The following is a 72089-nucleotide window of genomic DNA, read 5'->3' as shown; positions in this document are numbered from 1 at the left end:
TTATTCTCTACATTTAGATCAGTGATTTTGTTTGTTTTTTTTGTAATTGTGCCTTGTTGGCTGGTTCCTGCTACAAAACATGTAGAGGTAAATTACTAGAGAGTTTGGATGCAATAAAAATGGGATTCTTGTTTTACTTTTTGTTGATTTTTTGTTTAAAATGAACATATGCTATAAAGAAAAAAATGAACATAATCACATTTATAATGTAAAAACACATAAAGCAATAAGTGTTTGTTTTTCCATGTTGGATATTTTTCCTGATCATGACTACCTCTACTTTTATTACCACTGCCCAGAGAGTATGTGTGTACACCAACATCATCACAAACATATAAGTGACACGTTGAATTATCACTTGGCAGCTGTGACATCTTTAAGTAATGGAAGATTCTTCTAATGTAGTCTCCTGGGTTCACTATCTGCATATGGGACTTTGTTGTTATTTATGTAACTGCTTTCTGTGCATTACACATGAAAGTTTCAGCTGTTAAGGAAATTTTTTGACAAAATATGTTTAGAAATAAATACAGATTATGGCAATTTTATACAAGGTCAAAAAATATAATATACCTATATATATATTATACCTATATATAATGTCTTTGGGATATTAAACTTGCAACTACCAACCAAAGAATTCTCCTTGCATTATAAAATGATATGTAAAAAGTTCAAAGAACTAGATTAAACGTATTGGTAATCATTACATGAATTTTCTAGTTTGATGACTTTAAGAAAAGTAAGCAGTAGAACTAGAAATTTGTTAACTTGTTTTAAAATTTAAAGTAGGGAATTACTTGTAGAATAGTTACATACTCCATTTTGCTCTCAATAGTCATTCACTCAATTATGCACCATTAAATAGAACTTTTGGAATCTACTTTAGCTCACTATTAAAATGGATCATGAATTACATTATTTGCCTTTCAAAAACTGGTTTGGAGTAGACAGCTTAAAGAACAATGAGCTCCTAACTGCAAATGCTATATTTTGAGAGTTTTCTCAGTTTGCTTTTTACTTATAACAGAAAATAATGATTTAGACATAAATTCAAGTTTTCTGCACTACAATCAATTAGCCTGTTACCATCACAAACTTGAAAAAAATTAGAACGTGACTCTATTGAAGTTACTTAAAAATAGGGAAATCTTAGAATAAATAGACCAAATATTTTATATAGGTGAAGCAAAAAACTGGTTTTCAAACTCAAAATTAATTTTATTTAAGATATTTGTCTTTTTATCAGCACACTAACCCTCAGGTATTTAGAGACCTGGTATTTATTTTGATTTTTGTTAATTAAAAGTCATCCAGATTGAACAGTTGAATTAAATTTATACTACTTCATTGATTAAGAGATGCTTCACAATATTTCCAAGCTCTGTGTCTGCTCTAAATATTTCAGTTAATTACAGCTAATGAGATTTGGTTGATCTGGAAACGATTCCTCATAGGATATGGATATGGTCATTTGTTCCATTCCTTTTGTCCGTATGTTTTCACACGTGAATAAATCTTTTATTTTTAACATATTAATTAAAAACAAGTTATTTGAGATGACACACATACATATGCACATATAAATGATTAAACAATGATACTATATTAGTCTTTTAACTCAAGCAATGTACATGCAAATAATTTGTTCATGTACATCTCTTATATAGTAATGTCTATATTTAAGGAAAATTTGTAGTTAAATATAACTATTGGATTACTTTTGTGTAAACACTGTTAAAATGTGTGAATATAATCTCAATATATGATAAGAGACAAGATTCAATATATCATTTTTAGAAAATGAAAATAATTTTTCTTTAATAAGCATTAATGCATGGCAAAGTAGCTTGATTCCCATAGGTATCCTGAATCATATTTCTCCAGGCTATGTCATCGTATATTTTAAGACCTTTGATCTTAACTAAGCATTTATCTTATGGAAGTCATAGTTTTGACTATACACCATCTATACCATCTTTATAAGGTGATGTGCTTAAAATATGAGTGTATTTTCACTATACTATATATATTACAAAGCAATGAACCTAGCTACTCTCTAAAGACAGATCTATTCTTGTAAAGAGTATTTCAAATGGGAAAGATTTTATAGTGTTCTAGGCTGTGATAGCTTTCCAAAGTTCATTTATTAAATGTGCCCAATTTTAAGTTATTTTTCCTCTAGTGTGTTGCAATTGTCACTAAAATTTAATTAAATACCGCTACCAAATATCCCAAAAAGGAATTTCTTTTTATTTTATTTTAAAATAGCCTTATTTTGCATATCAATCCCAGTCCATCTCCTTACCTTCCTCCTGCTCCCTCCATCAGTTTGACCCATCCCACTCATCCATTCCTCAGAGATGAGGAGACCTCCCATGAAGAGTTAACAAAATCTGTTACATCATTTTAGGTAGGACCAGGGACCTGCCCCTGGTATCAAGGCTGAGCAAGGTATCTCTCCACAGGAGGGAATGAGCTCCAAAGTGTCAGTTTATGCACTAGAGATAAATACTGCTTCCACTGTCAGTGGCCCCACAAACTGCCCAAGCCACACAATTATAACCCACATTTAGAGAACCTTTGCTTGGTCATATGCAGGTTCCCAGCTGTCAGTCCTGAGTCAGTGCGTTTCCACTAGCTTGGGTCAGCTATTTCTGTGGGTTTCCCCCTTTGTGGTCTTGGCCTCTTTGCTTGTAATAGCGCTCCTCCTTCTCTGTGGTTGGGCTCCAGTGCTTAGCTATGGATCACTGTCTCTGCTTCCATCAGTTACTAGGTGACGGTTCTACAATGACAATTAAGGTAGTCATAAATCCGATTACAGGGAAAGCGCATTTTAGTTACCCTATTTATTTTACATACACTATTGTTTAGATTCTTAGCTGGGATCAACCCAAGAAGTAAATTCTTTTTTTTTGGCATTCTAAAAATTTTATTGTTATTAAAAATAGATTATGGCCACATTATTCCAGTTGCCCAATTCACCAAAGCCAGTATTTTCTTATTCATTATCTGATGATGTATCTTTGATTACTGAGGACCCTGGCCCTGGGAAGGTCCCTGAGGTCTGCCTCCCTGTTGGGGTGGGCCTTGCTGGTTTCCTTGCTGAGGGCCTTGATTCTGCTGCTGGCCTCCTTTTTGGGGTGGGCCCTGCTGGGGTGGTCCTTGAGGGCCTGGACCTTGTTGGGGTGGGCCACGCTGGGGTGGGCCTTGCTAAGGTGGGCCTCTCTGGGGTGGGCCTGGCCTAGGACCAAAACCTTGGTGGCGTGGGGGACCGTGGGGCAATGCTTCACTGAAGCTCTGAAGAGAGCTCAGGGCCAGCAAGGCGGCTGTGAACAGGACAACCTTATCTGCAAACTTTCACTTTTAAATTTACTTCAAATTGACTATCCTATCCCTATATAATTACTAATATAATTTCTGTGCCTGTAATGTAACTGTTTTGGGCATTTTAAATTAATGGAATTGTTGTATGGGGCACAGGGGCCTTTTGTTTCGCTCTGCCTGGCTAGCTTAATCCTGAAATAATCACACAGAAATTGTATTAATTAAATTACAGTCTGGCCCATTAGCTCTAGTCTCTTATTGACTAACTCTCACATCTTGATTAGCCCATTTCTATTAAATCTGTCTATTACCATGTGACTGTGGCTTACCGGCAATATTCTAACCTACATCCATCTCAGGCCAGAGATTCAAGGCGTCTGCCACACTTCCCTTCTTCCCAGCATTCTGTTCTGTCTACTCTGCCTACACAAGGGCTGCCCTATCAAAAGGCCAAGGCAGTTTCTTTATTCAACCAATGGAAGTAACACTTAGAAATAAGACCTTCCTACACCATGGGAAAAAAAAAGAATTGTAGATATAACTTTATAATTAGCATATTATGTTCAAAATTCTTCCATTCTGCAATTCATATATTTATGACATTATTTCCGTTCATGACTATGACACTTTTATTTTTGCATTTATCAGCTGATCCTCGCAAGTTTAATACTCTGCTTTATTCCTTTGTCTATACTGGTTTTCTGTTCATTTGTTCATATGTCTTAAGTAAACATGATTTGATTAGCTTTGGAGATTAGGTTTTAGTATTATCATCTATAGATGCATATGTGCATATTTGTTTTCTTTTAATCAGATGGTTGCCCATTTCTTTCAATAACATCTGAAATTTTTCAGTACATTTTTGAAATTTTCTCAAAATTTATTGAATTTATTGATACAGTTTTATGTTACTGTATTAGTAATTGTCTTATAGTTTATGCATTTATGATTTCTTAATAATATATGTCAATGAAGTTGATATTTATGGAATGATTTTGCATCTTTCAAAGTGAAGAACTCTTCCATTCATTCTGGTCCTTTATTCATATATTACTAAGTAATTTTCACAATAAGGTTATTTGACCCAGTATAATAAATATTTTTTTTCTATTTCACCACCTGTCTCAACTACCAATTGCCTGATACATCCTTCCTTACTTACCCATAGAACAATATTAAATAAAATATAGTTTTTTTAAAGTAAGCAAGATAATTTTTACTTTTTTTATTTATTTTTATTTATTTATTTTTTATTGAGAAAAAAATTTTTCAGCCTCCTCCCAGCCTCCCACTCCTCCCCCCTCCCCCTACTCCTCTCCCCCTTACCCCACTCCTCTCCCCCTCCCTGCACTCCTCTCCCCCTCCCTCTCCAGTCTGAAGAGCAGTCAGGGTTCCCTGCCCTGTGGAAAGTCCAAAGTCCTCCCCTCTTCATCCTGGTCTAGGAAGGAGAACATCCAAACTTGCTAGGCTCCCACAAAGCCAGAACATGAAGTAGGATCAAAACCCAGTGCCATTGTCCTTGGCTTCTCAGCAGCCCTCATTGTCTGCCATATTCAGAGAGTCCGGTTTTATCCCATGCTTTTTCAGTCACAGTCCAGCTGGCCTTGGTGAGCTCCAATAGATCAGCCCCACTGTCTCCGTGGGTGGGTGCACCCCTTGTGGTCCTGACTTCTTTGCTCATGTTCTCCCTCCTTCTTTTCCTCATTGGGACTTTGGGAGCTCAGTCCAGTGCTCCAGTGTGGGTCTCTGTCTCTATCTCCATCCATCGCCAGATGAAGGTTCTATGGTGATATGCAAGATATTCATCAGTATGGCTATAGGATAGGATCATTTCAGGTTCCCTATCCTCAGCTGCCCCAGGGTCCCCAGTTAGTTCCTGGGGCAGCTGAGGATAGGGAACCAGAAATGATCCTATCCTATAAATAGGTTTTAACTCAGCTTTCATTTTCTTTGTAAAATATTTCTCACTGCTCCACCACTTAGTGTAGTAGGTATTGTTGCCCTTTACTAGTTTGAGGAAATAAATCTAGCATTGTGTACATTTGCTCCTATTTTAATGAAGAACAGATTAATTTTTCTACAATATGTTCTGATACTATATCCATTCCTCCAACTTCTCTCTGATCCTCCCTACTTCCTCACCCACCAAATTCACATCCTTTCCCGCTCTCTTTTGAAAACACATTTATAATAAAAATGTTAATAAAATAATAGCAACCATTGTAATAATAATATAAAAAATCAAGTACAATTACATAAAAACAAACAAACCTGAATAGGACAAAACTAAAAGTGAACAGAAAAGAAAAAGGAAAAAAAAAAGCTTAATAACACATACAGATGCAGAGCCACACTCAGTAACACATACCAAAATCCCACCAAGACACAAAATAGGAAACAATGAGGAAACAATGATTTAGGCTTATTTGCTTCACCTTACAAATGTAATTAGATAGTCCATACTATGACAATAGATGCTGTAGTGGTAACATAACTTTGTACTTCTGAATATAATGTCTTTTCATCTCAGTAAGTCATTATTTTATGTACAGATGGATTCTGACTACAAGGATTCTGCTTAGGTGTTTTGTGGCTATTCACATAAAAACATTATGTTCATTCTCTGTTCCGTTCATTGCCAATGTTGACTTACTTACACTTAATATAAGGATCACTCATAATTAAATTTACATATTTAACTAAAGTAAGTCACCTTATTCTTATGTTCTGAATGGTTTGTATCAAGGGGTCACTGTGGGGCAGCATAAACTATTTTGTTATTAATTACAGCTTAGTCTTTTTGGCTTATTATTTACAAGCTTGTACATATGTTGAATTTGTAATTTGGAGTTCATTGAGTTTACAATCCTGTTTTCTATGTTCAGTCATGTTTTTCAGGTCACTTGTGAAACATTTTGGGAGACTACCATATGTGTTATACCTTACGTGTAGCGTCCCAAGAACCCGATATGCTCAGACTTTGTTATCATTCAGTGAGTGAGTGAATGCCTGCTGTTTTTGAGAATTTTATTGGGTGGGGTTGGGCAATCCATGCAGAGTAGAATATTTGCAGTTCTGGAAAAACAAAACACAGCAATCAATAAAAACTGTCTCTAGAATGAAGTAAATTCAACCCAATAACTTTTAAATCCAGGGAAATTTATGATGCTCCTGTTTTGTGTTGGAGAGAATAACTCCTACACTAAGTTTTCTTTAAATATATGTCATTCATTTTTGTACCCTTCTAGAGTTTATGATAAGCTTATGCACAGTTCATGGGAGATTTTCTTTCCACCCTATACACTTTCATGATTGCTCTGTTTTGATTCTACTTAGCCATGTGCAAAAATCTCCAAATTCCCCACAGCTGACTGTGATCCCAATAAGATACCTTACTCCCTCTTTCCTAGTTCTTTTTATTTGGCTTTTTTTTTTTTTTAGTTTTGAAGGGACATTTAAATGTCTGTCAATCAAAGCATTTTGTTTCCGACAAAGATTTTAGAAATGCAGCTTGTTTTCTTTTATCAAAATGAACCCCCCCCCCCTTTGTTTCTCAGAACGAACTATTGATCGTGTGTCCTCTTCATATGTATTTGTCTCTGGGCAAATGCCATATATGTCATCAATGTGACTGGAGAAAGGAAGGTGCATTTCTGGAGGTGACCCTTGCTTTGGGAACGTGTATCAGACACACAGTAGAAGCTTTTTGGTTTTCTAAGTTGTTGCTTGTGCTTTGCACTAACTCTCTCAAGGCACCTGGAACAAAGACATAATGTAAGCCACAATATTTTCATTCTACTGAGGCTTCAGTGGACATCTTCGTGTGAGTGAGGACCAGACATAAGAAGCAAGACCCAGCAGTGTTGGCATGCTTCCTGGAGAAAAATATCTGCAACTAAAGACTGAGGCAAGTAGTTAAGAATTATAAAATGTCAGGAGCCTGAATCAGCACAAATGACCCATAATACCAGAGTGGAAACTAATGATAGAGAAGCCTCTTCTTGCTGCTTGCTGTAAAAGACATAAGTATAGGGCTGTAGGTTAACTATGGACTAAGTTTTATCATAAAAAGTTAATACTGGTAAAAAAAAAAGTGTTTTTTCCATTCATGGTATATGAAAATCAATAGGAAACTTTAAACTAAAAACATAATTTTCATCAATTAAATTTATTTCCTTCTGGAAACAGGTTTCATTGATTCCTGTGTTATGTTTCTCTAGAACTGCCAATATTATATTCTGCATTGATTGTCCAACCATATCAAATAAAATCACTTGAGTAAATTAAAACAAAATACTGGTAACAATCCTTTACCCAAGATTCTAATTTAATTTATCATTTTGGCTCTACAGGTATTATAAGCTGTGTAACTGCTCTGGTTTTAGAATTTGATAGATAAGTATTAGTTTCTATTCTTCAGCACTTTTGGAATATATAAAGCTTTCAAATTAGTGATAAAGATTGCTGCTTAGGAAGCAAGTTCAATTCCCAACATCCATGTTGGGCAGACAACAATGCCTATAATCTAGCGCCAAATGACCTGACAATCTCTTTAGCCCACTATGGAAACGCTCACACATGTATACTTACTTATACAGACCCAAACAATACATTGCAGTAAAAAATAAAAAAAAAAACTTTAGGAGAAATAAATTATTATACACTTTAGAGTAGCAATTGAATATATGTTTACCTGAATCATACAAGATCATAACATTGTTATTTTGACAGAGATCACTTTATTCTTCTAGTATCAATATATGCAATCTGCAAACATGTGTGTATGCATGCACATACCATATATGCATACTTAGAAATGGAGAGATATAAACAAATTCACATGTCTTCAAGTCCCTAATATGCATGGTGTTTTCATATAGCCTAAAACCATAAACATATTTTAAGTCATCTCTAGATTGCTGTAACTCTGAATAATTAAGTATAATATAAAAGAGATTTTATAATGCATATTTAGAAAATAATCCCAATGAAAGGAAATATGAAAATATTCCCTAAAAATAAGAAAAAATTTAATAGTAATGAGAAAGCTTATATTTTATCATTAAGTTAATAAGATACTTCCAGTCTGAGTATATGGTCTAAATGTTTGGGATTTTGACTTTGTAGTGGACTCCGATAATTACTAACTATAATTTTTAAATTAAAAAACAAATAAATGAATTGAATAGTTTAATTAAATCATGGCAGTGTTATCCTTCAAGATGATACCAACCACCTTTTTTATATTGGGATACATTAGGGAATTATATTGGCATGGTGAATGCTACCAAAAGATGTAATATATCAAGTGGGCATAAAGTATTGTTCAAGGTTAAAGATCCTCCCTTCATCGATTATTAACATTCTTATTTGATTTGGATTTTTGGGGTTTTTTTGCTATTTTTTTCAAAAATGTTCACTGTTATTTTTGTCTTAGCAACAGATAGGCAGAGGAGAGATGTGAGTTTGATAGAGCATTTGCAGTAAGAATGGAGAAAACAGAGATCAGATACACTCATATTTGTGCATGTCAATGTCAGTCCTTTTCAATAAAGTTCAAAGGAGTCTATCACGTACAAACTACTTTTCTGTTATATGTGACGAAAATAAATTTTCTTGGCAGGTTTCTGATGTGCAGACGCGAACCTCTGTCAGCTTCCTACTAATTTTAGTGCTTCTTGTCAGTTTCTTACAACTAATGACATAAAGGAATAGTTGTTAGCAGAAAAACACTTTGGAATCCAAAAAAGTCTGGCAGATCTCACTGATAAGATTGGAAGAGTTTATTTCTCGAGGTAGTTAATGTATGTTCATGAAAATTAGAAAATTACTGTTTAACATGTATTAAGGAATTCATCTCCTCCCAGTAAGGAATTATATATATCACAGAACTAATGCTTCTCAAATATCTAGGCTTACTACAAATATGACTTTTGCTTTTCTTTAATGAGTGGATTTGATATAAAATATATATTAAATTCAACAATATATTAGTTTTTACATGTTATCTTTCTTTTAATTTTTGATATTATAATAAAATTACATTTCTCCATTCTCTTGTCTCTCATATATGTGTGTGTGTGTGTATGAATGTTTATTGAATCATGCAAGACCGTAGCATTATAATTTTGACAGAGATCACTTTATCTTCTAATAGCAATATATTCAATGTGCAAACATGTGTGTATGTAGACACACACCATACATGTATACTAGATTAATAGCGAGATAGAGGATAGATAGATAGATAGATAGATAGATAGATAGATAGATATTAAAAAAGATGGCTGTATTTTTTGTTTAAATTGAAGTAAGGTATTTTCAAAGGCCACTGATCATGAATGTGCATGTTACCAGTCAACATTTACTCAAAAGAAAGGAATGCTTTGCATACTTTCTGATATTAAATCCATGGTGATATTATTTGGGGCATGAACCTGCTAAAAATCAGCAATCCTTAAGAAAACAAAACAAATGCAAAAGAATTTTTCCAGAGGTTGGAATATAGTAATGATACTTTGCATAATAATGCTTGTACCACAAGGAAATATCTGTTCAAATCAATTCAGAGAAGTACAATTTGAACAGAAATTCAATGTATCAGATTTTCTACGGGTAAATTCTGTTAATAGAATAATTGTCCTAATAAAATATTCCACATTCCTCATTGAGAAACTCAAGCACAACCTGCCTATGTAGAGATTTACAGATTCATACACAGCTTCATTCTTAACTACTACTGTTTCTCCTCTAAAACACTGCTACCAAAGTCCAAATCAAGCAATTTAATGTAAACATTGTTTACTTTCAAGCCAAAATTGCTTGTATTTAAAGAATCATATTCATTGTAGCTAAAAACAATTTATATTTCAAAATTATTTTGACTCTTTGAAAATTTACATTTCATGGATGCAGTATCATCAAATCAAACTTCTTCTGTGGAGATCAAACATCAAAGACAACATCTGAAGCAGTCCTGTTTTCTATAATAGCATGCCTCATTACAAACAGCAGGCTTAGGGAGTTTGGAATGTGGAGGGCAATAAGAAGGAAATACTGGTTAATTATTCACTTCTCTCCTGTTACAGAAATCCCAACTTCTGCATGAGTGAGCATGGCTCAGAGGAGACTCTTTTATTCATTATTGATTTTGACTTCTAATTCCATAGAACTTCTGAACACATGGAATTTCTTCGGTGATAAGAAAAATTTATTGTCATGGAGAGACAGATATCACTGTTTCCATGGAAATTAGCCATGTGGTGAGAGGATTAGGACTTTCACAGACTTTTTCTCTTACTTTTGTAGATGAACTGTCTACTGAGATCTCAGTTGGTCACCAAAATTAGTGTCTGACTCCACCATTGTGTAGTGAAGAAATGTTAAAGAAGCACCAAAGATCTTACCCTGTGTGTTCACATAGCATTGCTTTATAACTAGTGTTTTCTCAGGACACAGAAGGCCTCTTCTTTCCCACATAAACTCTGTTTATGCACTAATTTATTGTTAAACTTTTTGCTGTGGTCTATGATATTGTCAAAGTGACTCATTAAGGGTTTTTTTTTGTCTTCTCTTTTAAATAATTTCTTTTATTTTTTTTAGATAGCAATGAAGTTATATCATTTCTTCATTCCAAAATATCCCAAATGACACCACTTGCACTTCTCTTTTTCAAATTCATGCATACTTTTTCATTAATTGTTTTTATATAAGCACATACCACATCTCTCTCTCTTACACACACACACACACACACACACATACACACATACACAAACACATGTGCACACCTTCTCTGACTGTACAATATATGATCTCAGAGCCAATCATTTGGTATTGAATAACCAATGGGTATCCTCTTCCTTGGCCATATATTCTCAACAATATGAATATCTAAACATGAACAAAGCAAAAATATCATTTGACATGCTAAAATGTACAAGGAAAAGTCCTGCATTCCTGACCTCTACATGAAAAACTAAAGGCAACCAAGGAATATTGAGAGCAGCAGAGTCTGCATGATTTCTTGGAGAAATCCTTAAATTATCATTCTGTAAAAGAAACATAACAATAAAATGACTATTAGTAACTTGTTGCTATACCCACAGATTAGTGCCTTCCCTAAAATTTCCTAAGAAAAGCTTCTTCCTGAGCTGGACAATGTGTACACAGTCAGAGACTTTACATCACTCAGTTTCAAATGGAATATTAAGACCAAAGCCCTACTTTTGTTTGTTTATTTTTTCGAGAAAGGTTTCTTTGTGGCTTTGGAGCCTGTCCTGGAACTAGGTTTTGTAGACCAGGCTGGCCTTGAACTCACAGAGATCCGCCTGCCTCTGCTTTCCAAGTGCTGGGATTAAAGGCGTGTGCTACCACCATCTGGCAGATAGTAACAATACATAAAAGCAATCTCCATGCCTAGGAATAGTTGGCAAACACAAAATGAACTCAATGATATTTTAATAAATATTAATATTTATATTTATATAATATAATAATAATAAAATGGATTATTTTTCTCTCATTTTGCTTAGTTTGGGTAATTTTTATCTTATTTGTCATTTGATTTTTCAAAAAATATTTTCCATTTTGGTTTTTGTGTTTGTATATGTATTTAGTGATTTTTCTTATTATTATTTATTTTAATTTTTAAAAGACAGGAAAGAAGAAAATAAATTTGAATGAAGAGGTAGGTGGGAGAACTTGGAGGAAAAGGGGAATGATTAAAATATATCATGTGAAAAATTACTTTCAATAAAAATTTAGTCATATATAAGCATCAGCTGTAGCAACCCAAAATTTGAATTTGCCAGTCAGGAATGATGTTGATGATTGTCTTCTTGCCACTAGAAGTTGCAGGGTTAATGTTGGAAGACATCTTTTAGAAGTGAACCCTCAACAGGTAGTATCTGTACATCTTTACCTATACAGGATGAAGAATCATTAGAATAAGGGAACAAGATGGTGTCCTCTCTGGGTTCACCTTCTTATTTAGCTTCTCTAGGATCACGGATTATAGGCTCAATGTCCTTTATTTATGGCTAGAAAGCAAATATGAGTGAGTACATCCCATGTTCCTCTTTTTGGGTCTGGCTTACCTCACTCAGGATAGTGTTTTCTATTTCCATCCATTTGCATGCAAAATTCAAGAAGTCATTGTTTTTTACTGCTGAGTAGTACTCTAATATGTAGATATTCCATACTTTCATCCATTCTTCCATTGAAGGGCATCTAGGTTGTTCCAGGTCCTGGCTATTACAAACAATGCTGCTATGAACATAGTTGAGCATATACTTTTATTGTATGATAGGGCATCTCTTGGGTATATTCCCAAGAGTGGAATTGCTGAGTCCAGGGGTAGGTTGATCCCGAATTTCCTGAGAAACCACCACACTGCTTTTCAAAGTGGTTGCACAAGTTTGCATTCCCACCAGCAATGGATTAGTGTACCCCTTTCTCCACAACCTCTCTAGCAAAGGGTAAACATAGAGGACAATGAGGACTACTGAGAACTCAAGAACAATGGCACTGGGTTTTGATCCTCCTACACGTACTGGCTTTGTGGGAGCCTAGGCTGTCTGGATGTTCACCTTATTAGACCTGGAAGGAGGTTGGAGGTCCTTGGACTCCCCACAGGGCAGGGAACCCAGTCTGCTCTTAGGGCTGATGAGAGAGGGGGGGTTGATTAGGGGAGGGGGAGGGATATGGAAGGTGGTGGCAGGGAAGAGACAGAAATCTTTAATAAATAAATAAATAATAATAATAATAAAAAAAGATTGTGTCCTCCACAGAATTGCATGGTGTGTGACAAAATGACCTCAAACAGCTGACGTCAGAGTACTTGTTGGGTAAATACAGAGAGTCAGCAAGAAAGTCCTTTATTCATCCTCCTGACCCTGATACAAGTGTACTTAGATGTTGATCATTGGAATCTACTTTGTCATTTTCTCTATGTGTGAATCTGTTCCCGGAATGCTTGGCTTCCTCCTCAGAGGAAGCTCTCATGACTAATTAACTGATAGGCCCTGTTCAGATAATGTTTTACTCTTTTGTTTTTTCTTCTATAAAATATCTATAGTTCACACTAGAGGTCATCTACAAACTGGGACATTTGAATGAAATAATACATCACTGAATCTTATCAAAGCCTAAATTCCATGGTTATTATTCTATTGCATTTCAGTACATGGATAGAAACTCTCTTATTTAAGAATAAAAGGAGTTAAGTGCCAGAGAATAGGATGTGAAATTGTGAGTAATTACCTTTTAGGCATTATTTGACTGATGAAGAAATGAATTTAGAGCAGATATGATTGTTTAAATTTTTTAGAAAGTAAAGACAGTGCCCAGTAAAGATGGGGGAGGAGATCCTGAGGTCCCATGTCAAACTGGGGAGCTATTGGAAGTTGATGACTGCTAATGGAGAAGGGACTCTAGTGAGGTGAACAGTAGAATGTAGTTGGGTTGAAAAGGAAAAAAAGAAGAAAAGAAGGGAATTAGCCTGGGAAAGAGAAGGGTAACATAGAGGATGAGAGAAGAAAGGCACCAATCAGCAGTAAAACTGCTTTTTTAAACTGAGAGGGACACAGTATTTTATGTTTAATTAAAATTGTACACAAACAAAATTTTAATTAAGTTATGTCACTTGAATTAACAATGGTCTCTTTCAACATTAATAGACTTTCTTTCAAAAACCCTAATGGCAAGTATGGAAAAGCTTCCTGCTGAGTTGGGAGTTAGAGAAATTTAAGAGAGCACCAAAATAATTCAGAATATTGATGTTGCTCTTGGATACATTAAAAAAAATTAAATGTAAGACACTAATAATGAAGTTGGGATAATTGATCTAGAATTGATCCTGCAGACCTCTTTTTAAGGATTCTGGACACAGTACCCAAAGATTTATTTGGGATTCTCCTCAGTATGCTGTGAATATCATTGGTTAATAAAGGAACTGCTTTGGGCCTATAGCTCTGCTTTAAGCCAACAGAGCTAGGCAGGGAAAACTAAACAGAATGGAGGGAGAAAGGAGGCAGAGTCAGAGAGAAGTCATGGAGCTACTGCCAGATACAGATACTGGGAACTTTACCTGGTAAGCCACAACCATGTGGCAATATACAGATTAATAGAAATGGGTTGAATTCAGTTGTAAGAGTAAGTCAATAAAAATTAGAGCTAATGAGCCAAGCAGTAATTTAATTAATACAGTTTCTGTGTGATTATTTTGGGTCTAAGCTAGCCTGGCAGCTAGCAACCAACAAATTGGTGCCAACATGGTTGACTAACCTGAGAGGGCTTGGAAAGGAATTCTCGACACTTAAAAACAAAGTTTAGTCACATTTATTTCCCCAGATGGGCTTTGCTTGCTGGCAACATCCTGCAGCTCTTTAAGTGAGATTTTCCTGATTCAGAGATAGCAATGAAAAAAACCTGCATGATTTTGAAATGCTGGCTTTATGGGCCATGCTGCCAGTGTGACCTCTGGCTACTTCAGAAGGCCGAGATTATAAATGGGATTGTGAGAAATGTATTACAACTTGCTTAATGGCAATGTAGACCTGTCGTGTGCCTAAAACTGGAGCAATATGCATGGCTTGCACAGGCTGTGAATGGACTTCCACCATGTTGGACTGTGCAGAGCAAGGAGAAAGTGCTCCATATGCCCTTGTAATGGCGGTTTGTTCTTTTAAGAAGCATTTAGCATTTTAAGATGCTGTCCTGGTCAGCAAAGATTTATAGATATTCAATAAAGACAAATTCAGATGTAAAAGACCTCTAAATGGGTCACAGTGTTAGTTAAATATATGTAGACTTGGGAGAGAGAAGAAAAAGAATATAGAGAACTATAAAAAGAAGTAAATGGTATTAAAAATAAAACAAAGTCTTTAAAGAGACAGAGTATAGACAGTCATAGATTAAAAAAAATAAGAAAAATAAGCCACATAAAATGGAAAATTCACAGAGAGTCTGGATTATGTATATTATTGTGTTTTCTTTGAATTTTTTGACTGTGAAAGAACTAAATACAGAGAGACATTTTATTGCATGGGTTGCAAAGCTAAACCAGGATTTTTTTATAAAGGAATATTGACTTCAAAATTTGAGTCTTAGTATATGTTGCTTTGGAAAAGAGGTTCTTCTTTTGTTTCTACAGAGGATGAGAACTTGTAGGTTGATTCCAGGCTAATATTGTTTAATGGACCACAATCCCCTGAAAGACCACTGTGAATACCCTCAAAAAAGTCCTTCATCCAACTGCTGACTGAGATGAACCTAACACACAGGATACACCATGAAAAGACATGATTAACAGCACCCCCAAACAGTTTGGATAAAACTATGCCCATAATCCCAAATATTGTCTATAAATGTTCATTTACATTTATAGGGGGATATGCTATAGAGATTTGCATTGGTATAGATTTCGGCTTATTGATACAAATTTAAGGTCAATCTTGCTATATGTATATTTCTGCTCTTGATTAAGGTATTATGATTGTGTAGTTCATTTTAAAATGTTATGTATAATAATTAAGAAATATAGGTTAATAGATAATCATCTATAATAGTCATGCTTGTGGTCATATTAGTTAGATTTTCTAAATGTATAAAGACATACTTCAGCTAGATAGTTATTCTTCAGATCTTTCTGGAACCTTCAGAATATGGCATTTAAAATCTTGAAAAACTTAAGAGTTTTCATGAGAGTGAGAAACACCTGCTCCTGGAAGCACCAAGCTACTTCAAGAGAATGATGGATATTGAAGAGGCTCCTTATGGAATTGGTTGACCATTTGGCCAAAAAATTGCTCTTTCCTAGACGTCTTGATAAACTGGATATGCAGGATTCACAGAGAAATGCCTATGAAACTTGGTTAAAGGTGAGATGAACCTTCAGGGTTCTTGTTTCACGGCTAGACATTCTTCAAAACAAAAAAAAAAGTGACTGACAAACTGCCAGTATAGGTGGAACTGTTTTTGAAATTTCCTGCTTTGTGGAAAAGTCTGCTGCATACTATGGGCATATAGGCTGAAGATAGATACCCCAACAGTACAGAAGTACTTTGGGCGACTATCCAGGTAGCAAAATGTCTCTGTCAATTCTAGAGTTTTAGAAGTTACTTACAATGTACTTCCTGTTTACTTAGTAATGTTGTATCTGTAGTAATGGGGCATCGTGGCTGCGTTCCCAGCACCCCGGCTGCCTGCTCGGCTAGCTTATGCCCCGAAATAACAACACACAAACTGTATTCATTTAAACACTGCTTGGCCCTTTAAGCTCTAGCTTAAATTACTGGCTAATTCTGATATCCCGATCAACACATCTCTAATAATCTGTGAAAACCGGTCTTACCGGGAAGATTCTAGCCTAGTCCATCCTGGGTCGGAGCTTCATGGCATGTGTCTGTCTGGGAGCGTGGGGCATGGCGTCTCTCTCAGGCGTCTGCTCCCTAGAGGAGAAGCTGTGGAGTCTGAGCTCACTTCCTCTTCCTCCCAGCATTCTGTTCTGTTTACTCCTCCCACCTATCTTCTAACCAATAAAATGGGCCAAGGCAGTTCCTTTATTAGCCAATGACCTTCCTCCATCATGTATCATTCTGGAGTCTTTGATGGAGTTGAAGAATAGATAGAGTTTTTCTTAGTCTTGATAAAAGATAAAATAGGTATAAATGTTGTAACTGTAATTCTTGCTTGATACTCATTTTATAATATATTATTTTACTATACTAAAGTTAAATCTTCCTTTTCATTTAAATAGAAAAGGGAAGCTGATGTGGGATTTTCCTCTGTAAGCTGTGAATATCTTTGGTTAATAAAGGAAGTACTTTGGGCCTATAGTAAAATCTGTAGGCCAACAGAACTTGGCAGGGAAAACTAAACAGAATGCTGGGAGAAGTGAGGCAGAGTCAGAGAGAAGCCATGGAACTGCCACTAGAGACAGATGCTGAGAACTTTACCTGGCAAGCCACAGCCACATGGCAATATACAGATTACAAGAAATGGGTTAAATTCAGTTGTAAGTGTTAGCCAATAAGAAGCTAGAGCTAATAGGTCAAGCAGTGATTTGATTAATACAGTGTCTGTGTGATTATTTGCAGTCTAAGCTAGCCAGGTGGCCAGGAACCAACAAGCAGCATCCTCCTACAAAAGATGATATGTAAAATGTTATAGAAGAGGACTCATGGGTGTTCTTAACTCTGTAAAACTTGTGAATCATAATATGTCAAACATGGCAAAATGTAGTAGTTACTGACACTTAAATATTAGCGGTAATATGACTGCCAGAGGGGATGCAATCCCTAGTCAATAGGAGGTAACTCAATCATGGTATTCTAATGATTTATAAGGTCATGGAATTTAGAGGAGGATCTATTACTGTAGCTTTCTTAAGTCTATAATTTCTAAATGTGTTCTAAGTGTTTATTCTTTAATCCAAAGATAAGTATAACTAACTTTTCATTAAAAATGATCTTCTTTTTGCAGCAGAGAGAATATTATAGAAACCCTGATAAAAATTTAGAGAACAGCAGACTGCTAGGTACCCCAAACCAAATGATACATCTGTGATACAACCTTGACATCTGAGGCTCAAGGAATAGTTCAGAAGTTTAGGGAATAAGAACACAGGGCACTAGGACTCCTGCTCAAATATATTGTCTTCTGCATATGACAGAGAAATAATGCCCATGACATCTTAAAAATGTGGATGCCTAAACAAGACCTACAAATTGACAATGTAGGTTTATGTGTCATGTGGGTGGGGAAAACCTTTCAAGGCTCTACTGTAGATTAGGAAGTATAAAAAACCTAATGGCCGAATTTTGGAGTCTACAGAATAAAATTTAAAAATAAGAGAGCTAATATGAGAGGAAATAAGGTTGTTCATAGGAGGAGTTCCACAAGAGACAGAAAAATAAGCAAATGATGTAAACCCATTACACTTAATGAATGTTTTTTAAAAAAATTAAATTTATAATAAAAAGTTTTTAACTTGCAAGCTATATGCTATGTTTCTATATTAAAAACTTGCCACAAGTTACAATCCCAGAGAACATAGACAACAATAAGGACCCAAGAGAGACATACAAGATCTAATCTACATGGAAAGTAGAAAAAGACAAGATCTCCTGAGTAAATTGGGAGCATGGGGAACATGGTAGAGGGTTGAAGGGAAGGGGAGAGAAAGGGAGGGGAACAGAGAAAAACATAGAGCTCAATAAAAACCAAACAAAAGAAAGTGGTAAAACAACTTGCAGTTACATGAAAATGAAGAAAAGAGCATTATAAATGAATTTTACAAGCATTCAGTCCTGGAACTATAACATTCTGATTCCAAAAGTTGACATAATATATTTGTGTGTTATCAAAGTATAATACTTTAAAGTGTCTTAATTTTGTTTTAAAAAAGTTTCTATTCTTAGTTTTTATTAATGAGTAAATGTATATGTGTCTATGTTTGTTCACATATACATATATATGTTATGTTCACATATGTTATGTTATGTTCACATGCCCAAGGATTCTAGAAGAAGGCATGAGATAACTGAAAAATCAAGTTGCAGGAAGCTATGAGTCATCTGAAATAAACATTGAAGTAGATGCTTGAAACAAAGCTTGAGTGTTCTGCAAATGATATCAGTATAGACTTTTAACAACTGAGTCATCACAGTAGTTGAAATAGTGAGTCATCATATATATATATATATGGATGTGACTAACAGCAAAAATTCCTTGTTTATTTTTTTATCTCTGCTCCCTTTACTGCAAGTGGGACACATTTAGCCTTGCCCACATTGATTTACTGGGACTCTAAGCAATGTAAATGAAACAACTAAACATCTATGAGTAATTTTGTATAAACTATTAACCTCTAGCACTTACATTTAGTCCTTGGGAAAAGTTTGTCACTTTTATTTGTTATAAGAATTTATACCCAGACCAGTACATTGTCCCAGTGTCACCAACAGTATCAATTTAATTAAGCTACTAACAGCTTTATTTTCTATTGTTTATTCAGTTCAGTGTCTCAGACTTTATAATCAAATGCACCAGAAAATTTGTGCCAGTTTTACCATTTTCTGACAGTGGAAGAAATAATCTTCCCCTGAAACATTTACACAATCGGTTATCTAAAATCAAATGATCAGCCTTGAAAATATATACAACACTAACATGATACAGACTGAGAAGTTCATATATACATACACACACACACACACACACACACACACACACACATATATATATATATATATATATACTGGGCTGTGATATGCAGACAGAGCTTGAATCAACAATGTGACAATGTGACTATTGATGACTGACTGATATTCACTTTATCATAAGTCTCATATGTCTTTAACTTTAGAGTAAGTTCTACGTGAGAATTTCTGACCAGTGGCTGCATTAAATTGACCCTAAGAAAGTTCGGTTTTCTGTAACTTTCTTGTTCCAAGAAATTTATGCATTCCTGATTACTTCTGTTAGTACTTTTCTTTCTTTCTTTTTTATATTTATTTTCTGCAATGCTTTTACTTTCTTTCCTTCACTCTAAGACGGTAATGAAATTTCACAGTGATTTCTGGGTAGCGGCAGATAGAAGGTGGCATTAGGAATGATCTTGGCAGTGGCTTTATTTCCCTGAGAAGGTGCAAGTGGGGAAAGGGGGCACCCTGCTGGGGATGCAACACCGACTGCCCAGCTGGCGGGTAGATGATAGGCCCAGAACAGAAGAGCTGCTATGCAATGTCCTCAGCCACTTTTAGCTCACACAGCTCAGTGAAGCCATCACCTATGATGGCAGCGGGTTGGTGATCAATTAGCTCGGCTGTCTGAAATCCCCTTCAGCAGACAAAATGACTGCCTTCTTCTGCTGCTCATTCTGTCCACCACAAATCTGGCCCTGTCTACTTTCTCCTGAGCCACCTGTTGGGCTTCCACCACTTCTCTGAACTGCTTTCTGAAGGTCATCCAGGTTGAGCCCAAACGTCGCTGTTCCATCTGTGAGGTCACTTCTTACCTCCCTAGAGAACAGCTCTCACTGGGTGATCAATTTTCCAGCATCATAGCCAGCCACCGCATACATGAGGATTTCTGTGATGATTGATGGCAGCACCTGCTCATTATAGTCCTTACCAATGGAGGTGTAGGTAAAAGGAAGCTGACTGACTACGAACCAGAAAAGGATGCGTGATGTGATGTTGAAGTTCTGTAAATCTTTCCTACCAGTGATGACCCATACACTCCATGGTTGCAAACAACTGTCAAAGACATTGATTTGAAAAAGAGAATGCCTTCCCCTACCACAATGTACTATACTCCACAGAACTGGTCAAGGAAAACAGCTCTTTGCCCAGCACCCACATTATACGAGGCAGAGTCACCATGCCTCTTGCAATTAGGAAAGTCAGGATGAACTTTCAGATAGACTCAAACACTTTGACACCCACTCATGTCTGCTTTCACTCCAACCTCCACATGATTCCCCCTTTTAATTCTTTTAATCATTAATACATTGCTTATTTTACATTTTCATTTAATTTTTTGGAGGTTTTAGTACACAATGAGTTTTTTCTACTATGCTTTCATGAATATATCATTTATGGAGCTGTGTTTTATACAGATGTAATTTATTTGTTCTTACTCCAATTCATAATTCAGTTACGAATATAGGCTAAGCTATTAAACAGTCCAGTCAAATTCTATTTAGCTTTTATTTTGTTTGTTTTGTGCTTGTTTGTTTATTTGCTTCTTTGTTGTGTAGAACAATGCAGTTGTGGACTTTCTGGGTCAGCCTTCTCATCATGAGCAATAAAAGGTCAGCCATGAATGTATGAATACATATGCCTTCTCACCTAAACACAAAAGGCATTTCTGCTAGAGAAAGACAAATAAGCAAACACAGTTTTAATACTGCCAATGTCAACGACAAGAATGAGACTGTATTTCATTCAGTAAATGGTTTTGGAGCATCATTGCTGTGAAGTTTAGAATAAACATTTAGTCTGGAACATTGGAATAAACGTAATTCTAATCTAATTGCCATTTGGTCTTTAACATTTTTGTATGCTTGTGTTAGGGTGTGTGTTAAAGATGAACCATTATATAGAAATTCTATACTTTAAACAAAAATGATCTTTAAAATTTCAAGAGTTGTGTGAAGCATGACACAAAATTATAGTGTAGCAGGATGAACCGATTTAGAGGAAAACAGTCCAGATCTAAATCTGAAATGGAAAATTCTTATTGTATGAAGAAATGAATTGCTGCTATTGCAATTGATTTGTTTCTTCTTGTACGTGTAACTTATATTTCACTAGACAATAAAAACCTTAGAAGCAAATAACAAATTGATCAGTTGACACCTAATATTTTCTTTTTTTGATTTTTCGAGACAGGTTCCTCCATAGCTTTTGGTTCCTGTCCTGGAACTAGCTCTTGTAGACCAGGCTGGCCTCGAACTCACAGAGATCCGCCTGTCTCTGCCTCCCGAGTACCTAATATTTTTTAAAGTTTCTTTTTAGCTCAATGTATTTTAGAGGCATGAGTGATTTGCTTGCACATATGTATTTGTATGGTATATGTGCCTGGTTCCCACAGAAGTCAAAAGACTGTATCAGATTTATGGGAACTGGAGATACAGATGTTCATGAGCCACAATATTGGTACTAGAATCTAAACTCAGGTCTTCTGAAAAAGCAGTTCCTCATAACTGCTGAGTCATCTCTCCATCCTCTCATTGACCACCAATCTTAGTGGATAAGGGAAGAATCGGGTGTTCTCATTTTAAAATAATTAAAATTTTAGATAACAAAATCTATATTTTAGAAGCAATGACAAAATAAATTAGCAATTTTGTAGACTTGCTGTTTCATAGACTTTATTTTCTTAATTTTTCCACTGTATCCAGAAGATATACCTTTGCTGTTTATGTTCAAGGTTTAATATACATTGAGGCCCCTTGTTAGTCTTTGATTTATTTTTGATTTAAGCAAATCATCTCCTAATATCTTTCAATAAATTGACATTATACAATTGTGACTTCCTTTGCTGTTTATACGATATAGTTAAAGTTTTTATGAAATTTTAACAAATACAATGAACAAGGAAATTTTTTCAAGTTCATACATACTAATAAGATAAAAGTTTTATCACCTTAGTAACAACTGAGTCTTTATTCAATTACACTGTGCATATCTGGCTCATTTTTAACTTACAGTTTTCACTTATAAATATGGAATGCTGAATAAGCATGAAAGGAATAATAGTTGCTATTTGTTCTGAATGACACACATAATAGGCAAAATATCAAAACAATGATTAAAATTCAAGTCCAGTGTTCACCGGTCACTTGTCACAAACTATATTGTTTTTGTTCTTTTGGATCAACTCAAAAGAAAAGACAACCTAAATCACAACCATACTGGTCAGATATTTATACAGTTTCTACATCCATGGGCAATGTAAATTTTGAGAATGTCCCTCAAGGCTGAACTCTTTCATCAAATTTAAAATGAGCTTCTGATATTGTGCATTTAGTTGAATACTCTAATATAATCAGGTACACGGTAGGATAAGGTCCTATAAAGGTAAGTGACAAGTTTTCCAATTTCAGATGTTTATGACATAAATTCTGATTGACACAGTGATTATGGGTGAATGGATGGACAAAGCAGTTTATCCCAGACCATCTTTGTACACATGCAAAACCTAGATTCCATTCTTGCAAAACTGAGAATTCTCATTCAAACTTTTTGTCAATAAAATTGTAGTAAAATGTGAATTATTTAATGCTCTCATAGGATAAACTACTGAATTGAAAAAGATAGCAAACCTGGAAGAAAATGAAGCTAGTCTCAGAGGTAGTCCGATTCCCTAGTCCCAAAAGTATTTTACTATTCTTTTATTTTATATTTTGAATAGCAAAACTGTATACATATATTTAGAACTTTCCACAAGTTTAACAACTGTTCAAATGGATAAGTTTAAAATAAGTACATGTACATTTAGCAAATATTTAGTCATATCTTCAATAGAAATGTCTGTGTGATTTTCCAACAATTACAGAAACAACAACTGAATGAGAATGTTTCTTGAAAAGCTATAAATAGATCTATCACATGATACAGCTATTGGATATATGCACAGAAGTTTTTACTCCAGCAATACTTGCTCATCCATGTTCATTGCTGCTCTATTCACAACACCAAGCAAATAAAAACTACTTACATTTCCAGATTCACTGATTAAGAAAAATGAAGTTTGCGGGTACATGGATGGAGACTTAAACAATCGTGAGTGAGGTAAGTAAGACAAACAAATGTCACATGTTTACTCTCATCTGTGTATGGTAGTGTTGAGTCTTCACATAAATGTGTCTCATGTGAAATACATATAGATCAGGAAATTCATTTTCTTTGGGGAGGCTCTTAAAAGAGGGAATATAAAACTTAGTGGTATAAAAGATTAAAGCCGAATAATTAAACAGGAAGGGCTAAAGTTGGGTAGAGAGTGTGAGGACAGGGTAGAAGAGGACAGGGAGCAATGAAGAACACTAAAGAGCTTTCAAAACTCACACGACAACTCATAACTGTAGAAGTTTCCTAAGATAATTACCTGCACATACATATTAAGAGTTTAAATGGAGTTGCCCTGTGTGGTGGTTTGAATGAGAATGATCCCCACACTCTCACATATTTCCATATATGGTTCCCAGTTGGTAGACTTTATAGGAAGGATTACTATGTGTTGCATTGTTGGGAAAATTGTGTCATAAGCAGTGGCTTTGAGCTTATAAAATCCCACTGCCAGACCCAGTCTTACCCACTCTCTCTGCCTGCCTGCCTGCCTGCCTGCCTGCCTGTCTGCTTGGGATCATGCTCCTCACCATCATGGTCATTATGTAACCCTCCAAAACTGTAAGCAAAACCTCAGTTGATTGTTTTCTTACAAGCTGCCTTTGTCATGTGTTTCTTTATAGTAATAGACCAATAAGTAAGACACCCATTAATGGGGTGACACTACCCCTACTAGAGATCATTCAGTAGCATATATAAATACCTTATGTCAGCAATGCTTTACTACTTTTGGAGTTTAGTCCAGTGAGGTACCATAGTTCTGCCAAGTTACAGAAGACTGCCAATACCCTTAGGTGTTCCCCAAAATTTGATAGTAAGATCCTATATTTGATGACAGAATATATCTGAGTCATGAAATAATAATCAAGCTATACTGACCTGGGAACTTCATCCGTACTGGCTAACTTGCATCGTGACTGTAGGTACGATGCACATAAGCAAAGGAGAAAAGTAATCTAATCACCCACCTTTGACAGTGAGACCTCCAACAACTATTGAGCCTGGAAAGCTACCTCTATTGATGCACTAGTGGCACTAGTTTATGGGAATAACATGCTATATTCTGATTAGATTTAAGACTCACTCCATAGGAACCCTTACATGACAACATTAACTGTAGTCAAGAAGTGGTGTCTGCACAGCTTATATGTCCCAAGGGAGAACCTACTAATAATATTATGCTAGAAGGAGTTAACATTAACTTGATTCTCTTTTTTTATTTTTTTAAAAGAAAACAAGCTACCTATTTTCATTTTACAAACCAATCCCAATTCCTACTCCCTCCCCTCCTCCCATTCCCTCTACCTTTTGCCCACCCAACCCTCCATCTAGTCCCCAGAGAGGGCAAGACACATAGCTCCAAATAATGACACAGGTTCTCCCCACTATATCCAGGCTGAGCACATTATCCAAAGAAAATGGGTTCCAAAGAGACTGTACAAGCAGGAGAGATAAATCCTGGTCTCACTACCAGTGGTCCTGCAGTCTTCCCTAGCCAAATAAATGTCACTCACATTCAGAGGGTTTAGCAATGGTCCTATGCTGGCTCCTTCTGGTGGGAGTTGCTGAGCTCCTATTAGCTTAGGTAAGCTGTTTCTGTAGGTGTCCACATCATGGTTTTGAACTCTGCACATATTTTCACTTTTCCTCCTCTTCAACTGGATTTTCAGAGCTCAGCCCAGAACTCCACTGCAGGTCTCTGTCCTTTCTCCATCAGTTGCTGGATAAAGGTTCTATGGTGAAATTTAAGACAGTCATCAATCTTACTACAGGGCAAGGTCAGTTTGGGCACTTGATTCTAAAACACTTTATACCCAGAGATTAGTGCTTCTGTCAGTCCTCATTGGAGAAGCTTCTATTTGCAGTCGGGGTGATAAACATGTAGACTCACAACACGACAAGATGCAGGGCTGTAGAAGGCCCAACCCGAAGTGGGACATCTGTATTTTACCTCCTTTATCTAGACTCAGGAATAATTGTGGAAGACAGACTAAAAGGAGTATAAGTGCTGGGGTGGTGGATAGGCACAAGGAAACTGTAATTTAGACATAGCTGATCAATTGCACATATGAACTCACAGTTGTGACAGTATGCGATAGACCAGGGCAATATTAAACCAGCTAGATGAAACCTCAGTATATAGAGACAAGGAAGATATATGCAGTCCACCTAGTTGAGAAACTTTGGGTATTGAAAATTTTGGGAAGTGGGAGCACCTGTTTCTTTCTTTCTTTCTTCCTTCCTTCCTTCCTTTCTTTCTTCCTTCCTTCCTTTCTTTCTTTCTTTTGGTTCATTCATTTGTGTGATTATTAAGTTTGCAAATCTTGGGAGGTTGACAAAAATACAATGTATGAAGTTCTAATTAAAATACATTGTATTAAATTCTCATAGTAATAAAATAACTATGACAGAAGAATAAACTTATGTCCCCTTCACATGGTTTATGATAGTACATCTCACAACATTATTCCATGATTTCAGAAAAAAAAGTTTCTTGATTCAATTATCAAGAGACATTTTTTCAGCTTTAAATGTTAAATGTGTTGTCTGCACATTGGGTGTGCAGAAAAACCTTCATAGGATGGTACGGAGAATGTGTCACTCAACAGAGTAAAGACCCTAACTTTTCTCTAGTGTCCTTTGCAAGCCTCGTAAGCTCTTTCTCTTCTTTTTTATTCTCAAAAAATAAAATATCACTAATGTCATGTTTCAAATGTTGAACATCAGTTAAGTCATTATGAGTGAAACGGTTTATGTGTGAGCATGGTTGTTGTTTTTCGTTTATTTGTTAAAATTTCAAGTTAGGTTAATTTTTGAATTTAAGGTTTTACTAATGGAGGATTTTCGTATTTCTAAGAACTATTATTAAAGAATAGAAAAGGCTGAAGCCTTATTTGGTAATTGACTACCATTATGTGCTCTTTCTTTCAATATTTAGCAGTGTATCTCTGTGATGGGAGAATTTAGTAAAGTAAACCTAATAGCAAAGTAATTGTTTTCCATTACCAAATTTCTCTGCGCATATTTATTTAGATTTCTTAAGTGATTAATGTGAACAAAAATATTTGTCACATGAAATAATCAAAATATCCTTTCTGACATTGCAAAAAGAAGAAAACATCCTTCTTAAAATAAAAAGTTCTATTGTATTTGAAACACTGTATGAACATCCATATTCTTTCAATTTAAATATAGGAAATTTATTCTGAGATTATATTTTCTAGATTATAGTCAAAGCATATAGTTTATTTTGAGAATAGCATTGTCATCAGGACTCTGAAACATTTGCATGTTACATTTTACATGTTACAAAATCTTGAATATACAATATTGCTCTTAGATCAATAAAAGATTAACAGAACTTTGTGTAAGCCCAGCATATTCTTCTCCATTGACCTTTTGAAGTATTAGCCCTCTGTGTTATAAAATTAGTAAAGAAAATACTTAAATAAAATGCTTGAATTAATGTTTTCACCTGATACAAAATACGTTTAGAAAAAGAGGCTTCATACTTAGTAATGGATAGGAATTTGTCAACTTTCATAGAGATAATTGAAAATAATAGTCATCTGCAAAAATTACAAGTTTGTTTTTCTCATCCTAAATCATTGAAGAAATGCTTTGCTAAGGGGCTCAATCTTCATCTCCTCTCAACTTTATATTCCTACAGTACACTAATTATTCTCTTTTTTTCTCTTACACTCTTACATCAGGTTGCCAAATTAATAAAAGCAGAAATAGAAATAGCTGCACAATTTAAAGAATACTCCCTAATGGGGGAATGCTCCCTGGAAATTGCAAAATGTCTTTGTACTTAGGACTAAATGGGCAGTAAAGAGTCATGTGACCACACACAGCAACAAGAGTGCAGAAGAATACCAGGCTTTGGCTAGGAGGTCAGTGGGTTGGTTCTAATATTAAGGAGAATTTGAACAAAGTACTTTGTAAAACAATGAACATTTAACAGATATGACTAATTTCAGAAGTACATCTGAAAGTTTGGTGAGATAAACATTTGAAAGTGGCTGTGGGCTATTATTGTTTAATAAAAGATTATGAATGTTTGGCCCTTGGCATTTATTTATATCCTTTAAGAAAGGTTAACTCTGATGTCAGTGGTAACCGAATGTTAAAGGGCAACAGGTGTCTTCTAGATTCCTCTAGATTTTGTCATCTACTTTGAATGTTTAGGCATGAAAAATCTGGACTACTTGACCTATTTTACTCAACGCCCTCCCTGAAAAAGAAAAAAAAAAAGACAGAAAACTCCATGGCACTATAGGAGGAAGCATGGGCAACAAAGTACGTTACTGGCGAATCAGTTGAAGGAAGCCAAGTTTATATGGAACAGGAACAATGAAAGTACAGAAAACCAATTGGAAAAAATCTGCTCTAAACATCATAAAGAAATATATTCTTTAAATGTGCTCTTATTATACATTTTATTCTACTTACTGGGCCATATTAGGTCACCTTACAGTTTCTTGTTAGCTCCTAAAATAAGAAATATTTCAATTTATTGCTTATATAATCAAAAAATTAGAGCATGTCATTGTATTTGATTAGTGCAAATGTAACAAATAGAAGGTATCAACCAAATCAAAACATTAAAAATAGTATTAAAGATATAAATACATTAATTTTGACTTAGCATTGTATATTATCTTAATTTATGGATAATTATTTAATTAAATAATCATATACATAATAATTTAAAAGAAATACAAACCTGGCGAATGGATCTAAAATATATCAATATATTTATAAAAATTATCATGCTATTTTAATTCAAATAAGATTAAGAATATATGTCCCAATATAAAATCAAAATCGCCTAACTTTTCATTATTTATGAGAGACTGCTTGTCTATTTGAATCAGCTTTTTGTGATCCAATATTCAGGTGAATTGAAATATGTAGAACTCTGTGTATATACCAAGGACATGATTTATTAGAATTTTCCTTTATATTATGTTCATTAATTTTAAGTTAAAATGGGTTTACTTTATGCTAATAATGCATATCCAGAAGCATCTACTCATGTTTATTATATTTATAAATTTCCAATTTATATAGAGATCCTCATTACAACTTTTTATTGCTGGTCATCAACTATGAATTATTCTCTGAGATTTATGTTGTACTTCATTTTCTATTATAACTTATTACCAATTTTACAAATGAAGTAAAAAGTAATTATACCTTATCTTTCACAGGCAACAATGGCTTTATTGTTTCATATTCATATGGCATTTCAAATCTTCACACAGTCACAAAGGAAAATTCTCTTAAATTGGCTTTCAAAGGATTAACTATGCAGATATTCTTTTTTTTCCTGAAATATGTGCAGAAAAGGAAGAAAATTAATGCATTTAAGTCTTAAATGAATTTGGTATTTAAAAACCTTTACCAAGATAAACAGAACAATTGCTGGCAATTCTCTTTGGGAATTAAGACAATATTCAGCATACGGAACCATCCTATTCGATTATTTTTGACACTTTAATAATTGTTTTATTCTTTTCACATTTTCAAATCCTTTATTATTTTCTATTTCTGTCACTACTAATTTTACTCTTTAATCTCACCTTATTATCTTGTCATTTAATACTTCTCATTTTCCCTATTCTCCCAAGATATTTCTTGTCCTTAAAATTCACATATTTAAACCTTTTTCTCAGTTTAGAATGTTTTATCAACTGTCCATCTTTATAACATATTCTCCTACATTTTCTGAATATTTCCACTAATATCAAGTTATATAATATGCTTCTGTCACATATAGAATATGGAATAATTCATTTTCTGAACCATATTAAATTTACAGATGTCTTATAAGAAGAGATTACTTAAAACTCTTTTACTTAAAATATGATGTAAATTTAATCAAAAGAAAGTAGATGAATACACACAGATATTGAAGATTTTCACCATAATCTTCTATTTCGTTAATTTGAGTTTTTAAATCTGCTTGTATTGATTCAGATCATAAGGTGCATTCCTCAGACTACAAGAGTGAGTGATGGAATGGACACATTTTTAGAAGCGATGCAATCTTGGTTGGTCAAAATTTAATTCTCTATGAAAAAAAACAAATAACTGTAACATTTTTAGCAAGTAAGCTTGGTCAAGTTCAGTTCTAGTCTAAATAGACTAATTGTATGATTGACACCTAAAATTTGGCACTAATCTGAATAAAGTAAAAGGAAGTAATATTTATTAAATATGATCTTTATGCTCTATGCAGAAGCATGTCTTCAATCCAATATTCATTCATGTATCCAATATTTATATGTTTTTCAAAAATTTTGAGTGCTAGAAGAAATTAGTGGAAAATAATACATTTTTAAGGGAATTGCTTTTAAGATTAAATCTTACATATGTGAATTTGAAGTAACCCTATTTTTATTTTTGCAGAAACTGAAAAAGGAATTATTGCTGCATAGGAGAACAGTCATAGCGTCAGATAAGTGGGGAGGGAGCAGACCTGAAAATAAGTATATTTCACTTCAATTACCATAAATCATCTTTGTTGATATTGTTATCTAAGCTATTTTCTATAATGTTAAGCGAATATACATTATTGGGAAGTAATTACAAGACATATTCACATCTTAGATTCAGAGATTCTTTTAATGTTCTCAACTAAACATCCACCAATAGTGAAGACCTATCTGCATAAAGTAAACAGGGTTAGAGTTAGGGTTAAAATAGTAATTAGATGAATATAGGAAATATCTCCCTAATGTTAATGTAATTCAGCTCTAGTGAACCTTAAGGTATCATAGTAATGCAAGAGGTAGGTCTAGGAAAGCCAGGCTGTGACACAGAGATACCCTGTCTTAGAAAAAAAAAAAAAGAAAAAAAAAGATTAGTATGGTATGAGTGCTGAGAATTATTGGAAAAATTGTCATTACAGGGGCTGGAGAGGTGGGTGAGAGATTAGAACCATAATCCTATGGAAGAAAACCCAGTACTCCTCAACCACTGTTTCCCAAACTTACATGTGGTGCCTTACAACCTCCAAAGGCCACCTCTAGAGAACCCTATGCCCTCTTCTGGATTTTTCACATAAATTCACTAATGTGTTCACAAAACCCCTTGTAGACATAGATGTACATAAAAAAATAAAATGCACCTTTAAAATAATTTTGAATAAAAAATGTTTCCTTAAGAGAATTTAATTTTTGAAATATTATTTTAGAGATCCACAATTATTTTAAGAAAATACTATAACAGGTACCTCACAATTTAGATAAATCTGAGATTTTCTTCCTCTGTCTATTTTCTGAAAAAAGGATTATCATCAAATTCCTATTTTGTATGATATTGCACAGTCTAATACCAGGATGTGATACTTTCTATTATTTTTTCATGTTAAAATACATGATCAATAAGTAAACATTTTTTTACAGAAAGTGGCTTAAACATATCTCCCTAAAATTTATTTCATTTTAATCTATAATAGTATATATCAAATTTTAACAATTCATAATTTATAGTTTGTATATACCATTAATATTGATATAAAATATATGAAACTATGTAGAGTCTGAAATGAATCCTCTAAACTATGAATTACAGAAAAATGTGTAAAGTTCCTATATTTTCTATTTTTTATCTCTTCAATTTTGGAGAATTTATTGGATATTTTTGATGATTAATGAGATATTTTTGAAGAATTTTGCATTGTTTATTCTTTATCATGAGCGCTTTATATACTAGTATTGTTTTTACAACATTTCTACCCCACTATCTGTTTCCCTCCTTCTTAAGTCCTTGACTCCTTCTTTTAGAAGTACTGTTGTTATACATCACACACACACACATGCACATGCACACATTTCCTCTGAGTCCATGTAGTGTTCCTTACGTACATGTGCTTAGGTCTGACCAGTTGGGATTGAATAACCCATCAGTTTCTGTCCCTGAAGAGCACTGATTCTGCCATCAGCAACAAATACACTGATTAATTTTTGCAGTTCTTCATCTGGGTGCAGGGAGTTGTGAAGCGTTCCCAGTCAAACCTGATGTCATACTATCCTGTATTGTCATTATTCAGGTATTATTTAGACAACAATATTGTTGAGATTTTGGAGATATGGCTTTCATATGATATGCAGAAGACACTATCATGCAGTAGGACTCCTTTTCTTCTGGCTTCTGTTCAATGATGTTCCCTGGGCCTTTGGAGTGGGAGTTTCATTAAAGATATACCGATTGGGATGGATGGCCTACTGTCCTTTATTATTTGCATTTTAATCAGTTAGATTGTTGTTGTATCTTCTATCTGTTGCATAAATGTTTCATTGAGAAGTGTGAAAGCTACACTTATCTGTCAGTTTAAAGACAAGTATAAAAAAAAACATTTTAAAATCACATTGTTTTAAAGAAATGATAGTACTGTGTTCTCCTCTAAGATCCATGGCCTGTCCAACTCTAGTAGTTACCTACGTTTACACTACCAGTCACACATAAAGTTTTCTTCACATATTATAAAGAGAAAAACTCTTCGTCAAAATCACTCTGAAAGTTTTGTGAAAACTGAAGATTTACATTCAGATGTTTCACTTGAGTGATAATTGCCCATGGTTGAATATTCATGTATGAATACACTAATGCTTAATTATCTTTAGAAAGTAAAATTAGCTTTCATTTTGTTCCCTAGTAACTTAATTCTAAGTATCCATTTTTCAAATTTCTAATAATGCTTCTAAAGGGTAATAGCATGCTACAATAATGTATCACTGATAGGTCAGAATTTCTAGACCCTAAGTGAGAGATTTAGACATAGAAACTAAACACTCATATACAGTTCAGGTCAAAGAAAAGGTACGGAAAAGTAGTGATTAACAATGAATAGCTGTTATGCTCTATGCTTTATTGGAGACAATCTGGATGCGTTAATGGTTCACAGAAAACAAAAAGAAAGCACTGAGAAAGTGCAAAGAAGGTTCATGGTGCTCAGATGGAAAGAGGTTTAGAGGCTAAAACCAAACCTAAGTACTAAAGGACTGGTAGATACACGATGACAGTGGAGAGCACCTACAGTTCTTTATTCTTCTGTTTCCTGAAATCTTCAAAGCTGTTAAACATTTCTAATTGCTTATAAAATTATTACTCTATTTCTATATATTTAATGAAAAACACTGTTTTTTAGGGTAAGGTAGCATTTAAGTGACTATCTGGAACACTATATAATGAAGATCCTCTTGTCATTTGGCATTATTTCACTGGAAAATAACTAAAAGTTATACACACAAAGGCACACACACATTTATAAAGTTATATATATATATATATATATATATATATTAGAGTATATATATATCTGTAATAGGCTAAATATATGTATATATATTTATAGCTATCTCTCTATACATATATATCTATATCATCTATATCTACATATATATGTGGATAGATGTCTCTTAATATTCAATAACAGGATAATTTTCAAACATAATTTTAATTTTAAAAATTACATTTTTATTATGAATAGTTTTAGAAATATAGTACCAAATTTATTTTTAGAGAACACCAGTGCCCCTAAATTTGCAAAGCAAAAACTCCCAAGTTACAAATTTATATGACTCAGTAGTTTGTTCTTCTATGCCTTAAGGAATCTTATAACATAGACTTTTATTAGGGAATCTTGTTACCATTGTCATCTTATCCATGATGATAAGACATGGATGGCATTCAGAGGCAAAGACTGAGAATCAGAATCATATAAATCTTCTGCACATAATCTTTGACTTCTATAAATAATTTGCTGACATCAGATGCTGATATATGTGTTTTTATTTATATATTATTATTTCATTTACTTATTCATCATTCATCGAGGTTTTGTGTTTTATCATCAGCTTTCTCCCATGTTGACAGCTACATTTGTATATACACTGTCTGTCTCATGAAAAATAAAGCCTGTCATCTTGGTAAATTCTCGTTTTCCAACCATCAGAGGCACTAGCTATTCAATCCATGACCATCTGTAGAGCTAGTGAGAATGCTCTCCCATTACAGTTGCATCAAAGAATTGTTTTCTAATTTCTTTAAAAGTCTAATCTAGTCACATCACAATGCGTTTTCTAATATTTAGTGACATTTGATCTCATAATAATTGCTGCAATTTTTATTCCTATGTAAATTTAATTTCTATTAATTTTTTGAGTTCAGACTAAGCCATATGTTAACACATGTATTTATAGTTATCATCGTATTTCTCATCACTTTTTGGAACTCACAGAGTATGAGTCAAAAGTTGTAGTCGACAAACACTGAGAGAAAGTTGGTAAGTAGGGATAAGTATATTGTGTGCTAGCTTAGAGTACCTTACACATTCCCACTCCATGTGTACAAAATAAACATATGGTTATAGACTATATGATTTTGAAAACCACAGTTAAAATAATGAGGTATTCAGGAATATGCTGTAAGAACACTATATGTAGGATCAGAAAGCCAGGGTCAGCCCAGGTGGCAGCAGTGATTCTCAAAGTCATTAATGAAGGCAAAACCCAGCAATGAAATTTACATAATCTGAACAAAGAAAACCTGTTAATATTACTGGTATTGTTAAAGAAATGGTGGCCTATAAGGAAAGAAAGGATTATGAATGGTAGATGGAAACATTTCTATTATTAACTTTTCTAATAATTGTGACAAATATGTGAGAAAAGTGATTTGAAGGAAGGATTTGGGTTCATGATTCCACATAGTTCAGTCTCATAGAGGGGATATGTATGGAGACTGGATCTTCTCGGTCCTCGGTGGAGGATGCATGGAATTCCAGCACTTAACAACTTACTGTGTCAGGAAGCAGAAAGCTCATAAACGATGGTGTGCATGAACTTCAAGGACACCACAGCTCATGAACCACCAACTACGTCTCTTTTTTAAGGCTCCATAATCTCCAAAGTAACACCACTACTTGGGAACCAAGTATTCAAGTACATGAGCCTGTGGGGATAATTCACATTCAAAACACTGTGCCAGTGAAACAGAATAAAAAATAAATAAATAGACCACTGAAGTGCACATGAAATTGCTTACTTAGACCTATAAAGAGAGAATATCATTATTAAAAATGTAATTAAAACAAGTAAATGAAAGTATTATATTTGAAAAACATGTAAACTGGACTATATTGTGCTCTAGAGGCTTCCTCTCACCTGTCTCACATGGAGCTTACAGGGGAAAATGTGGAAAGAAAGTTTGAGGCGAATTATAGAAAAAGTTGTAGTCATGAAGTCAAGAAACTTAAAGCTAAAATTATTTAGTCAGAAAAAAATTCTAAAAGGTATATAAAAAAGAATGGATAATACAAATGATCACCTGTTTATACTTAGCAAAATTTACATTGTCACTTTAGAACCACATATAGTTAAAAATTCTGTCAGATTATTTTGATTGTGCTTGATTATTCTAAAAATATATGTTGACCATAGGAAAAAAGAAATAAAAGCATTTTCTCCTTCATAATTTTTTTGCCTACAAGGCAAAAAGTTTGAGAAAAGGGAAAACCTAACCTAAGCCATATGAGTAGCTTGTTTTGAGAGTTACTGGGCTGTCTTTTCAGGTGGTAATAATGCCATTTCAGTGATGAGGTACAGCTCTCCTGCCTCACTTGGAATAATCAGTGTTCATTTCAATTTCACTCATTTTTTTCTTCTTCAATTAATGTGAAGGTTATCTCTACTGGAAAGCAATACACGGAGGGAAAATCGGTCTTCCTAATGGCGAGTTCCCTGTGCCACTTCAGTTGGCATTGCAGGTAATTTAGCATAAACATAGATGCTCTCATTAAAAGTCACTATCTGAAAACAATGACTTTCAGGGGAAGGAAATGTTTGTCAATCTGAAACAAATTTCTTCAGGCTGTTCTTTATATGCTGCTTGTAAAGATCACTCCTAAAATAAAATTGTGTGTTAACAATGGGATGTTTGGTAGGTTTGCACTCAAAGACAATACATAATTGAACATGGTAAAGAAGCTAAACTACATGTTAGCCTCATTGTCCTGAGATAGTGTGAATGTTTCTGAAAGGAGTTAACTTGTAAATCATATTTGCCTGCTACTTTCCTGGGTATTATATATTAAGTGGAAGAAATGTTGATAGCATGGGTTTGGAAAACTTAGTAGCCCAAATCTCTAACCTTAACTTTTCTTAAAAGTCATTTGGCCTAAAGTTTTCTGTTAAATTACTTGACTGTTTGCATCCAGACATCTTTCTAAAAAATTACTTTAATAATTAGAATAAGGTAAAAACTAGGTAATTATTTGATAAATGAAAATATCTGTAAGTGGAGAGTTTTGAAAACACAAATACATAGAACATTTTGTGGACATAACAGGTTATATTTAGTAATACATATGTATACATAAATACATATACGTATATAGCACCAATTAATAGGAAAAGAAACTGAAGGGTGGGGTATAAGTAAAACTTTGGAAGAAAAAAATGAAAGGAAGAAACACAATTAAATTGTAATTTTAAGAGTAAACAAATGAAGTAATTCCATTTTCATTTATACTCCCTATCTCATTCCATGTGCTCACATCACTCTTCTCAATCATATATGTATATACACATATGTGCACATATATGCATATATATGTATATATACTTACCCCTATACACACACACACACACACACACATGATTGATAACAGGACTGATGACATAGTATTGGATGACCAATTATGGGGCTCATTCCCAGACAAGAGAATTTTCCTTCTTTCACCAGTACTTAGTTACACATAGTTCTTTAACTAGGAGTGGTATTTTCAACTTTCAAGATACCATATTCATCGGTGCTGTCTTTGCTCACATCTTATTTAGGCAACCACCTTGTTGAGTAACATAGACAAAAGTTCACTCTTATTTTCTAGGAAACATAGTCTCATAGAAGATGTCTCGTCCTTGCTGAGAAATAGGTAAGTATAATAAATGGTTTTAACCACTTACCATCTCTCCTGTCAAAATGTTCTTTTTTTAAAAAAAGTAAGGCATGGCAATGCTTCTTACATTTTATAAAATTAGAAAATATTGAACACAACTGTATATATATATATATATATATATATATATTCACTGCATACATAAAAATGTAGGAAATCATATACAGCATATATTTTGATATTTATGCAGTTATATTTATATGTACATTTTGCAGCTATTGTAAAATAGTCAAATAATGGAGCGCTATAAGGAGATTCTGAGTGCTTGTGAGAAAACCTCAAGAAAGACAGTGATCATATGATGAACCTCAGTTTCTTCAAAACAGATTTATTCTTGAAATGTGTTTTGTGCTCCTTACAAGTGTAGCAGAAAGGAGTGAGTTTGTTTCAGATTATTTATTACAGCTGACAACAACTATTTGCTTATATACCTCTATAGGAAAATATGTTCTTGCTACATTGGGCCTATCCTTGTGATTGTATAATTTACTCATATGACTCTCTTAACCTTCAGAGTATGATGCCTGATGTTCTGGATAACGTTGTCTATTGCATGAGGCTTTAGTAGTATGCCTTATTTACTGGCACCATTGTCTTCTAGAGTAGTAAAAAGTAGGCACATGAATTTGGGCAAATAGATATAGGATGAAGATATAAGTATACTTATGTGGCATAGAACCCACATAACAATTTAGAAGAAGCCTACTCTTTGAAGCAGGGCAGAGCTACAGCATACCCTTTGTGTCATCTGATTGCTACAGTCATAGAGAAAACACGGGTAGAATGAAGTTATAATGAGAACTAGACAGTGGTTCTACAGAAACTGCCTTTAACAAATATGTATTTTCAATATCAGCAGAAGATTTTTTAAAAGAGAGGCATTTAATGTCTATATTTGAAGTTAGGATACTCAGAACATAGGATCTATTTTTAATAAACAAAGAAAAGAGAAACCGAACCCATGAAGCATCTTTTTTTTTTCACTTTAAATAAGCCATTGCTTAAAATAAAGTAAGATCTTGAAAAGTGCCATTGAGCTATAATAAAATATTTCTACTTAAAACCATAAGCGGCCTATCTTGTAATCCCAGACTGGGAGGGCAGGCAGGAAGATCTCAAGGTAGAGTCCATTATAGACTAGAGAATTGCTGGAGAGGCTTGCTTTTGTTCAGTGGACTGTGCAAGGGCACCTTATATACCAGATGTGTAGCTTTGTGTAGGTCTTGTTGTGGGTCTCCCAACGGTGGGAGCAGGGGCTAACATAGACTCTTTTGCTGGTTTATGAGATCGTATTCGCCTTTCTGTGTTGTTTTGCCCACCCTTAACACAGGGGAGGTGCTTAGTCTTGCAACTTGATATGCCATGTTTTATTACTACCCATAGGAGACCCACCATTCTCTGAATAAAACAGAAGAGGAATGGATTAGGGGTGCAAGAGAAGATTGGGGAGAAATTAGGAAGTGAAAAGGGAGGGAAAGCTGCAGTCAGGATGGAAAATAAATAAGTTTTAAAAAGTAAAATAAAATCAAAAGAAATACCAGGAAAACATGGAGTGGAGAGACTATGGAAATGAACTCATTCAAAACAAGATTGCTTATCAGTAATTAATTCTTTTTTTTCCTTAAGTTTATTTATATGGTGGGTTACATTGATAGATTTTTTCTTTATTTTTTTAAATTTATTTATTTATTAAAGATTTCTGTCTCTTCCCCGTCACCACCTCCCATTTACCTTCTCCTCCCCTAAATAAGTCCCCCTCCCTCCCTCGTCAGCCCAAAGAGCAATCAGGGTTCCCTGACCTGTGGGAAGTCCAAGGAGCACCCACCTCCATCCAGGTCTAGTAAGGTGAACATCCAAACTGCCTAGGCTCCCACAAAGCCAGTACGTGCAGTAGGATCAAAAACCCATTGCCATTGTTCTTGAGTTCTCAGTATCCTCATTGTCCACTATGTTCAGCGAGTCCGTTTTTAACCCATGCTTTTTCAGACCCGGGCCAGCTGGCCTTGGTGAGTTCCCGACAGAACATCCCCATTGTCTCAGTGTGTGGGTACACCCCTCGTGGTCCTGAATTCCTTGCTCATGCTTTCTCTCCTTCTGTCCTGATTTGGACCTTGGGGTTGTACTCCAGTGCTCCAATGTGGGTCTCTGCCTCTGTCTCCTTTCATCGCCTGATGAAGGTTAATATTCAGGAGGAGACCTATATGTTTTTCTTTGGGTACTCCTTCTTATTTAGCTTCTCTAGGATCACTAATTATAGGCTCAATGTCCTTTGTTTATGGCTAGAAACCAAATATGAGTGAGTACATCCCATGTTCATCTTTTTGGGTCTGGCTTACCTCACTCAGACCCAAAAAGATAGTGTTTTCTATTTCCATCCATTTGCATGCAAAATTCAAGAAGTTCTTGCTTTTTACTGCTGAGTAGTACTCTAATATGTATATATTCCATACTTTCTTCATACATTCTTCCATTGAAGGACATCTAGGTTGTTTCCAGGTTCTGGCTATTACAAATAATGCTGCTATGAACATAGTAGAACATATACCTTTGTTGTATGATAACGCCTCTGTTGGGTACATTCCCAAGAGTGGTATTGCTGGGTCCAGGGGTAAGTTGATCCCGGATTTCCAGAGAAACCGCAAGACTGCTTTCCAAAGTGGTTGCACAAGTTTGCATTCCCACCAGTAATGGATGAGTGTACCCCTTTCTCCACCATCGCTCCAGCAAAGGCTATCATTGGTGTTTTTTATTTTAGTCATTCTGACAGGTGTAAGATAATATCTGAAAGTTGTTTTATTTGCATTTCCCTGATTGCTAAGGAGGTTGAGCATGACCTTAAGTGTCTTTTGACCATTTGAACTTCTTCTGTTGAGAATTCTCTGTTCAGCACAGTGCCCCATTTATAATTGGGATGATTAGCCTTTTACGGTCTGGTTTCTTGAGATCTTTATATATTTTGGATATCAGACTTTTGTCAGTTGCGGGGTTGGTGAAGATCTTCTCCCAGGAGGTGGGTTGCCTTTCTGTCTTAGTGACAGTATCCTTTGATTTACAGAAGCTTCTAAGTCTCAGGAGGTCCCATTTATTCAACGAGGCCCTTAATGTCTGTGCTGCTGGGGTTATACATAGGATGCGGTCTCCTGTGCCCATGTGTTGTCGAGTACTTCCCACTTTCTCTTCTTTTTTATTTATTTTTTATTGAGAAAAGGAGAAAAAAAACAAGTTTCCACCTCCTCCCAGCCTCCCATTTCCCTCCCCCTCCTCCCAACCTTCTCCCCCTCCTCCCAACCTTCTGCCCCTCCTCCCACCCTTTTCCCCCTCCCCCCACTGCTTTCCCCATCCCTCTCCAGTCCAAAGAGCAGTCAGGGTTTTCTGCCCTGTGGTAAGTCCTAGGTCCTCCCCCGTCCATCCATATCTAGGAAGGTGAACATCCAAACTGGCTAGGCTTCCACCAAGCCAGCACATTAAGCAGGATCAAAACCCCGTGCCATTGTCCTTTGTGTCTCATCAGCCCTCATTGTTAGCCAAGTTCAGAGAGTCCAGTTTTATCCCATGCATTTTCAGTCACAGTCCAGCTGGCCTTGGTGAGCTCCCAATAGATCGTAGTCCCGACTTCTTTGCTCATGTTCTCCCACCTTCTGCTCCTCATTGGGACCTTGGGAGCCCAGTCTAGTGTTCCAGTGTGGGTCTCTGTCTCTATCTCCATCCATCACCAGATGAAGGTTCTATGGTGATATGCAAGATATTCGTCAGTATTAATATAGGATAGGGTCATTTCAGGTTCCCTATCCTCAGCTGCCCAAGGAACTAACTGGGGACATTGCCTTGGGCTCCTGGGAGCCACTCTAGGTTCAAGTCTCTTGCCAACCCTAAAGTGGCTCCCTTAACTAAGAATTGTGGTTCCGTGCTCCCCTGTTCAACCTTCCTTTATCCCAATCCTCCTGTTTCACCAAGGCTGCCCCTCCTTCCCTTCTAACTTTTCTCTCCCCATCTCCCCTTACCCACATCCCACCCCAGCCCCAAGATTCCAATTTTCTCCCCGGTAATAATGTCTACTTCCCTTAGCCAAGAGGATAACTATATGTTTTTCCTTTGGTTCACCTTCTTACTTAGCTTCTTTAGATTCACCTATTGTAGACTCCGTGACCCTTATTTATGGCTAGAAAACAATTATGAGTGAGAACATCCCATGTTCATCTTTTTGGGTCTGGGATACCTCACTCAGGATAGTGTTTTCTATTTCCATTCATTTGCATGCAAAATTCGAGAAGTCATTGTTTTTTTACCGCAGCGTAGTACTCTAATGTGTATATATTCCATACTTTCTTCATCCATTCTTCCATTTAAGGGCATCTAGGTTGTTTCCAGGTTCTGGCTATTACAAATAATAGTGCTATGAACATAGTTGAACAAATGCTTTTGTCATATGATAGGGCATCTCTTGGGTATATTCCCAAGAGTGGTATTGCTGGGTCCAGGGGTAGGTTGATCCCGAATTTCCTAAGAAACCGAAACACTGACTTCCACAGTGGTTGCACAAGATTGCAATCCCACCAGCAATGAATGAGGGTACCCCTTCCTCCCCAGCCTCTCCAGCAAAGGCTATCCTTGGTGTTTTTGACTTTAGCCATTCTGACAGGTGTAAGATGATATCTCAAAGTTGTTTTGATTTGCATTTCCCTGATTGCTAAGGAAGTTGAGCCCAACCTTAAGTTTCTTTTGGCCATTTGAACTTCTTCTGTTGAGAATTCTCTGTTCAGTTCACTGCCCCATTTTTTAATTGGGTTACTTATCATTTTAAAGTCTAGTTTCTTGAGTTCTCTATATATTTTGGAGATCAGACCTTTGTCTGTTGTGGGGTTGGTGAAGATCTTCTCCCAGTCAGTAGGTTGCCTTTGTGTCTTAGTGACAGTGTCCTTTGCTTTACAGAAGCTTCTCAGTCTCAGGAGGTCCCATTTATTCAATGTTTCCCTTAATGTCTGTGCTTCTGGGGCTATACATAGGAAGCGATCTCCTGTGCCCATCTGTTGTAGGGTATTTCCCACTTTCTCTTCTATCAGGTTCAGTGTGTTCGGGCTGCAATCCCCATCAAGATCCCATCAAAATTCTTCACAGATCTTGAGAGGACAATAATCAACTTTATATGGAAAAACAAAAAACCCAGGATAGCCAAAACAATCCTATACAATAAAGGATCTTCTGGAGGCATTACCATCCCTGACTTCAAACTCTATTACAGAGCTACAGTAATGAAAACAGTGTGGTACTGGCATTAAAACAGAGAAGTCGACCAATGGAATCGTATAGAAGACCCGGCTTTTAACCCACAAACTTATAAACACCTCATTTTTGATAAAGGAGCTAAAAGTATACAATGGAAGAAAGAAAGCATCTTCAACAAATGGTTCTGGCACAACTGGATGTCAACATGTAGAAGAATGAAAATAGACCCACATCTATCATCATGCACAAAACTCAAGTCCAAATGTCTTAAAGACCCCACTTTCTCTTCTATCAGGTTCAGTGCGTTTGGACTGTTATTGAGGTCTTTAATCCATTTGGACTTAAGTTTTGTGCATGGTGATAGATATATTGAAGAGGTATGGCGAGAGTGGACAGCCTTGTCGTGTTCCTGAGTTTAGCGGGTTGGCTTTGAGTTTCTCTCCATTTAATTTGATGTTAGCTTTCGGCCTGCTGTAAATAGCTTTTATTATATTTAGGTATGACCCTTGTATCCCTAATCTCTCCAAGACTTTTATCATAAAGGGATGTTGAATTTTTTCAAATGCTTTTTCAACATCTAATGATATGATCATATGTTTTTTTTTCTTTCAGTTTATTTATAGGATGGATTACATTGATAGATTTTCGTATGTTGAACCAGCCCTGCATCTCTGGGATGAAGCCTACTTGATCATAATGGATAATTTTTCGGATGTGTTCTTGGATTCAGTTTGCCAGTATTTTGTTGAGGATTTTTGCGTCGAAGTTTATGAGTGAGTTTGGCTTGTCATTCTCTTTCCTGGTTGAGTCTTTGTGTGGTTTTGGTATCAGAGTAACTGTAGCTTCATAAAAGGAATTTGGTGATGACTCATCTGTTTCTATATTGTGGAATACATTAAGGAGTATAGGTATTAGGTCTTCTTGGAAGTTCTGGTAAAATTCTGCATTGAAACCATCTGGTCCTGGGCTTTTTTTGGTAGGGAGGTTTTTGATAACAGCTTCTAATTCTTCGTGACTAACAGGTCTATTTAGATTGTTCACTTGATCCTGGTTTAACTTTGGTATATGGTATTTATCGAAAAAAAGTGTCCATTTCTTTTGTATTTTCCAGTTTTGTGGCATACAGGCTTTTGTAGTAAGATCTAATGATTCTCTGAATTTCCTCTGTGTCTGTGGTTATGTCCCCCTTTTTATTTCTGATCTTATTAATTTGTGTACTCTCTCTGCCGTTTGATTAGTTTGGATAGGGGCTTATCAATCTTGTTGATTTTCTCCAGGAACCTGCATTTTGTTTCATTGATTCTTTGGATTGTTTTCTGTCTTTCTATTTAGTTGATTTCAACCCTCAGTTTATTTCCAATCTTCTTCTCCTTTTAAGTGAGTCTGCTTCTTTTTTTTTTTTTTCAAGAGCTTTCAGGTGGGTTGTTAAGTCTCCAATGTGAGCTTTCTCTGTTATCTTAAAGTGGGCATTAGTGCTATGAACTTTCCTCTTTGGACTGCTTTCATAGTGTTCCATAAGTTTGAGTATGTTGTTTCTTTATTTTCATTGAATTCAAGGAAGACTTTAATTTCTTTCTTTATTTCTTCCTTAATCCAGGTGTGGTTCAGTAGTTGACTGTTCAGTTTCCATGAGTTTGTAGGCTTTCTGGGGGTAGCACTGTTGTTGAATTTTAACTTTAATCCATGGTGATCTGATAAGACACAGGTGGTTACTAATATTTTTTTGTAACTGTGGAAGTTTGCTTTGTTACCGAGTATGTGGTTAATTTTCGAGAAGGTTCCATGAACTGCAGAGAAGAATGTATATTCTTTCCTATTTGGGTGGAATATTCTATAGATATCTGTTAAGTCCAATTGATTCATTACCTCCCTTAATTCTCTAATTTCTCTGTTAGGTTTCTGTCTGATTGACCTGTCCATTGGTGAGAGAGGAGTGTTGAAGTCTCCTACTATTAGTGTGTGCGGTTTGATGGCTGCCTTGAGTTTTAGTAATGTTTCTTTTATGTACGTTGTTGCTTTTATATTAGGGGCATAGATATTCAGGACTGAGACTTCATCCTGATGAATTGTTCCTGTTATGAGTATAAAATGTTCCTCTCCAGTGTGGGTCTCTGTCTCTATCTCCATCCATCACCAGATGAAGGTTCTATGATGATATCCAAGATATTCGTCAGTATTGCTCTAGGATAGGGTCATTTCAGGTCCTATCCTCAACTGTCCAAGGAACTAACTGGGGACCTCGGCTTGGGCACCTGGGAGCCCCTCTAGGGTCAGGTCTCTTGCCAACCCTAAAGTGGCTCCCTTAACTATGAATTGTGGTTTCGTGCTCCCCTGTCCAACCTTCCTTTATCCCAATCCTCCTGTTTTCCCAAGGCCCGACCTCCACAGAGACCCACACTGGAGCACTGGACTGAGCTCCCAAGGTCCCAATGAGGAGCAGAAGTGGGGAGAACATGAGCAAAGAAGTCGGGACCACGAGGGATGCACCCACCCACTGAGACAGTGGAGCTGATCTATTGGGAGATCACCAAGACCAGCTGGACTGTGACTGAAAAACATGGGATAAAACCAGACTCTCTGAACATGGCGAACCATGAGGGCTGATGAGACACAAAGGACAATGGCACGGGGTTTTGATCCTACGTAATGTGATGGCTTTGCGGGAGCCTAGCCAGTTTGGATGTTCACCTTCCTAGATATGGACGGAGGGGGGGAGTTCCTAGGTCTTACCACAGGGCAGAAAACCCTGACTGCTCTTTGGACTGGAGAGGGAGGGGGAAAGGAGTGGGGGGAGGAGGAGAAGGATGGGAGGAGGGGGAGGGAAATGGGCGTCTGGGAGGAGGTGGAAACTTGGTTTTTTTTTTTCTCCTTTTCTCAATTAAAAAAAAAGAAAAAAGAAAAAAATGTTCCTCTCCATCTCTTCTGTTTGATTAAAGTTTGAAGTCAACTTTGTTAGAAATTAGTATGGCCACACCTGCTTGATAAGCCTTTTCCCAGGCCTTTACTCTGAGTAGGTGCCTGTCTTTGTGGTTTAGGTGTGTTTCTTGTAAACAGCAGAATGTTGAATACTGTTTTCATATCCAATCTCTTAGCCTGTGCCTTTTTATAGGTGAGTTGAGCCCATTGACATTAAGAACCCTTTTGCCTTCCTGATTCTGTCCCAGAGCCCGAGCCGGCTGAGCTGGGAGATACTATGCCACCAAAGAGGAGAGGGAGGGAGGGAGATGGGGGGTGGGGGTTCTGGATGTAAGCTGGGTGGGATAGGAAGGGAGAGGAGGTATCTGGCAGTATAGCCCCTGCAGGATGAGCAGGAAGTGTAGGAGGGATGAGGAAAGTCTTAGTTCCCTGTTCCCGGCTGCCGCTGCACTCACCCCAATGATGGCTCTCCTGGTGCCCAGATGGGAACCGATTCAGGTTCTGTCCCAGCGCCCAAGCAGGCTGAGCTGGGAGATGCTATGCCACCAAAGAGGGGAGGGAGGGAGGAATACAGGGGGGTGGGTTCTGAATGTAAGGTGGGTGGGATAGGAAGAGAGAGGTGGTGTCAGGCAATACAGCCCCTGCAGGATGACCAGGAAGTGTAGGAGACTTCTTTTCTTGTTCAAAACTCACAATTCTCACAATTTATAAGGAGATTGGCAGAAATTAAACCAAGGGTGGGACACTTTGAGTATAAGGTATTCATTAACTATACAGCTTATAGTTCAGGAAGCTGACTCAAAGACTATAAATCAGAAAAATAACGCCGAGTGCACAGTTGTTTCAAAAAACAGCTGCTTTAGAAGGAAAAAAAATATCCTTATTTCTGATCAGATTACCTGCAATAGGCCTTTGTAACTATATTATGAAAATTAGAAAAAAATGATCAAGTGTATTTTATGAATGATTCATAAATAACTATGGTGTCTGAAATAAATCTATTTATAATTTCACAGTAAAATAAACTCATAATCTTTTTCATTTAAGAAATAAGGATGCAGAATATTTGGTTAAATTTGTGCTTTCTATAAAGTACAAGATGCCATTAATGTTATAATTAGTTAATGATGATGTTACCAGTTAAATTTTTTTGTTTTATTAATAACTGACACATGTTTAATCACATATATGTGTCAATACATGCATTTGAAGGTCAGAGCACAACCTATAGGAGTTGGCTTTCTTCCCCTACAATGTAGATCTTTGTACTCAATTCCAAGCTGTCAGACTTGCCAGCCATTTCTGAGAAAATCATACACACATACACACACACACACACACACACACACACACACACACACATATATATGTATGTATGTGTATATATATGTCAGCATTAGAGTTTATTAATATTTGGGCAAAACTATAACATTGACAAGGTGTAATGTTGTAATAAGAGCAGCGGGGCTGTGTCCCGCCACCCAGCCTCCCGCACGGATAGCTTTATACCTGAAATAATTCCATGGAAACTGTATTCTTTTAAACACTGCCTGGCCCATTAGTTCCAGCCTCTTATTGGCTAGCTCTTACATATCGATCTAACCCATTTCTAATATCCCTGTAATATCACGAGGTGTCTTACCAGGGAAGATCTTAACCTGCATCTGTGTCCGGTAGGAGAATCATGGAGACTCCTTGACTTAGCTTCTTTCTCCCAGCATTCTGTTCTGTTTACTCCGCCTACCTAATTTTATGTCCTATTAAAGGGCCAAGGCAGTCTCTTTATTTAACCAATGAAATTAACACAAGCCAGAAGATTCTCCCCCATCAGTAATGTGTTGGTTTGAAAGAAAATGGTCCCCAAAGTAATAGTCACAGATTAAATTACCTGCACTTTAATAAGGCGCATTAGTAAATTTTCAAATGTATCTATTCTTTTAATTGATGGGTCATCTAACATTATGATTTATCTAACACCATACCCAAATGATTGTAAAGTAACTGAACTTGCCACCATGTTTTGTTTGCTTGTAATGCTGAAATTTAGAAGCCAATGAAAGTGGTTATTATTTTTGTAAGTCCCCAGTAATATTATAATTTCCATTTTACAGATGATAAATAGAGAAGTATACATGAATGGATTAGCTCATCCATGAGTCCAGTACCATGACGGCTTTCTCCCAGAAGCCATTTTTTTCCATTCAAAACCTTACTAGTTCTATGGTACCCACATGGCATTCAGTATTTTATCATCACCAAACTTAGTTTATCCTCTGTTCCATATTCCAGTTATCTTCTATGGCCTAGTCAATTAAGGTTCAATATTTGTCAAGGTCACTCTCAATTGTTCTTATAAACAAACTGTTCAAAATATTGTAACGTGTTCTCTGACCTATCTGCCTACTCTGTGCTTTCTCCTTCATGTCACTGACAAATTTTGGGTTTCAGTTTCTTCTTCCTGTATTGAAATAGATGCCTATGGAACTGTCTTTAATATCCTTCATATACTTCATGCATTCTTCATAAAAGTAAATGAGATTTGTGTATTTGGTTTCCCTGGTGTTTCCTAGCACAAATTTTCAATTTCTTGATATTGAGAAATGAAATTGAAACCTCGTAGCCTGATATAAAAAGTTTTATATCATCTGGCTTCTGTATAATAGTCTAGAAAGATATTTTGTTATATTAATGTAGGTAAATGCTTTTTTGGTTTTTTTTTTCTTGCTGCTTTTTCTGTTTTTTTTGTTGTTGTTGTTAGTTTGTTTTGCAAAGGGAACTATTTATATCCCAAGAAACATACCATGGTCTTCTATCAGAACATTTAAATTCTCTTTCTTGGAGCTAAATAATGATTTTTTATTGTGCAATTTGTTTCTTTCATAAAGAAATAGTGGAAAATGAGAACAGGAGTTACATGAAATTTTAATATTCTGAAAATATATAAAGATAGTAAATATTTTTAAAAGAAAGATTAAATTTGTTTTTTATATTTGGTTAAGTTTACAAGTGATTTTCCATAGAGGATTTACTGAAGGAAAAATCTGACCATAAACTGAGGAGTACCATCCAATGTGTTAGCAGTTCATCTGAACAAAGGAGAAAAAAGTCAAAAGCAAATGAAATACTGGTGTTCCCCTGTCTTATTCCTAATCTATCATGTTCCTATTGCCACAGCCACAGGACACCCCTGTTGCTATCCTTTGTCTCTGTGATGTACTATGTACCCTGAAGACTCTGAAAAGAATAAATGTTTTATCCTTAATGTTGCTTGTCAGGCATTTGGACACATCGATGAGAAAAAGTAAGTAGTATTTATTCAGTGTAAGAAGAACATTATATGAGAGAAACTCATGAAGAGAACATGAAGTATACATACTCATTTTCAGAAAATACACTAACAATATTTATAAGCAATGAGAGCTAAGAGAGCAACTACTTTCATTTGTTTCATTCATATAAAGATATACTAATGTATATATTAAACCATATATATGCAAATGTAAATAATTTTGAATAGTTACCCAAAATTGCAAAACAGCAGAAATCAGGAAACACAATGCAACTGAGTTACAGTTTAGCTACACTTAGTCATTCTATAATATCTACAGTTTGATCTTTTACTTTACTAAGATAATAAATAGAAGTAGTCTTACATACAGATGGGGGAGCAAATTTAAGAAGGGGGTTAAATATACTTATTAGATTAAAACAATAGATTAATTTACAGAAAAAATGATGTTTGTATATGTAATATATTTTCCTGGTAGGAAGAGAAGAAGGCATATTATATTGTCAGTTGTATCACCTAGTATCAAAGGATATAATTTTGTTCATCTTCATTTTATTATATCTTCTTTATTTTACAACTTTATTTGGCTTCTCATTCAATTTTCTTCTTTTGATTATGAAATTCTTTGACAGAATCTCATAATATATATGTTTGACCCAATTAATATTTATTTTAATTAACCTAAAATTATAATGGTAACATTTAGAAATATATTTGAAATGGATTGAGAAATAAATGTCATTAAAGAAAATCAGAAGTTAATGCATTTTTCAAAATAGGTATAATTTGAATTTGATTACAAAAGGCAAATCTAAGATCTCTGAAAAATTCTTATGGCAATGAACCCCTCAGCCAAAAGACAATGCTGTCAATGACTTAAGGAGTGTTGCTATGTAGTGTTGATGTCAGAGTAAGCTGAACAAATTTATTGTGTTAACAAACTTTGAGGGTATTTTTATCATCTTAAACTGTCTTTGCATGTGATAATTACTGGCAGATATGTTTTTATTGCTTAGCAACTTATTTTGAAGGTTCTCGATGACAAGGGAATTCTAAAGGGATGTTATATATTCTAATATATAGAAAGTAAAAAACTCATTAGTTTAAGGAAACCTGTGAAACTGACAAGAAGCACAGCCCTAGCCTCCTGGTTCTTTTTCCCATTGCCTGATTTCTTCTTCTCTAGTCATTGTGGTTTCCTTTCAATATTTCACTCCTAGTCTCCTTTTCATTTAACAAATTAGTACATAATTTGATCACATTAAACAAGATAATAAGCACTGTCTAAAGACATTTTCATGACATTTATTTCAAAGGCTTTAAAAGAGTTTAATTACAGGTCTGGGAGAGACAAGGGAGAAAAAGCAGACTTTTGAGATACAATGTTTTAGAGGATAAGATATTTAATTACTTTCAGAATACTGCAGTGTGCATCAAAATATGTATTAAAAACTGTAAAGAAAATTATTGTACAAGAGTAAATAACAGCATATTTTCATTCATGCAACAAAAATTTTATATTTATAAATTTCAAATTACAGATTTTTATTAATAATTATTGAACTATATACCAATTTCCTTACTTGAAATATTCAGAATGCTATTTTGCCTTATTGAAGTTTGAGTGATAGACCAAAAGCAGTATCTAATAATGAGAGCACTGGATTATAGGGGCCATTTTTATTTTATTGAAAAGATAATAATGAAAATAATAAAATAACTCAGGTTGTGTTTTAACCAAGGCACCAGTGGCATTCTTAACTTGAAAATTGGGAATCAGTCATCAAATAAATGGCAATGGACTTTAGTACAGTGTGTTCACAATTTGAAATCATTTTACTTCAGAATTTGTGGGTCCAATGAAATGTAAAGATACTTTCTGTCATGCCTGATTTCAACTCCCAGACAACACCATAAGGTGGGAGAATGAGCCAACTTTGTTATAATGTTATCTAATCTCTGTATGAGTGCTTTGGAAAAATGTGAACCTCCTACACACAATTAAGTGCATAAATGTAAATAATAAAAATTGTTTTACCTAAATGTACATCCTTGTATGACTTTATCAAGAACACTATATCATCTAGGCAAAAAACAATAAAACATGCTCCTTATCCAATCCTTAGATGAACTATGAGTACAATCTAAGAATTTAAGTAACAGGTGAATTCAAGTTTACTTTCTTTAAAAAGTAAATGGGAGAATTGATAAATCTATCTTCTATCTATCTCTATCTATCTATCTATCTATCTATCTATCTATCTATCTATCTATCATCATCTATCATCTATCTATCTATCACCTATATATCAATCCATCTACATACATGTTTGCAAATATATGCCAAGATAAAATATTATTATTACTCAATGATGGAGCTGGCATCAGGGGCTCGCAGAACCCACTTTGAGTGTGAATCTAGAGTGTTGGTGCTCCAATAGATAATCTTACTGGGTTGCTTAGGAATACCACTTTTCATTATTCCTATAAGTAGGTGGTTTGAGTCATAATGCTGGTACGATTTTGTAATAATCTATTATAAATATGTGAGGGAGAGGAATAGAGAGAGAATGAGAGATGTGGGATGGAGGAATGGAGAGAAAAAATGTAGATATTGTTTTAGCTTCTTGGCAAGCTGTTTGAATAAATTCTAATGTGCACAGTTTCCAAGTAATTAGGATATCCATTTTACTTATAAAATAATCTTACTAAAAATAATCTACAGTCTTATACTTCTTAATATCAACTGTTAAATTTTCCACAATTAATTCCTTGCTACACAGTTTTTAAATTGTCAGATGTCTATAACTAGGAATTACAAAAGAAGGATAAAAAGGGAAGCCATAATTGAAAATTGATTATTTTATATAAAATTACATTTAAATTAAATAAGCAAGTAGAGATTCCACTCCGAATATAGTTTTTGCTTATTTGTTTGTTCTATTTCTTTTTTAAGACAAGGTCTTTCTATGTAGCCTGGCTGTCCAGAACTAGCTCTATAAACCAGGCAGGGCTTGAGCTCACAAATCTGACTGCCTCTGCCTCCTGAGTGTTGGGATTAAACGCGTATGCCACCATTGCCTAGCAAGTTATAACATATTTAAAACTCATGTAGGTAGAATTCGTATTTAAATGTCATGAGTGCTTACTAAATGATAGCCACATTACATTGAACAATTAAACTAATTATGAATAACCAATACCCTAAATGTTTGCTGAAAAATGATTTGTATAATTTGTATTTATGAAATAAGCAAAAATAATTAAGCATAAACATGCATCTACTTTTCTAGATATCTTAGAAACTGATCTTTTTTTTTTACTCCTCTTAGAAACTAAAGTCTTATTTCCCAGTTCTTAGTGAGATGTTCTCCTAAGAAGTTGAGCACAAGACTCTGCCTTTTATTCAGATATAGAAGAATGTTATTGCTTGTAATTCAACAAGTACAACAGTCTTGAATATACTGACAAAGCAGATGTTAGTATTCAGGCATCTAGACTGGCCTGCCCTGTCAGGGTCCTGAAAGGCGATGTCCTCAACTGCAACCACTAAGAGCATGTCCTGTGCACATTCACTATGCTCCCTTGTAAAAGGGCCCTGCCCACCTCCCATCTGTCTCTCTCTGTCTCTCTCTCTCTCTCCTTCTCTGCCTCTCTGTCTCCCACCTTTGCTTCTTTCCTCACTTCTGTTGTTACTGTCAGCAGAGGTTTGTCTCTTTCTTCCTGTTCCCTGTTAATAAGATCCACTCTGTGTGCAGCCTATTGCATCATGTCTTTCTCTTCCACACATCTTTTTAAATTACAACAGTAGAGAGCTTTCATATTCCAGAAAACTTAAATTTTAATTCTTTCAAAGAGATATCTTAAATATCGAAACAAATATTTCAGAAGCCAATGTCTACAGATAAAACAGTCATTATTTCACTTTTTACTATTTTCACTATTAATTCAATTTTAATACAATCTAATATTCCATAATATTTGAATTTAACACACTATACTTAGCCTTCTGATTATAGGTCAGTTTCTTTTTGATGTGTACAAGAAGATGTGTAATATTTATGACAAGAGCCCCAGATATTTATGCATAATCAACTGTATGGCCTCAAATATGTGAGCCCATTGTGTCTGGCAATAATGATGGCAGTCATAATTTCCTGACCTTATCTAAGTGACATTGAGTAGCAAGATGGAACAATTTCTTAAAGCACATTTGCCTTTATGCGTGTTTGTTATTAAGAAAATTGTATAAAAAATTTAGAGAATTTATATAAAAATTTGTGTTACTTTATAACTTAACAATTGCAAAATATTGTTTCTTTTTATCAAACTAACAGTTTCAAAGTTAATTATTTCAACTTAAAATGGCCAAGTTTGTTCTAAAAGATATTGAGGAAAATACATCAAACATTTCTAACTCAGAAACAAAAAAAAAAAAAAGAAAAGAAAGAAAGATAAACTAAGAAAAGTTCTTTGCAGTGCAAAACAAAATGTTATTCAAAATCATTGTTTCTCAGAAGAAAGTTACTATCAATTCTTCTCTGATATTTGATGGAGGATCAGATAGAGAGTTATGGAGAAAGATAAGAATTTAACTGAGGGTGGGGTGGGATGGGGGAAGGGGGAGATAGGAAGAGAAAAGTGAGAAGGGGAGGATGGGAAGAACTTGGGGGAACGGAATGGTTGAGATAAAGGTAGGGTAGATATGGGAACAGTTAAGTATATGTCTTAATTAAGGGAGCCAATTTTAGAGTTGGCAAGATACTTGACCCTAGAGGGGTTCCCAGGTATCCAGGGAGATGTCCCCAGCTAGTTCCTTGGGTAGTTGAGGAGAGGGAGCCTGAAATGGCCCTACCCTATAGTCATACTGATGAATATCTTGCATATCATCATAGAACCTTCATCTGGCGATGGAAGGAGATAGAGACAGAGACCCACATTGTAGCACTGGACTGCACTTCCATGGTCCAAATGAGGAGCAGAAGGAGGGAGAACATGAGCAAGAAAGTCAGAACTGCGAGCGGTGCACCCACACACTGAGACAATGGGGCTGATCTATTGGGAACCCACCAAGGCCAGCTGGACTGGGTCTAAAATAGCATGGGATAAAACCAGACTCTCTGAACATGGCGGACAATGAAGGCTGCTGAGAAGCCAAGAACAAGGGCACTGAGTTTTGATCCTACTGCATATACTGGCTTTGTGGGAGCCTAGGCTGTTTGGGTGTCCACCTTCCTAGACCTGGATGGAGGGGGGAGAACCTTGGACTTCCCACAGGGCAGGGAACCCTTACTGCTCTTCGGGATGAAGAGGGAGGGGGAGGGGAGCAGAGAAGGGGGAGAGAAATGGGAGGCGGAGGCGGGGAGGAGGCAGAATTTTTTAATAATAAAAAAAGTGGAAAAAATGTAAAAAAAAACATTTACTATCCTGACTGGTTGCACTCCTTTTGCTATTAAGCATCAAGAGACTGTGTACCATTTAGTCTATACCGCTTACTGCTCCTCCCTGGTGTTTATGATTTTGTTCATGCTGTCCCTTTCTTGAAAGTTCTCTCAACAATGACTTTCATTGACCAAATGTATAGTTGTCTTTTACTTTTTAATGTACAAGGACTTCACTGATATAGTAAGTGGGTCAAGTTTCAATGCTCTCCCATAGTACCTGTGTTTATCTTTATATTAATGAATAAATTTTATTTCAGCTTTTCATTTGTGATCCAAAAAAATGAATTTAGATGATTCTTTAAACTCACTGCATTATTCCCTAAATAAAGGGAGTCAAGTGTGTGTGTTTGTGTGTGTGCTGTGTGTGTGATCATTATATATATACTTGCTCTACAACATATTCAGATGTTTACATGTAAGCTTCATACCTCATAGTATGCGATAATCACACTCTTATATTCAATATACCACATATATTGAAACCAGAATGCAAAGACTCAGGCTGGTGATGTTAAGTTGTATTCAGTTGTCATCCTTCTTCTCAAAATGGCCCTTCCACCTTCAGTGAAAGATAGAGATGAGCAAAATCCTAAGATGTGTGAAGAGCAGGCCTAGGAGACTTTTAAATAAGAACCTTTAGCCCTGAATCGTCCAGCTATTGCTGATGCTTCTTATCTACTTTAAGGTGTTGCCTTGTGTAGGGTAAGCTGAAGATCCTATAAGATGTAATGCTCCATATAGTCACGTTCCATTGCTATTACTGAAAAGAGTAGGAGGAATTTATGGAAAAACAGTTTTCTTCCACATTGTAGGCCAAACTGATTGACAAATACTTTTCAAAGCTATTTTGAGACCTGGAAGTTTTATATTGCCCTGAAAAAATGAGTGCAAGGAGGAAAGTCATTTCAACCAATATAGACTAGGGTAAAAAATATGAAATACATAATCATAGACTACTGTCCCCTTAATAGTCATATTAGTGAATCAAAAATAAAAAAATAGACTTTTAGCACTTGTTCAACTATGTTCATAGCAGCATTATTTGTAATACCAGAACCTGAAAGTAACCTAGATGCCCCTCAACCAAAGAACAGATAAAGAAAATGTGGCACATTTGCACATTAGAATACTACTCAGCAGGAAAAACAAAAACAATGACATCTTGAATTTTGCATGCAAATGGATGGAACCAGAAAACACTATTCCGAGTAAGGTAATCCAGTCCCAAAAGATGAATATTGTATGTACTCAATCATAAGTGGATACTAACTATAAATAAAGGATATTAAGCTTATAGTTCATGATTCTAGAGAAGCTAAGTAATAAGCTGAACCTTAAGAAAAACAAATATAGATCAACCTGGAAATTCAAAATAGACAAATTGTGTGATAAAATTGGGAGCATGGGGGTACCGGGAGAAGAGAGGTGGAAGGGAAAGAGGAGAGGAGAAGGGGATGGGTGAGGAGAACCTGAGGAAATGAGATGAAGAAAGGATAAAGATGAGAGCAAGGAAAGAGATCTCTTGATTGAGGGAGCCATTATGGGGTTAGCAAGGAACCTGGCTCTAGAAAATTTTCCATGGAACCTAAACAATAGAGGAGAGGGGGCCCAAACTTGCCTTGCCCTGTAGTCAGACTGAATATCTTAAATATCATCATAGAACCTTCATCCAGAACCTGAAGGAAACAGAGGCAGAGACCTGCATAGGAGCACTGGAGGGATACCTTACTCAGCCTAGATATAGTGGAAAAGTCCTTGGTCCTGCCTCAAAGCAATGTGTTAGATTTTGTTGACTCTCAGAGGAGTGGATGGGGATGGGGTGAAGATGGAGGTAGCAGGAGGGGGGAGTGAGTGGGAACTGGAATTGGTATGCACAATGAGAAAAGATAGCTTTTTAAAATTACAAAAAAAGAAGAATATAGCTTCTGAAACCATGCTAAGTCCATCATGGCTCTAACTAACAGGGATCAAGCTATCAGGAACATAAAAGGAGCAAATAAAAGATATACCCAGACAGAAATTTAGGATTGAGCAGAGTGGATTTTCTAGTGCATAATCCTCAGAATCCACAAAACTCGGTAGCTTATTGTGTACAGTTGAACGGAGAGTGAGGGCTATTGAATACAGCGGAATCTGATCTCAGCAGAGCATCTGCATGACAGGCAGTCGTCTTCTGATCTTAGCATTTCTTGGTTGGTAAGACTTCAGAACACATTTTTTTTAAAGATTTATTTATTTATTATGTATACAACATTCTGCCTCGATGTATGCCTGCACGCCAGAGGAGGGCACCAGATCTCAGTACAGATGGTTGTGAGCCACCATGTGGTTGCTGGGAATTGAACTCAGGACCTCTGGAAGAGCAGCCAGTGCTCTTAACCCCTGAGCCATCTCTCCAGCCCCCAGAACTCATTTTTTACAGATGCTCAACATTTGTATTCTGATCAGGAGGTAGGGCTTTCTTCTTTTCCTGTGAGTCTCTGGTTACAGTCTTTGATATGGCCATGTCTATGTCAACAGCAAACATCTACACAGGGCTTCACATACTCTGGACTTCCTGGCTACCATCAGAAATAGAATCCTACATAGCATGAAAGACTTTCAAAAAGGAGTTTGTATTTTCTGTATTTGTTGCTTTTTCATTTTTGTGAGCAAATAGTTTACTAAAAGCAATTTAAGGGTAAAGGGATTTTCATTTTCTGGATCACAGTTTGAAGATACAGCCCATGATGACAGAGAAGTCATGGTGGCAAGAACATAAACTATTGGGTGCCAGAGGCAGCTGTCAAACTGCATGTGTAGTCAAGAAGCAAAGAGGCAGAAATGGTTGATCTAAACTATGCTTTTGATTTTTATGCAGTCCAGTATTTTGAATGGTAAACTCACATTTTGATATGTCTTCCCATTGCTATTAACTTAGTCTAGAAACGGAAGGATAAAAAGTCCAGAGTTTGTCTCCAGAAGGATTCTAGAGCCTGTCAGGTTGGTAATCAAAATAACAGTCACACTCTTCATCATAGAGTCTCATATCCTAGGAAATATCTGAAAAGATACACAGATAAGGAGTTTTCAAGAATATTTTTAACATGAGAGACTAGATCACTTAATGAAATTATACTTTGGAGAATATAAATGATATAGGAAAATTTGTAGCTGAGGGTCAGACAATATTGTTTTGTACACAGTTGTACAAATTAGTGAATATTTGGAATTTCAGGATATATCCTGGTAGCTGCTACAATAGTCATCTTCAACATCATCCTCATCATCTAAGACTGTTGGTGTTAGGCATTCATTAAGCATTTTAAATGAATTAACTCCTTTTTATTTTTCTGAGACAGGGTTTCCCTGTGTAGCTTTGATACCTGTCCTGGCACTAGCCCTTGTAGACCAGGCTGGCTTCAAACTCATAGCGATCCAGTGCCTCTGCCTCCCAAGTGCTGGAATTAAAAACATGATCCACCAATGCCCAGCTGAATTAACTTATTTTATAACTGTAACAGATCTGTGTACCAATATAGAATGAAGTATATTTAAATTACATATATTTAGGCTTATGTGACTCTAATGAGTCTAACACAATGGCACAAAATTTCTCCCACAGTAAAAAAAAATCAAGCAATCACCTAAAATACCTATAGTTAAATGCCAGATTTTAATCACATGTTACTAAAATAGCGACTCAATGACATGTAAATTCAGAATGTATTTGTCTCCCAAAGCTGTATACAAATGTGAATCCTTTTCTTTCTAAATTATGCATTCCTATTCTAGATTTATCTTCAATTCTGTTTTATACAAAAAATGACATTTGATATTCATTTTATTGTATAGGTTCTAATATATGATTTTTCACAATTAAGTCTTAGCATTTTACTGACATAAGGAAAACAATGTGTAACAATATATGAGTTTTTAAAAATAGATAAACTGTAATAATATTAAGTACCATGTAAATTTAAAGGAGCAAAATATTACATACCTTTTAACTCTATCTTTTCAATTTGGATAATTAACCAGTTCCAACATACAAATTGATCACTAAGTAAATTAAATAAGAGGTTTGAGTGTTGGTGTGGGAAGTTCTTCTACATATGTGTTGCTTTTATTGGTTAATGAATGAATTTGTTTCCTCCAGTGGCTAAGCAGAATAGAGAAAGGTGGGAATTCCAAGCAGAGGAGGAAATAAGGCACAGTTGGAGCTAGCCAATAAGCATTCTTTAGGCCAAGCTGTGTTGTAATAGTACAGTTTCTGAGTGATTATTTCTGGTCTGGGCAGGTAGGAATAAATGTGAAGTTTCTGCCAACAGAATGGTACCCACCGTCTGGGGCATGAATTCCCATAAGACCTAAAAAAGAGGGTTTCTAGAACCACAAAAATGGGAGCGTAGCACAATTTCTTGGTAGCCACTTTTTTGGGGGTGGGTGGGCTCTGTTTGCTGACAGCAAGCAGGGCACCATGGCTCCTTTAAAAGAGGTCTTCCTGATTCAGCAGTAGCAGAAAAAAAAACACACATGGTTTCAAAATGGCAGCTTCCAGGTCACACTAGAGCTCTGGGCCTTTCAGGAGGCTGAGCATGTAAATGGAGTCTGTGAGCAACATATTTCAAATTGCTTAATGGGGACACAGACCAACAGTGACCCTGGAGCTGGGGCAGCATGCATGAGCATGCCTCTGCCATGTAGGACTGGACAGAGCCAACAGGGAGGACTGCAGAGTTGGTCCTAGACACATTTGCTCAGCATTTATGTAACAGGGGTCTCCTGGTCAAAAAATAATAACACATGCACAATAAAGACAAATTCAAACAGAAATAAACCTTTAAACGTGTCACAGAATATTTAAAAATGCTTGGATGAGGGACGAAAAAAGTATAGAGAGTTATAAAAGGAAAAATATTTTTTTAAAAAAAAACAAAGTCTTTTTTTGTGTTAACAATTAATATTTTTTAATTTATAATTAATTATTAAAATTTATAATTATTAATTATTTAATTTATGGTTTCTTAAACTTTTTTGTGTTAACAATTAATATTACCTTTTTAATTTATGATTTCTGAAACTTTTTTTCAGAAGCTAAGTAAGAAGGGGAACCCAAGGAAAAACATATAGTTATCCTCTTGGTAAAGGGAAGTAGACAAAATTGCCAGGGAGAAAATTGGGATCTTGGGGGTGGGGTGGGATGGGGGTAAGGGGAGATGGGGAGAGAAAAGTTAGAAGGGAAGGAGGTCGGGCCTTGGGAAAACAAGAGGATTGGGATAAAGGAAGGTTGGACAGGGGAGCACGGAACCACAATTCTTAGTTAAGGGAGCCACTTTAGGGTTGGCAAGAGACCTGACCCTAGAGGGGCTCCCAGGTGCCCAAGCTGAGGTCCCCAGTTAGTTCCTTGGGCAGTTGAGGATAGGGAACCTGAAATGACCCTATCCTAGAGCAATACTGACGAATACCGTGCATATCATCATAGAACCTTCATCTGGTGATGGATGGAGATAGAGACAGAGACCCACACTGGAGCACTGGATTGAGCTCCCAAGGTCCCAATGAGGAGCAGAAGTGGGGAGAACATGAGCAAAGAAGTAGGGACCACGAGGTATGCACCCACCCACTGAGACAGTGGAGCTGATCTATTGAGAGCTCACCAAGACCAGCTGAACTGTGACTGAAAAAGCATGGGATAAAACTGGACTCTCTGAACATGGCGAACAATGAGGGCTGATGAGATGCAAAGGACAGTGGCACAGGGGGTTTTATCCTACGTAATGTGATGGCTTTGTGGGAGCCTAGCCAGTTTCGATGTTCACCTTCCTAGATTTGGACGAAGGTGGGAGGTCCTAGGTCTTACCACAGGGCAGAAAACCCTGACTGCTCTTTGGACTGGAGAGGGAGGGGGAAAGGAGTGGGGGGAGGGGGAGAAAGGTGGGAGGAGGGGGCGTAGGGTGGGAGGAGGGGGTGGGAAATGGGACTCTGGGAGGAGGTGGAAACTTGTTTTTTTGGTTTTTTTTCTCCTTTTCTCAATAAAAAAAAGAATTATGAAAGATAAAAAACAATTAATATTTTTTAATTTATAATTAATTATTAAAATTTATAATTATTAATTATTTAATTCATTGTTTCTTAAACTTTTTTGTGTTAACAATTAATATTACTTTTTTAATTTATGGTTTCTGAAACTTTTTTTTAGTTATTTATTAAAGATTTTTGCCTTCTCCCCTCCACCGCATCCCATATCCCTCCCCCTCCCCCAATCAAGTCCTGCTCCCTCATCAGCCTGAAGAGCAGTCCGGGTCTTTTAAGAGACAGAGTATAGACAGTCATAGATTAAAGGAGTAAAGAAAATAAGCCATGTAAAAATGGAAAATACATAGTCTGAATTATGCATATTATTGTTTTTTCTTTGTATTTTTTCATTGTAAATGAACTAAGCACGGAGAGATATTTCATTGTACTGACTGCTAAACTAAACCAACATATATACTTTAAAAGTATCATGATTTCACTATTTGGGTGTATGTATATGTTGCTTTGAAAAAGAGGTCCTGCTTGTGTTTCCACAGAGGATGAGAACCTGTGGATTCATTTCAGACTAATGTGGTTAGATGGACCAAACCCCACCCCCAAAAGGTCTCCATGAATCCCACCAAAAAAAAAATTGCCTAACAAAAAACATGAAGCAGTTTGGAAAGAACTTCATTCAAATTTCCAAATATGATTTGTGAATGTTTATTTTACACTGAAAAGGGGATATGCTATAGAGATTTGCATTGGTATGGATATTGATTTATTAATGCAAATTTAAGGTAAATTTTGTTTTATGTATATTTATGCTCTTGATTAAGGTATTGTGTTTGTGGAGCTCATTTAAAAATCTAATGTATAATTAAGAAATACATGTTAATAGATTATAATTTATAATAGTTAAACTTGTAGTCATGTCAGTTAGATTTTTTAGATGTACAGGTATATATTTCAGTTAGATATATAATCTTCAAACCATTCAAAGACATTTGGAATATGACCATTGAAATTTTTTAAAAACTTAGGATTTTTCATGACAAATCAAAACAACTCTGAAATTCCATCTTATACCTGTAACAATGGCCAAGATCAAAAACACTGATGACAACTTATGCTGGAGAGGTTATGGGGTAAAGGAAAGACTTCTGCATTGCTGGTGGGAATGTAAACTGGTATAGTACCTGTGGATGTCAGTATATTAGGAAACAACTTTCCTCAAGACCCAGTAATACCACTTTTGGGTATATATACAAAGGATGCTCTGTCATGCCACAAGGACATGAGCTCAACTATGTTCATAGAAACATTGCTTGTCATAGCCAGAACTTGAAAACAACCTAAATGCCCTTAGACCAAAAATGGATAAGGAAAATGTGGTACCTTTACACAATGGAGTACTTACTACACTGCAGAAAAAAAAATAATAACATCTTGAATTTTGCAGAAAATGGATGGAGCTAGAAAACATTGTTTTGAGTGAGCTAACCCAGACATAGAAAGACAATTATCACATGTACTCATTCATAGGTGGTTTTTAAACCTAAAGCAACAAAAATCAGCACACAAAATACAATGTCAGAGAACTTAGGCAACAATGAGGACACTAAGAGAGACTTACATAGATCTAATCTGCATTGGAAGTAGAAAAAGGGAAGATTTCCTGAGTAAATTGGGGGAGCATTGAAGGGGAGGGAGAGTCAGGGAGGGGAGCAGAGAAAAATGCAGAACTCAAAAATTAATAAAAAAAGAAAATAAAAAAAGAAAATGACCTAAAAACAACAAAAAAGATAAAAGAGCTAGTCAATATGAAGCCATTAGGTTTAGCAGTATTGTAATAATACAGCTTCTGTGTGATTATTTCAGGTCTGGATGGCTGGGAATGAATGAGCAACCTCTGCCTACAGGGTGCAATATAAAAGACAGACTTTCAACTGGGAGAAATAAGAAAAAATATAATAAAAATATCTATATCACAAATATTAGAACCAATGACAGGTTTCTGTATTGTTAGTATATAAGCCTAGATTTCAGGAGTTCATTTTACAACTGAGAAATTTTTTAATACTTATTTAAAGCTTAGAAATGATAATATAGTCATATAATTTGTCTCTTCTCTTTCCTCCATCCAAACAGTCCTACATTCCCCTCATCACTCTCTTTTTAAACATTGTTTTTAGATGTATGCTTATATATTCACATATATATTCCTAAATATGAAAATCCAACTTGTCTAGAATGTATTTTGTTAATTTTGTGTGTGTTTACAAGACTGGCCACACAGAATATCTTTATTATATGTAAAGATTTAAAATAACCCTTTCAAGTTATTTTCTTTTTAATAAGTGTTGAATTTGCACATACACAGGTGCTTCTGAGAAAAATCTATGGCTATATCTTCTTTGTTTCCACATTTAGGGTTAATAGAGAACAAAGAATTTGAAAACTCTTGGTATTTAGGAAAGCTCCTAGACTAGGGAGTTTACTTCGTGGTTTGAGTATTTATTCAATACTGTGTGGTTCTGTGTTTGCAAAGCAAACTTAAGGAAGACTAATTAAAAACAATCCTGCTGCCATTATGTAAATAATCATGTGCACTGAGGTATTTATCTAGACAAATTTCACTCTGATCAATATCCTGAAGAGATATTTGTCATTACATCTAGGAAAACAGCAGGAATCTATCACAAAGGAGCACTCAGAAACAAGAAAAAAAACAAACTGAAATTAAGGGTATTTGTTGTGGAAATATTCAAGCAGGAGTAAAGGGACGAAGATGAATGTTACGGCCAGTGTGATGGATCAGTATGTAGAAGGGTTTGGTGTTCAGGCCTGAAGACCTGAATTTGAATCCCCAGTACGCCCTTATAAAATCTCTGTGGGCTCTTTACCTGCTAATAGCTCTGGTACAGTCGAAGGAGGAGTCAGGAGAATCACAGAGGGTTGCTTGTGTCAAACTGGCTCAAGGAACTAGAATAAAGACTAATAGAGCAGGAGACCAGATATCCTCCACAGAGGGATACACCATACACCACATACATGTGTATGCACACACAGACACACACACTCACACTCACACAACTTTCCTCTAGTAGAAAAGAAGTAAATCGTTTATGAAACATAAATGAGTTGCTTATACATGCTTCAGATTTTAAGGTGAAAATGAGAAGTAATCATCCAAAAATGACTGACTTGGGAGAGTAGAAAATATAGATTCAAAAGCACTGGACAGGCTTCCGATAACACAAGGCAAATTAACCAGCTTAGCAGGCAGTGAGACATCTTCTACCTGAAAAACTGCATGATGTCCATCAGGGGCAAAGCCAATTTTTAGTTTATCCTTCATGCCAGGACCTCGAGAATGTATAATCTTTCTGACAGCATAAGCCTGTTCCTGAGGCAGACGCAATATAAACTGTTCCTCAATATCTTGGGATTCTTCATGCTTTGAAGTCATGGCTCGCAGGGACTTTAAGACATTGCTGCTGCTGGGAAGCCCGCTGCCGCGGTTTCCTTGTGTTATCGGAAGCCTGAAAACTGTTGATAGAAAAACATATTATAAAACAGCAGATATTTCTCAGATGCTTGTATGCAGTGCTCATGGTGAGCCTCACTCTCCCCCAGAAGAACCAGTTACCTCTGCTCACACTACTGTAACTGGAAGGGGTGGAGGGAAGACAGATAGAAAAAGATATAACTGGAAGCATGGCATTACTCCACCACTTAAGAACGTCAGAAAGAAAAGGTTTTGGAGAACAAGAAAAAAGCTTCCTGATATCAAACAAATGGATGAAGTTGGCTTGCGTAAGGACACTGAATCTCCAAATGTGGATAAAGAAGTGAAGAGACTGCTATGCTCAGATGCTGAAGCCGTCAGTGTCCGCTGGAAAGTCATTGCTGATGATGAAAACAAGGAAATAGAAAGTCAAGGGTGCATCTCAGGCACTTCAAGAACAGCACGAATGCGTGGTCGTAGCTCATCAGAAACTGCAATGCTTCGAGAGATGTTTGGCGATTCTGACAGTAACAGTAATGATGTGGGTGCTAAAATTGAAGAGGAGGATGTTGACAATCAAAAGGATGGGGATCAGGATGACAATGATGAAGATGATGATGAAGAAGAAGAAGAAGAAGAAGAAGAAGAAGAAGAAGAAGAAGAAGAAGAAGAAGAAGAAGAAGAAGAAAAGGAGATAGACAATCTTGAAGAGAATTTAGAAAGGGAGCTGCAAATCCAATTTATTCATCCTAGCTTCTGTGAAACCAACAAAGATTACAGTTCAATAATCACAGGAATTCAGAAACTGATTCATGTCAAAGAAATGAAGCTCCAAAAGATTTATAAAAAAGCACAACGACAGAAAGACCTCCTTAGGAATGTGGAAAACTTGACCCTTAAGAGGCATTTCCAGTATGCTTTGGGGCAGCTTAACATATTAGAAAAACAAAAGTGTGAAGAGATTTATCACCTACAGGAACAACTGAAATGTTACCTAAAGGAGTAAAGAAACCCTCAGCCTAGCATATAAAGTGGATTCACTTTCCAGATGAAGACCGGGTGGAACCACTACACTAGTTGCTTTATATTGACCAACTATATTTGCTTATTTGAATATTTTTATAGTAAAAAATAAAGATCATAGCCATATAGAAGGGGACAGTATAAAATGCATAATAGGCTTAGAGACCCAACTCAACATGGGCTTTGTTTTTCTTTATCAATTTAAGATTAAATATGTATGAGTTGCAAAAAAAAAAGCACTGGACAGGGGGTTTGCAGTGAAGCAAGATATTTATAACAGTGTATCAGCATTGGCAAGCTAAACATAAATGTAGGTATGTAAGCAAGATTGAAGTCTCAGCCCTAGCTGACCACCTATTAGAAATTAATGTCTTCTGGAAGAAAAGTAGACAATTTTCTTCAAGGATGCTGATGCTGAGATACTGCCCATATTACAGGGCAGTGATACCTCCCTGTAATACCTCCCCTCTTCCGCTGGCTCAACCTAGCACAGACTACATATCACTGAAAAAAGGGGTTACTCTTCAGTGAATATCTGAAAGTTTTATTTCCCTGTGATTATTTTTAATATTGAATTATAAGATTATTGTGATTATACTTGGTTACAAGCAATCTAAAAATAGCTTAGAGCATTATAATGTTTTAGGTTATATGAAAACAGCATGCATTTTTAATAAAGACTTAAATATGTAGATTGTTTATAACTTCCCACATGTAAGCATGTATGTACGATGTGTGTGTGTGTGTGTGTGTGTGTGTGTGTGTGTGTGTGTGTATTAGTGGCAGTGTGGAGGAGTCTGGAGGAGTCTGTGCACATATGTGGAAGTCAGAGGACTCTTCATTCTCAGTCCTCCCCTTCTATCTTATGTCTTATGTGAGACAAGGCCTCTTTTATCCTGTTCTATAATTCAGGGTAGCTTGCTCATGCAGTTCTGAAAATTATCCAGTTTCTACCTTCCATCTGGCTTTAGAGCACTGAGTTTACAAATTCAAGCTCACGCTAAGCTCTGTATTAATAAGACCTGTATTAGGTCTTGGAGTTAAGACTTGGTTCTAAATTTTTGGGTCTCATTATATGTCAAGCACATAACCTACTGAGCCATCTCTCCATCCCTATGCCCATGAATTTTTGCCATTTTAGTAATAGTCCCCTCCATATCGAAGGATAACTATAAGTAGAAGAATATTAATAACTACTAGAATTTTAAATAAAAGTAGGAAAATGAATACTGGAAATTCTCTTAGAAAATAATCTTTCACATAGATCATCAGTACCTATGAGTTTCTTTCATTGTGACTACAAAATGATAGTTTATTATTCAAATATAACACAATGTAGAGCAGAACAGCCTAAATAAGTAATTTTAATTTATTTTATATAAGTAAATTTCACATTCTATTTAAGTTGTCTTAAGTTTGTTGAGATTTTCATATATACATATTGTGTGTTATGATGCAACCTTCCCTCACTCCCTCTCTTTGAAGTCCACTGATCCCCAACTCACTACTCCACCTCCGAACTACATGCACTCTTTGTCTTTATCCCCCCAATAAGTCCACTTGGTGAAGACGGTGTGCATATGAAGATTGGACCATTCACTGGAGCCATCAACTGACTAAAAGTGCTACAGTTAGGTGAGGGAACGCATGAGCCTCCAGCCCCTTGGCTGGAATTTTGGCTGGCTTCTTGGAGAGTGCAGGACTTGTTCACACAGTCATAACCCACGTGAATTGCTGCCTGCAAAGAACCTGCCATAGAGAAAACATGGTTTAGAAAGAACTCCACACTACATTTGGTTCTTGCAGTCTTTCTGCTCCTTGCTCTGGTGTGAACCCTGAGGCTTGGGGCCAGGGGTGTGATTCAGATATCCTGTTTAGGGTTGGAAACTCCAGTCTCTTATTCTCTGTGATCCTGATTTGACCAGTTCTTAAGTGTTTTATTTAAACTAATACATTTTTTAAAATTTTACATCTCTATCATAGTATCTCTTCCCTCTTCTCCTCTCATTCCTTTCTTCCTCTTCCCCTCAACACCCCCCCCCCCATACTCCTCATCTTTCTCAGTTTAGAAAGAGACAGGCCTCTCTGGGCATCAAGAAAGCATGGCTTAACAAGTTGAGGCAGGATCTAGTTTTTTTGCCCTACATCAAGTCTGGGCACAGCAACCCAGCATGGGGAATAGGTTTTCAAAATCCAGTTTAAGCATCAGGGACAGGTCCTGATTGCTCTGCTAGGAGCCCCACAAACAGACAAAGCTACAAGACTATCACACACATTCAAGTGGCCTAGGTGGGTCTTATATGGGCTCTCTAGCTGTGAGTCTAGAGTCCGTGAGCTCCCAAGAGGTCAAGTCATCTGTCTCAGTGGGTTCCTCCATTGCAGGTCTTAATCATTATCTACTGCAAAGGAAGCTTTCTGATAGCGCTAAAGAGCTGCAGTCTATGAATACACCTGTAAGTATATGAGGGACTGCTTGTATACATTGGGAATATGTTCCTTTTAGCTTCTATGAATTAAAAAGCCTTGGTACTCAACTCTTATTTGGTAAACCATGAGGAGAATAACAACTATTGAAATAAACTGTTTATTTACAACATTAGACTGGATATAACCTGTATTTCCTTGTTTCCCTGGCTTACACAATATAGTTCAATGTTACTATCATAATCTTCAGCATCTTCACCATCTTCATTATCATCAGTAAGTCATGTGGAAAATCGCAAACCCTTATAAGAAAATAGTAATGTTTACAACCTTTATATATGTTTAATCACCTTTTAAGTGACTGCTACTGTTACTTAAATGTTTTTTATTTTACAACAATATACCAATAAATGGTATTTTAAAGTTTGTGGCTATGAAAGGTCTTCGTTTTATGCTTAGAAGGTTACATAGCAAAACATATGAAAAACACAGTATTTTCCATCTGCCTTGATTGCCAAAACAAATTTAGTAAGACTCAGTACTCAGTCTTTAGCACCATTTTAATGTTGATGCATTCATTGAAAAAATGGTTATAATGTTGGCAGTAAGATAGCAATTATTCAGAGAAAACAGGGTAGATTGCCAGAAAAGTATTTAAAACTTAAAAGGATAAAGAAGCCCTACAATTAAAGATCACTTGTTTAACAGAAAGGTGTACTTATTTAGATTTTCAAAAATCATAACCTTTGAGTAATAACTTGTTACTGAATGTCTTAGCACAGGTGTTCAGGTGTTCTGAATAAAGGATTTGTCAAGAGTAATTGGTGGGTTTTGTTACCTGTAAAAAGAGGTAGCTATTTCATTGGTGAATAGAAAAGGAGGTGTAGGTGGGTAGTTTTACATTCTTCTTCATCTGCTCAGTTTAAAATGCCATCCACAGACTTCATAATTACCCTGTACTTTTATACCTGTAATTTAAAGTGAAATAACTGACATCATTTTATTTTGAGGTTGTTTTAGGAGAAAATTTCTTAAGTGTTTTGGGTTATGAGAAAGTTCATCAATGAAACCTACACTGATTTAGAAAAATCAAGGAAATTTTTACAATTTTTAATGTCTTAAATTCGGCAAACTTCATTTATTACTGGGAAAAAATAAACAGAAAGTTAGGTTTTGTGTGTACTTTTTAGATCACTTTGCACTAGGTAAATTCATGCACAGTGGATTTTCAGTTTTTATGTATCTTAACCTGTGTCAGGTGGACATCACTGCCTCAATTGAGTAAGAATCTGACAGCTTTTATGGCCTAAAATTTCCTCATAATCCTTTATTTGTGATTTCTTTATTAAGTCCACAACTGACTAATAATATAACAAAATGCTAATTAGAACAAAACAAATTAAAGTTTTTACCTTATAGTAATATGTACCAATTATCAGCCCAAGTAAAGTGGATGGTGAGATGACTTGACTCATGTCAAGCCCAAGACCTGAGTACCACCACTGCTTGCACCATGGTAGAAGAAGAGGATTGATTCTCATGCATTGTTCTCTGACCTTTAAATATGTACACACACACACAAACAAACATGTTTTTAAAATATAAAAAATGATGTTTTACCCCTAAGTAGTACTCCATTGTGTAAATGGACTGCAATTTCTTTATCCATTCTTTGATTGAGGGGCATCTAGGTTGTTTCCCGGTCTGGCTATTAGGAATAATGGTACTATGAACATAATCTGAATATACAGGGCTTCTGAGGTTTCAGTTGTCCTGATCCTTTCCATGAAGTTCTGTATCAGTTTGTTTTTGTTGTTGCTTAATGTACAAATTTGTTTCCATTTCTGCAATAGGATTGAAATACAAGTTAAGAAAAACAACTAAGTAATCAAACAAAATCAGGGAAACTAATAAAAAACAAGAACAACAGGGAGGGAATCTCCTCTAGGCCAATGATTCCTTGAGCTTCTGGACCATGCCCTCCATCTCATCCTGCTGGAATTTAACATTATGTTTTCTGACCTCATCTCCTTCTTGAACTCCCTTAATAAAATTCAGTCACAAATAGCCAACCCAGTGTGCTAGCATTTAGTTTTAAGACTTCTAGATTTCGAGTATAACTCATTGTAGACAGGATTGAATTCAAAATTGCCACAGGCAGCATTACCCAAATGCATATCCCATAATAGAGTATTGTATTCTTGGAGTCACTTGAAGCATGTCTCCTTCCTAGTCAACAAGAGATGATGCAGTATTGGAGAAACTTGTGCCCTTCCCATACTTACAAAAAACAAAGCCACATGTGAAATATTTTACATCTATTTTAAATGAAGTTCAATATTTATGGTATATTTCATGATTTTGGTCAGTGACCACTTACTCTAACAATGTACTATATTCCTTTGAGAAACAAGAGACATCAATTACTGTAACTAGGTATAAAAAATAAAATGTGTTTTTCACTCACTCTTACTATTTTTCCAGGAGGAATGAATCTATGTTTCCTCAACATTTCTCTAGGAAGCAGCTGGTGTGTACAGTGACCAAGTACTCACTGCTGGTCATCACAGGGTTATAAAATAGGGATTGAAAATTCCAACTCCTGACTTAAAAATAAATACATATTTTATATATTTTCTGATTTATTATGACTTTTACAAAACTCATAAGCAGCGGAATATTCTATCCAACCATGTTGCCTACATGTGTCATATAGATTCAACTGATGGTTGCTCATCTCTAGCTTTCTATCAACAATTGAATGGAAGACAACATAGCCAGAGTTTCTAGGTTGTATGTCATCTTAATGAACAGTATGCTATACTATAGCCTATCTCTTAGCTGCAATTTGAAATACATACAAAATAATCATTACAAGATGTGAGAGCCAACTCCTTCTAATATGGCATATGTGATATAAATAGTAACTTCATGAGCATGAGACCATAAACTCATTACGGCAATGAGAATAGTTTTCTCAGCAAGAAGTAATGTTTTATAATAGTAACAATGAAAATATTACAGAGTTCCATACATAGTGATTGGTACAACACAGCAGACACTAAATTGTTCTGACTTTGTATCTTCACAATGAAAATAATATTGTTTTTAATGCAACTAGTCAAATACAATCTGCTTCATACAGGTTTGTTGGTCTCTATGTTGATATGGTACATGAAATCCACTTAGATTGCTCTGCTTTTCAGCACATATATGTACATCAAGGAGGTGAACTTGTTAGTGTGAGAGATTGTGATAGCCTATTTGTGTTTTCATAACACAATGCCATAGCTTGAGTAAATTATAAAGGAACAGTGTAGGGAATTAAGACCTACCATACCAAGAGGAGTCAACCTAGAGTCTGTCTGGTGCTGTCACATTGTGTCTGGCCAATGAGGGGTGGCAATACAATGGTGCCTGAGGGCCAAGAAACAGTTTCTGTCTGAGGTCCTGATTATGCCTAGCAAATGATGGACAACCTTGTGAAGTCAATGGATCTGAAAGCCTGAGTGATGGGAAGGTGTTTAAGGTTTTATCCTTGATAAATAATTGAGTTTGCTCTATATCTTTCAACAGACTCCTGGCATCTATGTCATTGATGTCATGCATTCACACCCTTTCCCCCAAGAAAGACAATAGGGTCTAGCTATGAAAATAATATTTTGTGTTGTTCTGGAATCTGGAAAGTTCAAAACAAGGTTCCAAGCTTTGTTCTGCTCTGGCAATTTGATGGTAGGTGAACGCCATCGAGAAAACCTCATTTCTTTTTTTTTTTTTTGCTTTGATTTTTAATTAACTTTATCATAAATATGGACTTCTAAAGTTACAATATGAAATAATGAATATCACCAAAGCATGTTTACAAAGGAATCTGAGGCAGGACCGACTGCCCCAATGACAGTAAAGGAAGAAAGCCTTGTTGAAAACTACAAGATGGTCACATAAGCATAAGAACAGAGAATGTAGTTTAAGTAAATCTAGCAGACGTTGAAAGGTCAAACATAAACAGCCTCTGCAATACTCACAACTAGCAACGTAGACCAGGGCCAATATAAAGTATGCATCTAAAGTCAGCACCTATCAAAGCAGGGGTCAGATATAAACAGAAAGAAGCTTCAATGTACAACACTGGCCATTCACCTAACCCCCACATTTGAACTAGACATCTACAAACATCATAAGATCATTACCATCTTTGGATTAAGAGACCATGTTCTACATGGTATAAAGTTGTCCTATACTGTACTATTTAGAATTTTCCACTCTTGAATTATTACACACTGTGTACACTTTTGTTTCATTTTTCTGTCATTTTCTTTCATAAAGTGGCTTGCATTTGGCTTATTGCATGAGTGTCTTCATCATTAATCAACACTGCTAAGAAACAAGAGACTTGAAGATGATGGATGCAAGAAGATTTATTTATGGATTTATTTATTTATAGTTTTGTGGTTTTGTTTAACCAGATCTAAAAGATGTATTGTCTTCCTTTTGCTTTCTTTGCTGCACAGTGTGGAATTTGGACTTGTGACTCATGGAAATTTATGTTTTTCTTTCTAGAATAGCTTTACAGTTTTTGGAAGAAATACTTTGTGTGATGTCAGCACAGTAACATTTACTGTAGTACATGCAGTTCCTTGAATTATGAACTGGATATCACATTCTGTAAAGAGCACCATTCATTGTTGTTCGAGACCACTTGTTGATTCCCAGCTGCTCAGCCCTGAATTAATCACTCAGGAATTGTATTAATTAAATCACTGCTTGACCTTTTAGCTCTAGATTCTTATCAGCTAGTATTTACATGTTAATTTAATGCATTTCTATTTATCTGTGTATCGCCATGAGTCTGTGATTTATTGGGTAATGTTCTGTCTGACTCCGTTGGGGCTCCATGACTTCTCATTGATTCTGCCTCCTTTCTCCCAGGATTCAGTTTAGTTTTACCCACCTAGCTCTAGTCTACCCTATCAACATGTTAATGCAGTTTCTTTATTAACCAATGGTATTCACAACATACAAAGTGGGAATCCCACATCACCTCCTTTTTCTGTTTAAATAAAAAAGAAGGTTTTAACTTTAACATACTAAAATCGCATATAACAAAACAGATATCAAGCAACAATTACAGTTCCAATATTTCTACCTACTTTATCTTTTATCATAACTAAAGACAACTATAACTATAAATTCTTCAGCTTCATCAAAGACTCTAGAAGGATATAATATTACCTAAGTAAACAGAAAGTACATTGTAAGCAACTTGCAAAACTTCAGAATTGACAGAGACATTTCACTTCCTGGAGAGTCAACCAAAGTTTTTCTATACTGTTGGGGCATCCATCTTTAGCCTACAGAACCATAGTATCTAGAAGACTTTCCTCAAAGCAGTAAATTTCAAAGAAAGTCCTGCCTATATTGGCAGTGTGTCAGCCCCTTTTTTCTGTGCCCTGCAGAATATCTAGCAGACTCTTTCATGAAGCAGGAATCCCGAAAGATCATGTCACCTTTAGGAAAGCTCAACAGTCATTTCTCTGTGGATCTTACATATCCAATTCATATAGCATAGCATCAAGTAATTCAGGCAAGAGCTGTTTCTTGTCCCAAT

At 35.8% G+C, this 72089-nt stretch overlaps 1 protein-coding gene and 1 pseudogene across 1 annotated transcript; one reads left to right on the top strand and one right to left on the bottom strand.

Moving 5' to 3' along the window:
- Positions 1-19859: 19859 nt before the first annotated feature.
- Positions 19860-62995, bottom strand: LOC121453189 (annotated as a pseudogene).
- Positions 62994-64040, top strand: LOC121453188 (transcription initiation factor TFIID subunit 7-like). Its single transcript, XM_041659722.1, has 2 exons — positions 62994-63575; positions 63630-64040. Exons 1-2 carry the CDS (start codon positions 62994-62996, stop codon positions 64038-64040), a joined length of 993 nt encoding a protein of 330 aa, XP_041515656.1.
- Positions 64041-72089: the final 8049 nt, after the last annotated feature.

The sequence above is a fragment of the Microtus oregoni genome, unplaced genomic scaffold, assembly GCF_018167655.1.
Source record: "Microtus oregoni isolate MIOR12 unplaced genomic scaffold, Mior012 000011F_ref0000422, whole genome shotgun sequence".
Classification (NCBI taxonomy): Eukaryota; Metazoa; Chordata; class Mammalia; order Rodentia; family Cricetidae; genus Microtus; species Microtus oregoni.
This window is presented reverse-complemented; position numbering and strand designations above follow the sequence as displayed.

Coding starts and splice junctions, on each gene's coding strand:
- LOC121453188 (XM_041659722.1), top strand. CDS start 62,994: ATGGCTCGCAGGGACTTTAAGACATTGCTGCTGCTGGGAAGCCCGCTG. Junction 63,576..63,629: donor CTGACAGTAACAGTAATGAT/GTGGGTGCTAAA, acceptor GATGGGGATCAG/GATGACAATGATGAAGATGA.